The sequence below is a fragment of the Glycine soja genome, chromosome 1, assembly GCF_004193775.1.
Source record: "Glycine soja cultivar W05 chromosome 1, ASM419377v2, whole genome shotgun sequence".
Classification (NCBI taxonomy): Eukaryota; Viridiplantae; Streptophyta; class Magnoliopsida; order Fabales; family Fabaceae; genus Glycine; species Glycine soja.
The window spans coordinates 50,033,145-50,094,092 of record NC_041002.1 but is presented as its reverse complement, the minus strand read 5'-3'; the positions used below and the strand labels follow the sequence as shown (position 1 = coordinate 50,094,092).

The 60,948-nt window shown below is 32.3% G+C and overlaps 4 protein-coding genes across 4 annotated transcripts; 2 read left to right on the top strand and 2 right to left on the bottom strand.

Annotated features, from left to right (window-relative positions):
- Positions 1 to 2,939: 2,939 nt before the first annotated feature.
- Positions 2,940 to 12,445, bottom strand: LOC114419037. The gene is made up of 6 exons (XM_028384625.1): positions 12,224 to 12,445; positions 10,912 to 11,029; positions 10,515 to 10,614; positions 9,804 to 9,890; positions 3,347 to 3,470; positions 2,940 to 3,172 (listed from the first exon to the last, which is right to left on the bottom strand). The coding sequence occupies exons 1-6, from the start codon at positions 12,282 to 12,284 to the stop codon at positions 3,132 to 3,134; spliced, it is 531 nt and encodes a 176-aa protein (XP_028240426.1). The 5' UTR covers positions 12,285 to 12,445; the 3' UTR covers positions 2,940 to 3,131.
- A 9,240-nt stretch (positions 12,446 to 21,685) lies between these two features.
- Positions 21,686 to 28,141, top strand: LOC114419031 (MLO-like protein 10). Its single transcript, XM_028384613.1, has 15 exons — positions 21,686 to 22,172; positions 22,912 to 22,969; positions 23,091 to 23,317; positions 23,730 to 23,846; positions 24,294 to 24,354; positions 24,501 to 24,589; positions 24,866 to 24,940; positions 25,026 to 25,114; positions 25,223 to 25,272; positions 25,363 to 25,403; positions 25,484 to 25,657; positions 26,083 to 26,118; positions 26,212 to 26,279; positions 26,460 to 26,520; positions 27,405 to 28,141. Exons 1-15 carry the CDS (start codon positions 21,969 to 21,971, stop codon positions 27,849 to 27,851), a joined length of 1,797 nt encoding a protein of 598 aa, XP_028240414.1. The 5' UTR covers positions 21,686 to 21,968; the 3' UTR covers positions 27,852 to 28,141.
- Positions 28,142 to 36,692: 8,551 nt separating this feature from the next.
- On the top strand, positions 36,693 to 37,792 carry LOC114419024 (RING-H2 finger protein ATL8-like). Its single transcript, XM_028384602.1, has one exon. The coding sequence runs from the start codon at positions 36,971 to 36,973 to the stop codon at positions 37,640 to 37,642; it is 672 nt and encodes a 223-aa protein (XP_028240403.1). The 5' UTR covers positions 36,693 to 36,970; the 3' UTR covers positions 37,643 to 37,792.
- A 15,355-nt stretch (positions 37,793 to 53,147) lies between these two features.
- Positions 53,148 to 57,398, bottom strand: LOC114419013 (monosaccharide-sensing protein 2-like). The gene is made up of 6 exons (XM_028384590.1): positions 57,306 to 57,398; positions 57,040 to 57,146; positions 56,221 to 56,781; positions 55,247 to 56,130; positions 54,273 to 54,460; positions 53,148 to 53,955 (listed from the first exon to the last, which is right to left on the bottom strand). Exons 1-6 carry the CDS (start codon positions 57,341 to 57,343, stop codon positions 53,499 to 53,501), a joined length of 2,235 nt encoding a protein of 744 aa, XP_028240391.1. The 5' UTR covers positions 57,344 to 57,398; the 3' UTR covers positions 53,148 to 53,498.
- Positions 57,399 to 60,948: the final 3,550 nt, after the last annotated feature.

Genomic DNA, 60,948 nt, shown 5'->3' with positions numbered 1-60,948 from the left:
CTATCCCTTACTCTGATAGAGCTGTTTGGGTGGAATACCAACGTAAGTACGTAACGTAGCTATTTAAGAAATACAAAAAATACTACTGGGAAGCGCAACTTCAGGTGAGAATCACAACATTCAGCTGCCATTATATTCAATCTCAAGCTCATCACAACACCTAGGAGTACTTGCAAATTGGAGGGGATAGATAGATTGAATTGAAAATAATTACATTAGGCAGAAGAAAATTGACAATTAATAAAAACAAGCTTATTACTAGTTGATATTAAAAAAAAGAATGAATTTAATGTCTATATATCAGGATAAAACAAGATTATTTAATTATAAATTATCGTTTAAATTATTTTAATTAAAATAATTATTTTAAAAGTTAATATAAATTGTCATTGAATAATTATATAAAAAAAATTTTACTGTCAATATATATAATTCTTTTTTCTCTAAAAGAAATTTAATTTATTAAAAAAATAGAAAGCAAAAATAAGATACAAACACAATACAATTAAGAGTATAAGCACACCCGACCAAAAGTATAATTAAACTTTTTTGTATTATAGAATTCCAACTCAAATTGAGAAGGAAGAGTTTAATATCAAGTGGGTGACTAACAACGTATGCGAACAAGACAGAATTTGTGAGTTCTGCATTCAATGAATTAGAGTGTATATTAACTAATTAACGCGTACTTAATGAAAAATTGAAAAAAGACAACTGTTGGGAAGTTTTTCTAGTCAAAATATTTTATTTGAGAAATTAATATCTTACCATAATAATATCCCAGAGATGCTCTGATAAAAAATAAAAATAATAAACAACAAATTGTTACTCGAACTGAGAGTAGAAAGAGTTTAATATCAAGTGGGTGACTGATAATTTGTTGTCTTTAATATTTTTTAAGGATAAATGTTAGCTTTTTTTATATCAAATGTTAATTGTTTATTAATTTGTTGTTATATTTAATATTAATTGAAGAAAATTAAGCATTAGGTAAATATAATTTAAATAGTTGGTTAATTAGAAGAAAATTGATATTGATCTCATTTTATTTAATTTGAGTTTAGAATATATATATATACATGAGAAAAGATACACAGTGTTGTCATGAGAGTATAATATCACCACAGAAAGGAATATAAGCTGACTTGGTCCACATGGATTCAATCCTTGTTGATTTGCAAATAAGTAGTGATACATAGATATTCCTTAATTTTAAATATCACACCAATATTTCTTATTTATTTTTATCTTTTTCTTTATGTTATATCATAAACTCTGTTATACTTATATATTTTTTTTTCTCTCACCAAGTGTTGAAATCATTGAATCATGAACCAATGTCAACGGCCACCAATATTTACTCAAAATAATTATAGGAAAGAAAGGCCAATCCCAAAACATCCCCATTTCTTGAGTTTTGTTGTCTATTGGTTTGGAGATTAATGGTGACAGATACACTGCAAGCTGCCAAACGATTAAAAAAGAAAAAAATTGAGTCCAAAATCATGGAAGTGTTATGTTTCTCATTGGCTGTTGGTGATGCTGCGCAGCTAACAATTGCTGACTTGGACTGTGATTGTATCTAAAACCGTCGCAAAATTTCCTTGTATATGCTTTGCAGGACATTATTAGCGTGGTGGTAACATGTCTATTTACTACATTTTTATTTTATCATTATTTAAGTCTTTCTATAAATAAAAGGGAAAATCGTTCTTCTAAGTTTTTTTTTTATACATCATGTCTAATATTTTAAAAATAAAATAAAAAACAAAGAAATATAGTGTTCATTTGTTATGCATGTTCATATAATAAAAATATTAACAATTATACTAACATAATTAGACTGACATAATATATCTGATAATATGTTAGGAAGAAAATGCAGCACGAAGACATCTCTCACATAAAGCTGCATACATGGATAAGTTGAGTCATGCCTTGTATGGACCAAGGGTGAGTTGGTTAGGTCGTTGGGTAGTTAGTTGCAGTAGTTACGAAACCGTTGCTAGAGTTTGTTAAACTCATTGTATAAAAGCTTGTCCCGGAACTTGAATAAAGAAGAAGAAATACATTTCGAGAATTATAGCTTAGTCAGGAGGTTCCTTGACCTCGAATCAAGGAAAACACGTCTCTCTCCGTTACTCTCACCTTCTTCCTCCTTCCTCCTCTAACCAGCGCATAACATAATATGTCAAAGAAACAAACACTATATTTAATAAATCTTTTACAAAAATAAAATTTATGAAATAAAATCATTAATTACTGAATGTAACTTAAGTAATAAAACAAAGCAAAATGCAAACAAAACAAAAAGTGAAGATCATTATAAAAATAAATAATTTGTTTTAAATATTTTTATTACTGTATTATAATAATTAAATATTCTTATGTTTAATTATGTCTTTCAGTTTATTTAATATTTTGCATATAACATATGAAGTATAAAAAGTAAAACTAAATAATTATTACTTTGGATTAAGATCAAAATTGGAAAGTTAAAAAATACTAGTTTTGATAGTGTCAAAATTAAATAATTGGTATTTTTTCTTAAAAGGAATGGTGTTTTTTTTAGGTTTCCTTATTTTTCATTTTAGCAAAAATTTCTTATACATAATAATTTCACAGGCTTTTTTTTGGGGGGAGGGGGGGGGGGGGGCGGGGGGTTCCACCATGTTATTGCTGTTGATGTAAAATTATTATTAATTTTGTCAATAATTAACGTCTGTAAAAAAAACAAAACTGATAAATCATCTTTAGTAAAATTTCTCTAACCAACATTTTTTTTATTAATAAGGCTTAAACCTAAAAACTTAAGAAAATCTAAGTCTAATTTTACTTGGAACAATGACATATTAATCTAAATAATTGGGGTTGTATTTGAATATTAAAAAAATTAACACGTATCCGCCCTCAATATTATTAATGTTATAAGATAAAGATGGACAGTAAATTAAATGAATTATTGGTATAACTTGTCAATGTAACAAATTGTCTATTTAACGGAGACTTGTTCAGCAACAGAACATAATCTACGTTTGCTGGAACCAACTTGTGTCAAGTACATACATTAATAGATTCAATGATGCAAAAGCAATTTGTGACATCAACTTGGAGTAAATGACAACAGCTTTTTATTTGTTGACTTCGATTTCACTTTCATCGCTGATTGGTGCTGTCATTATATGAGAAGCAAAAGCAAGTGAGAACTCTTGTTTATTGTAAGAAATGGGAATTGTAAATCAGGACCATATAATTATACATAAATAATAAATATTAAAAGAAATGATAATTTTGTAAGCACAAGACTTATTTAAGTGATCATAATTCATGTGATTACTAAACTTACTTTCAATTTCCTCTGAGTTCACGGCAATTTCATTTGAGTCTTCATCTGGCCGCAACTGTGCAGAAACACCATCTATGGCAGAGTTCAACTGCGCTATTTTCTCAGTTAGCACCTCGCGAGTCCTCTATATTTTCATCACAGCAGAAGATAACATGAATTTCATCATATTGCATAGTGAATATAAAAACTACCCTTTACTCATGGCGTATGAAAAAAAAATAAAAAAATTCTAAATTCAAAAAGGACAAATGTTAATCAGTACCCTTAAGGCATCAGTTAAAGAACTAAGAAAAAAAATTCATTGGAATGTACAAAATTGTACTACTAATGATTTTTTTTACACTCCCTTATGATTTCTACAATAAATACTTTATTCTCAAAATCAAATGCAACTGCCACAAGTTCCTCAAATTCTAATGATGTACCACATCACTCTTTCTAAACAAAATTAAAATTGACTTCACATAAGTTCATAACATGGACTTAAAGTATGAGTCACTTTCTTCCCTGAAAGATGTCCCCCCTTTTCCTGATGCGGAAATGGAATTTGGAAATAACAGAATTGGTGGGAAAGTGCTCTGCGTCATGGATGTTCCCTCTTGTGCCTGCACGAAGTCGTTATAGCGGGTAGGCACCTTAACGGTCCCCGTGGGTCTGCTGCTAGTGGCTAAGTTAGTGCTGCTATCATCTCCCCGCACTGGAAGAACAACCTTGTCCACAAGGTTGTAAGATTCCCGTAAAGAATCTCAGTCTTCCCACGATGTGTCCTCTGGGGCCAATCCCTTCCACTAGACCAAAACGAGTTTGGTTGGGGGAGAAACGGAGATGTCCCACTTCCATTCCAGAAGAGAGAAAGGTTCGATGATGGGTGGTTGTTTGTGTTTGAATGCGGAAAGCTAGTCGGGGATCCTGGCAGAGGCCCATGGTGGGGCTTTAGTAGAGAAACATGAAAGACAGGGTGTATCTTAGAAGAGGCAGGTAATGCCAACCGGTAAGCCACCAGGCCAATTAGCTCCTGTATCTGGAAGGGGCCAAAAAAACGAGTTGACAGCTTGGTGAAGGTTGGTGCAGGAAGTTTGTCGATACAGCTGTAGCTTAACATACACCTAATCATTGACAGAAAATTGAACATCCCAGCAGTGACTATCAGCTGCCATCTTCATTGCATTTTGAGTTTTATGTAATCATCTTTGTAATTTAGTATGGATTGCTGCCCGAGTTGCCATCAATGAGTCAACTGCTTCAACCGAAGTTGAATCCTGCAAATATTGGGGGGGATAGATGGGGGAGGTTTGCCATAGATAACCTCAAATGGTGAAAGGCCAGTGCTGGAGTGAACGAACGTGTTGTACGATCATTTCGCCAGTGTGAGGAATTTGAACCAATTGAAGGATCGGTCATGCACAAAGGCGTAGAGGTATTGCTCGAGAACTCTATTCAAAACTTCAGTTTGGCCGTCGAATTGAGGATGGTATGTTGTGCACATTCGGAGCTTGGTGCCGCTTAACCAGAAGAGTTCCCGCAAAGGCACTGATGAAGAGGGGATCTCTGTTGGAAACGATACTTCGTGGAAAGCCATGAAGTTTACAAACTAAATCCATGAAGAGCAAGGCAACCTTGTAAGCTGTATAATGGGGATGTAAGGCGCCTAAATGGGTCCCCTAGGAGTATCTGTCGACAAGCACAAGAATGGTGGTGTAACCCTGCAAAGAAGGAAGCCCGGTGATTTAGTTTAAAGAAAGATCCTCCTAGATCGCCGTCGGGACTGGCAGATGGAGCAGACCTGCGAGATTCCGAGTTTCATACTTGGTCTGTTGGCAGATTGGGCATTGGGTCACATACCGGTGAACGTCGTTATGCATATGCGGCCACCGGAAATTCTCCTGTAAACAATGAAGGGGTCTTGGCAACCCCTGTGTGACCTCCTAGTGGTGTTTTGTGGAATTTTTCCAGTAGTGTAGGGATAAATGCATTGCCAGCCAGCTGCCAGAGCTTACCCTGATAAAGAATGAAATCGCGATGAATGTTGAAGTCAGGATGAGCTTCTGGATTTTGCAGGATTTGTCGGCACAAGCCGACATAAGCGTCATTAGCAGTTAATGAGTGGTGAAGCCGGTCCATGAAAATGAAATGGGGCAAGGATAACACGAAGAGTTGGCTGACCTCCGTGGTCAGTATCCGAGACAGGACATCAGCAACAACATCATTGCATGGTCCTGACTTATATTTGATTGTATAGTCATAACCAAGAAGTTTAGATAGATAAGTTTGCTGCTCTAGGGTCTAAATAACCTGCGACATAAGATCCTTCAAGCTTCGGTGATCAGTCAGAATTACAAAAAGGTGGCCCAAGAGGTACTAGCGCCATTTCCAAACTACTGATGTGATAGCGTGAAGCTCCCAGACATACGTGGACGCTCGTTGGAGACGAGGACAAAATACCTTACTGTAATAAGCAAGATGGTGGGACTGCTGAATAAGGACGGCTCCCATGGTTGTACCTGAAGCGTCAGTTTCCACCGTAAATGGTATCATTTTTTTTTTTTTTGCTCAGCACCGTAAATGGTATCATAAAACCCGGTGTGGCCAATATCGAAGCTTCTGTCATGGCTCTCTTCAGTTGGTCAAAAGCACACTAGGCTTCTGCAGACCAGGAAAATTGATCTTTCCAAAGGAGCTGAGTTAGAGGTTCTGCAATGGCGGCATATCTCCGAACAAATTTCCGTTAGAATCCGACGAGGCCCAGGAAACCTCTTAAGGACGTCAGGATGAAGGAACAGGCCAATTGATCATAGCCTCTATTTTGTTAGGGTCTGGTGCTACACTGTTAGCCGAAACAATATGGCTCAAGTATTGAAGCTGGTTTTGTGTGAAGATGCACTTAGACCGGCGCAAGAGAAATTGACCCCAAGATAGCGAAGAGAGGACAGATTCCAAGTGTTCCACGTGCGCTGAAAGGGTAGGACTGTATACCAATATGTCGTCAAGAAAACGACAACAAATTTGCACAGAAATGGACAGAAAGCATCGTTCATAGTTGCCTGGAAAGTCGATGGAGCATTACACAAGCCGAACGGCATGACTTTGAATTCGTAGTGGTCGTGGTGGGTTTGAAACACCGTTTTAGGAATGTCTTCCTCCGCCATTTGAATCTGGTGAAATCCTTGACACAGATCGAGCTTAGAAAACCATGACGCGTGACCCAATTTATCCAACAGCTCGTCGATGGTGGACATCGAAAAACAGTCTTTGACTGTGATGGCATTTAAGGCCCTGTAATCAACGCAATAATGCCAGCTTCCATCCATTTTTTTGACAAACAGTACCGTAGATGAGAAAGGAATGTGGCTTGGTTGGATAAGACCAACGTTGAGCATCGTAGCCACCTATTTCTCCAGCTCCATCTTCTAGTAATAAGGGTATTTGTATGCAAGGTTGTCAAACTCGCAATTCTACGTAAACTTGTGGAGGCCCTATAAACTCGACTCGTAGAATCGACTCGTAAACTCATAAGAGTTTACTAAAATATATTAAAATTCCTATATATAAAATCATAACTAAATATTTCAACCCTGAAATAAATCAAAATAACAAACTTTAACTATAATTCAATAAACTAATATAGTCCACACCCAATTAAACAAAAATTCATACAATACCAAACATAAGTTCTTAAAATAAAAACATTTAAAAAACATAGAAATAGTTCAAATGTTCATCAATCTTCTAATTAAATCATCTCCAATATCACCACCACCACCACCATCATCTTCATCTCCATCATCTTAAGCTCTTCTGAGTTTACTTCGAGTTTGGTTCATTCTATCGAGTTTACTCCGAATTTGGTCTGATTCTACCGACTTTACTCCGATTCTACCACAAAACGATTTTGTGTGCGATTCAACTCGTTGGGAGTGTACAAATTCGTAAAATCGTACAATTTTACGATTTAAAACTAGAGTAGAGTTTGATAACCATGTCTGTATGGTTTGACGTTCATTGGAGGAGAGTTGGGAAATAGGTGAACATGATGGGTGATAGCAAAAATGGGTGGGAGCTGGTGCGGTTCTGTGAAGATGCTGATGAAGGTGTCAAGAAGGGAGAGGATGACTGGTGGTGTATTCAGAAGTGTTGTGGGTGGTGGGGTGGAAGACAGTTGGGTTGGGTTAGGAATGGGTGTTATGTGGTACAAGGCAGAGATGTGTGTGTGCACGAAACATTTAAGTTGTTGGGCTAAGACCTGTGTTGGAGATAGAGGCACATCAACACAGAGCATAATGGGCTGGCCCAAATATGAAAATGTCATATGTAACGTGGAGTAATCCGTGGTAATGGGGCCCAACAATTTCAACCATTGCACTCCCAGGACAATATCGGCACCACTGAGAAAGCGTGGCCCTGCAATGTAAGGGGTACGCTAAAAGAGATGGTATTGCACCCTAGGGTGCTGCCATTACCCACCATGACTTGAAGGGTTTGTGTCGATGTGGATGGAAGGTGGAGGAAACGGGCGACGCGGGATTGGATGAAGTTGTGGGTGCTCCCTCCATCAATCAAGATAACCATGTGATGATAGGCGATGGAGCCATAGAGACGAAATGTCTCTGGAGCCGAGGTCTGTCCCTGCAAAGGCGTGGAAACTGATATGTGGAGGGGAGCCTGGGTCTGGGTCAACAGGAGAAAGAGGCTCAGGAGGAGGGCTGGTTAGTAACTGGTCTAGGGTTGGAGGATCCACGTCCGGCTTGGCTATAATGAGGTGGAGGCGTGGCTGGCAACGATGGCCGACGACCCACTTCTCATCGCAGTGGTAACAAAGTCCTTTATCTCTGCGAAGGGCCATGTCTTCAGGAAATAATCTCTTGAAGGGTAGTCTGGGTGCCGAAGGACTTGCTGGTAACGGCGGCAGAACTGGAGAGGTTTGAGGTGGTGCCTGGGGTCAAAAATCACGGCGGCAATCATTTAATTTGTCTTCTTGGAGCTTGGCTAACGTGGCGGCTTGGGGAAGAGATAAAGGTTGGAGAGCCTAGACCTTATGGCGTAATTCCAGGAAGAGACCGAACACGAAGCAGCTTAGTAGAAATGGGGGGAGCGAAGCCTACGATCCGTTTTGCGAGGCACTCATATTCAGTGAGATAGTTATTCATCGTTCCTCTCTGTTGCAGCTTAAACAAGGCGCCCTGTGGATCATCGTAGAAGGATGGGGTGAAACGAGATTCCAACGCCTGGAGCATCGTTGGCCACGAGATAAGAAACCCGTTCCAGGACATCCACTGATACCAGCTTAATGTTGCGCCCTCTATGTAGAAGGAGGCCACTGTAAGCCGTTCGTGGTCTGGGATCGCTTGGTAATCAAAAAATTGGGATATCTTAAATATCCACCCCATGGGGTCTTGTCCATCGAATCTCGGTACCTCCAATTTCACGTGAGGAGGAGAATGTGGTGGTTGGATGGGTGTGCTGGGTGATTTGGGCGAGGAAGATGAGGGTCACAAGGTGTTCAAGGATGGAGTCAATTTTAGAGTTGAGGGTGGATTGGGCTTGGGAAAGGGTGGTTTGTGTCTGGGTGAGGTTGGTGTGGCTCTAGGTAAGGCAGGTGACCGCCTCCTCGAGGCGGTTAGTGGTGGTTCGACGTGTGTTATGCTCAGGCATGGTTGACAGCAGGTCGGACCAGTTGTTACAGCTATCAACTAAGTTGCAGAAAGATAAAGAAATAAGAAAGAGTTTGATAAAGGTAATCAATACCCCTTTCCCTTATTTCATTCACTATTTATAGAAGAACTATGCTTACTACATCAATAACAGAATTGCTATAATCTGTTGTAACAGAAATGGAATTTGGAAATAACAGAATTGGTGGAAAGTGCTCTGCATCATGGCTGTTCCCTCTTGTGCCTACACGAAGTCATTATAGTGGGTGGGCACCTTAACAGTCCTCGTGGATCTGCTGCTAGTGGCTAAGTTAGTGCTGTTATCAGATGTACCCTTACTTCCTGCACAATACAATTTTCTTTGTGTACAATGATGGCAATGAGAACCGAATCTAAGTCCTCATGCATCTACTCCAACTCCCCACCACTAGGCTGACCCTAGTGAATTAGATTTTACTTAACAATCTATTTACATTAACAATGAATTTAGCTTATTATATTGTTCTTTTTATATGTAATTGTGATCATTTTGCAAATATTTACTTATGTGTAAGTATTGTAAATTTTCTGAATTCACTACTCATATTTTGGGTCATTGACTTCAATTGCTGGATAAACTCATTAAGTTATACTAGGCACCAATTTAGGTTATGTTTTCTTTTTCTATGAGGCCTAGGAGGAGGAGGGGGGAGTGAATTTCATATACTAAACATAAGCTTAAGTTCTTCCTTTTTCACAAACATTCAGACACACTCAATGAGCATGGTTCAACTTTCAAGTAAATGGTAACTGCGGGAAAATTTCCTGACCTCCAGTGCTTTTTCTTCATCATACATGAATTTTGGAAGTTTCCTCATTAAGTCTTTACTGTCAGCTCCAGCTAGTGCCCTGCTTATCTGTAAAGTTAATAACATAGAAGTCAAAGATAATATATTTTCTGACCTTTAAACTCATTATACAATCTTAAAACAACACATAAAAAGCAGTTCCATCCACAAAAAATTGCAGTTCATAAACTTGAAAGAAAAAAGTTTAAAAACTAGTAAATTCATTCATGAAGTTCTTTCTTTTCAAGCATGTGAAAACAAACCACAGCAGTTGTTGAAAGCCAACATATATGCGTGGTTCCAAAGAGAGCCAACATAAATAGAACCAAGTCAATGCAGATGTGCCACAATAAAAAATGAAGAAATCATATTGAAATTTGATGCATGTGTACATATTACATAATCATGGGAATTATCTAGCAACTTTATAAGAGTAAGGTGATGGACATTAATTAATACAGAAAATGTGTAAGTGACGTGTTTAAGATTAGATTCACATCTGATTTTAACAAAACTAAACTTTGACCAAAGTGAAGTAAAGTATATTCTTCACAAGTTAAGCAGACAATATTCCACAATATGGGTAATGAGTCACCAGTAATTGACTATAAATTGAAGAAACAAGAGACCTTCTTCCCAGTCACATGAAAAGGAAAATCTTTAAAATGGACAAAGTTGGTTCTGCAGACATACCTGAGGTGCATATAGACAACCCAATGCTCCAGCAATTAGTCCTCCCAATACAAAACCACCAACAAAAATACTTCCACTACTTGGTCTTCCACCATCACCACTGTTCTAGCAGAGAGATTAGAAACACAATAAAGTTAACGTAATCCCAAAAGGTATACCAACCTGTTAAAATTATGATTGTGCCAATATTTTAGACAAGCAAATGAGTTAAATATAAGATACAATTGACAATCACAACAATATTTAATTAGAAAACAAAAAATAAAACAAGAACAAGAATAGCTGGAGGGTTATAACATTCGTTGCTACACTTATATACCATACAGTTATGTACCCCCCCTCCCCCCCAAACAAAAAAAATACAAAAAAGATGCACCACAAAGTTAGGTCCTCCTACCCAGCTTGAATAACAAGTGGTTGGTTACATGTTGCTTTAGCCCTTAAAGAGAAATCTGTAAAGTGTCCGCTGGTGCTGATTTTCAAGAAGCATTTGTCCATCGACATGAATGAGGAACCTGACATTAATCTGAATATAAGATTTCCTGGAAAATCACTAGAAAGGGGGTGTTGGATATGTTAAGCTTTAATACATTACCATTCATAATTACAGTAGCAAGAATCAAACAACATTCTTTATTCCTTGAATTTAACACAAGGATGTTTTCATTAAGTTATTTGCCAGTAGTACAGATATAAAAATCCCTAAAACATGGAAAGCGAAAAAGGCCCACGCAAATACCTTGCCCATGCCTGCATCCCCTGACATCAGGTGATCAGAATTGTGTGGCTCCAAAATTACATATTTACATTTACATCTATACTAACTTCAACTCATATCCACAAAAAGCTAAATAAACCAGACCAAATATATAATTTAATCCTTGAAAGATGTTATTCAAATTGTTGTGGTCCTTGAAGATTTTTGTCTTTACAAATAGCCAAATAGGTCATGAAAGTGTTAGCTTGCTAACAAGTTCACTCTACCAATGTAATAAACTTGCTAACAAGTTCATATCTTTGGGGATCAATTTGTAAAGCCGGAAACTTTTGGAGACAAAAAAAGAAGAAAAAAAAAACACACACACACACAATTACATGACAAGTAACATCTTTAGGGGCCCAAATTATATACTTTTCCCTAAAACAAAAACAGAGAAAAAGAAGGCAGCATGAAGCATGAATGTATCAAGAATCAAGTATCACATCCTCCTCAAAATGAAACCAAGAGAAATATATGTTTGGTATGGTATAGTTGGTCGGATGGCAATGTATATATAGGCATACAAAACAATCAAGTTTAGTTCACATTCTCATCTTCCACCTGTTCATTCTCACCCCAATCAAACATAACCTAAAGGAAGTGGATTCTCTTAACGCAATTCAACCAAATGAGTCTAATCAAGCTTCCCCATTATCTAGGAACCAAACACCAAAGTCACAACTAAAACAATTCCATTTTTTTTTCGATTTTCATTTGACCCCCCAAAAAAGGATTTTTGGAATATCCGAGAATTACAAATACACAAGCACAAATAAATAAAAGCTGCAAACTTGATATACGGAACGACATCAGAACGGAAAATACAATCTAAGGAACAACAATGAATAGTGCAAAAGAAAAAAAAGGGAAAGATTTTTCACTTTAGAGTGGTACCCTTTTGGGCAATGGCAATGGTGATGGTGATGATGATGGTGATGGAAGTAATCACCTGAGAGAAAGTGGGTCTTGGGATTCTTCGGCGTAGCAATGAAGCTTGATAGAGTAGCCATTTCTACAAAGCGAAGCTGAAACTGAAACTGAAACTGTGTGATTTTCTTTCTTCCTCTGTTATTGTTATTTTGCTTCCTCGTAGAAAACGAAGAACAACAGATCCTACTTCTCGTTTTGCGCTTCGATAATATCTCTAGATTTCGTTTTAGTTTCGTTATTAACAAGACCGTTGCGGTGCATTTCACTTGAAGTTGGGCTCGTTACTTTTGGGCATGGCCATAGGATTTTATTTTTTTTCAAAAATATAATTTTGGAATTAATTTAAAATTAATGTCCAAGAAAAATTAAATCTGTAATTTTCATATTATTAACACAACTTCTAACCAACTGAATTAATACATCAATTATGTTATGAAATAATTAATATCATTATATATAATACTAAAATTTCTAATGTATATTTAATGCACATGTAAATTTATATAATAAATTTTGTGATAATTAATTTTTATCTAATAATTAATTTTTTACATATATAAATTATAAATAAAAATTATAGTTTTAATAAAAATTTACATATGTAAAAAAATATCAAATTTATTTAATTATCAATTGTTATAATAAACATCTAAATACATCATTCAATTAAATATCATATTTGTTTAATTTCCAATCACGGTAATAAACATCTAAATACATCATTCAATTATATATCAAATTTATTTAACTATTAATTACTGTAATAAATATCTAAATATAACATTCAATTAAATATCAGATTTGTTTAATTATCAAATTTTGTAAATAAAATAATGTATAAAAAAATTCAAAACATACGAATTATTAATAATCTGTATGAATCATACGAATTGTCAATCCGTATGTTTTGAATTTTTTTTAATACGAATTTCTTCTTCTTCTGCAACGGAAAACCACCAAACTTTCATACCTGTAAACAATGCACGTGAATCACCGACCACCGACGACAACAAACACTCGTAAAAGGATGTTAAGGGAAGCAAGTTACATTAAGGGAGTGCGATTTTATGGAAAAAAAAGACACTACAAAAATGAAAAAAACTAATATGCTATTTGTAATTAAAAATACCATAAGGACATTTTTGGTATTTTGGAAAACGACGGGTGTATCAATAAAAATGTTGAGTGTCCCAACTTCCCCTACTTGTATCTTTTGCTTTTTTATTTAAATTATATTTCAAATTTTATGTAAACGAAAAAGAAACTCATTTCTTTCAACAAAAAAAAAAACTCATACAATATACAAGGCATTTATCAAGTTATTAATTGCTATTCTGTCAAAAAAATTGCTATTTGGAATTTTTTTTATCATTTAGGAAATAATAAAAAAAATCCTGATAGCAAATCCTTGTTTCTTTTTTGTTGAATAACTCACATAATAAGAAGAGAATTACTAAATTGCCACGTTGGCTGATAAATTTAAGAGAGAGAGAGAGAGAGAGAGAGAGAGAGAGAGAGAGAAGTAATTGCCCGTTGAAAAAGTATTGGATTTTACTACAAACCAAATGTACATTCTTGATTGCATTAATGTTGGTATTTCCATAAAAAGAAAAAAAAAACGTTGCCATTAGTTCTTCTAAAACAAATGTTGGTAATAGTTTTGAAAATACCATTCAGACCTGATTATGTATTTGATTTGTTTACAGGTGATTTAATACAACGAAAAAAATGTTTGCCAATTGCCATACATCTTGCCACATTTGTTGATTGGTGAAATTAAAAAGTAAAAGTATGATTAATTAAAAAGAAAAGGTATAAAAACTGTACCAAGTGGTGTTGAAAGTGACATCAAGCATTTTTTTTCGTTTATACTATGCTAAACATAACGGAAAGGAAGAAGTACTAACTAATGCCATCGACAAGATGATTTAATAATAATTGAACTCAATTAGCAACTGGTTCGTCAAATACTAATCTTAATCATCCCCTTAGCATCTTGCTTTCTCGTACACTTGGTGCTCCAAAATGATTCTCAAAGTTTTAATGACATAATTGATTCTTCTTCTTTTTGGTTTACTCATAGTCTCTATATAGTTTGCTTTGACCAATCTCAACTTGTAATATATTTAAGTAATCAGTGTGGATTAGTTCTCATCATTTTCAAGCGTTATGATAGTCACGTTTTCCTTGTCTTTGTCTAGATCATTGGATTATAGTCTCATTTGGAATACTAGACCGCAAAATGCTCCCCATTTATATAAAGAATGAAAAATGGAAGGAATATATATATTCTCCATATTGAAACACACTTTTTATATTAGTTAAAATTTATTGAAAAAAGTAAAATTTATACTTCTGACATGTTCTTTAATTAACCTTTTATGATTTTACAGTTTTTAATAATTTTTAACTAAAAATTAATTATTAGAAATAATATGTTAAATGGTGTGTTGCAATCACACCTAATAAAGAATTATAACTGGTTAATCCATTGCTTCTCCCTCACGGCACACTTTTAGCTCTCATTTGGTGAAGTTTTTATCTGAAGATTTCAAAATGGAAATTAATTATCAATCTTATTAGAGAGAGAGATCGCACAGAGAGTTATAATAATTCAAATATTGTTGCAGAATCTATTCATCGCATGAAATGTAAGATTTGGCAGAAAGTAGCATTATCAATTTTTTATTTAAAACAGGTGTGAAATTTTGTCCATTTTAATTTATTATCAATTAAAAAATTATAATTTCAAGATATAATTTAATAACTGTATGTATTTGTTTGTAATATATGCAACCAATTTTCTTTCTTACTTTTTCTTTTTAAATTTTATTTCAAGAGAATAAATACCATACTACAAACTTTTATGTAAATTTATGTTAATATCCATGGTTGCCAGAATATAATATATATATATATATATATATATATATATATATATATATATATATATATATATATATATATATATATATATTGCTTGAAGTCTTAATTAACTTATTTTTAATACTATAAAATTAAACCTGAAATTCAAATTTTAAATATAATGCGCGTGCTAAATAATTAAATCTGCAAAATTCAATATATAAATATGAAGGGACAGGAGGGTAATGGAGAGTATTCGGCTATTCCCATAATCATGGTTGATGGGGACCTATGGTCCTGTACAACTACAGTGTAGGTCAATGGATCATATTTCCATAAATATCAAGACCAGTTGATGATTACGGTTAATTATAGAAAATCAAATTGTGGAAATATATTGTTCTCAATTTTCTAATTTGAACAGTGATACACAAATATTTACTTTTTTTAAAATACTTTATTAACACTTTCAATTTTTAATTTTTTTTATATCATAAATTCTATAATATTTTGTTTTTGCTCTTGTATTTTTTCTCTCTCTCTCTAAATGTCTTTTATAGCATAATGAACGTTGATGAAACATTTTTCTTATAATTTCTATGGTTCGACATCCTGTACTTGACTAGTAGGTGAGAACTGAAACGATGCCTCGTTAAGTATTGTGTCAAAAACAGGAATTAAAGGACCCCCACTTTTGGACTATACGAATTTAATTGTCTTTTTTCTTTATCACGGGTTTGAAATGTGGAACATATGTGTGAAATCACTAATATCAGATAAGTTTAACACCCTAGATATTAGGGTCTCTTTCCTGATAAATAAATAGTTAGATACACACTGAATTTATGCATTTTTCCTTATGAGGTTGGGCGGTGACAATTGTAGGAGAGGACAATGTCTACCAGAATTAATATTCCCTGTGTTTTATGGTTTTTGATGGTGGAAGCTTCTGGTCCTGGTTATGCATGCAGTATTAATCGGTGACTCTTATTAATAATGTGTAACCATGTACCTTGAGCATTCTTGTAAATGTTTATGGCACCTTTTGTGCCTCATACATATAAATATATACTTATTTGCTGAGTAAAAAAAAAATCTTTCTATCTTCTATGAATGAAATTTATTATTCCATATGAGTAAGCTTTGGGAGAGAAGTTGTTAACCAAAAATAATTGTTGTTATTTGATAAAACTCCATAAACATAAATTGAAATTCGAGACGTGTCATTAAATATTCATTTCCTTGTATATACAAACAGTCATTGAGTATATTCCCCAACCAGTTTCCCGGTGGGGTGATACTATGCTCCATAATTATCAAAAAAACAAACTTTTATAAAATAAAAAAAATATATCAAACAAACTGTGAAATATGAAATCAGGAAAAATGATTCAGCGTTTTTGGAGACGTTTGGAGTGTCGGTTTGCAAAATAGATTCAACGCGTATGTTTCCCAGTTCATCAGCAGAAATTATTGGACTTTAATTTGTTGTTTTTAATCAGTATTATTAAGTTGTTTTAATTAAAAGGAAAAATTGTAAAATTGGTTCTCCACTTTATCTTTAATTACGGATTTGGTCCTCCTATAATCTAATTCATAAATTTGGTTCTCCAATTTCATAAATCCCTGCAAAATTGATCCTGGAAGGCTGATTTGAACGTTGACCGCCACGTGTCAGTCACGTATCAATGTCACATGTCAACGCCTGAGTGGTTCCTTGTAAAGACTTTATTTTTTGTAGGTAAAATTGTATTTTTGGTCCCCAGTTTTACTCCAATTACGATTTTGGTCTTCCTATAGTTTAATTTACACATTTAGTCCCCCAGTTTTATAAAATTCCTTTATAAATTGTTCCTACAAAATTGGTCTTTTGAATGATTTAGCCACTAGTGCTAGAGACAAGGTAGGTCTTGATAAATCTCGCACTTCTTTTTCATCGCAAGGTTTTCACTCGCTTGAAATTCAGAGAAAAATCACTCTTTGTCTCTCTCACTTACGAGGTTGTTCAACTTGAGAAAGTGGTGCATAAATCCCAACCTGAGTCTAAAATTTTAAGATCTCTTACTTTAACAGGTTCTGTAATAACCCTTTTTTTTTCTTTTTTTACTCCCTCATGCGGTATTATGTGTATACGATTGTTTAAGTGGCCTATGTATGACAATGGTATTTTTATTTGAAATTTGAAATACAACTTCTCCAATAATGAAATTTGGCTGAATTTATAAGGATTTATAAAATTGGAAAACCAAATGTGCGAATTAAATTATAAGGGGACCAAAATTGAAATTGGAGTAAAACTGAGGGATCAAAAGTACAATTTTACCTAAAAAAATAAAGTTTTTACAGGGAACTACTCAGACATTGACACGTGGCATTGACATGTGGCAGTCACACGTGATATTGACACGTGACAGTCAACGTCTTAAGTTAACGGTCAACGTTCAAATCGGGTTTTCAGGACCAATTTTGAAGGAATTTATAAAACTAGGATCAAATTTGTGAATTAAATTATAGGAGGACCAAATCCGAAATTGAAGATAAACTGGAGGACCAAAAGTGTAATTTTGCCTAATTAATATTCTCAAGGATTGTCTCAATATTAATTTTCAAATGATTAATTTTGGTCCATTTGTTTATATATTATTTTTCTAAAAATAGTTTTGATTAAACATTAGGGTTTTTTATAATAATTAGACAAGTCTTTTTTAAGTCAAGACTAAAAAAATAAGTTTAATTTTTTTAGATGTTAAGAATAAACTCTAGAAGAAAAAAATATAAACTAAAGTGGTATGTTAAAATAAAAACTAAAGTGGTATGTTAAGTTTTTTATAAAAAAAATTCCCATTGCACCTTTGTTTAATTAGTTAAATAAACCAATTAATAAAAATGCATAAAATTGATCAGTTTAGCATATACCTTTGATTCAAATGACAAGTATTACTATTTATCATGCCTTACACATTTTCAAGGAGAAAATCCATATATGAAAAATAATTTAATTTTTATACGCTGTTGGTATAAAATTTTCCACATTGTCAAATAATTAAAATTAATTCAAATCTGACTTTTAAATTAATTATTTAAAAATAATAATTTCATCATACACAACCATTTATGATTAAATAGTGATTATTAGTTTTTTATACTATTAATATAATCCAATTAAATTCTACAAAGCATTATATCAAAGAGTCGTAAGATACTAAACTACTGCAAATATAGGAGTTCTGACTTATTGAAATTATAAAGTGAACAGATGCTTTGCATAGCTTCTTTAATTGTTGACATAATATACAAATTTAGGGTCAAAAGTAAGGATGGTAATTAGTTATAAATTTAATAGTTATCGACAAAAAAAATATATTGATAATAAGTAATGTAGTTACTTATAAAACATATTTGAGTTCATATTTAAATTATTTACCAAATTTTGTGAGGGAGTACGAGTATTACAATATTAATTTGTATGAAAAGAAGACATAATAATATAATTTATTTAACTACATAATGTTGGTAATTAGTCCAATGTTATAAGTATACAGGTACTAATAGGATGGAAATTAAGTGTTAAAATGGAAAAAATGATATTAGTATTTTTTTAGGCTTAAATATATTTTTAGTCTTTTAAATTTGGATAATTATTTTTTTAGTTCTTAAAAATTATTTTTATTAATCCCTTAGAAAAATTACTTTTAGTTTCTTTCATTCTTTACATTAATGATATCATAATTTATAGCAATTTTTTGTTGTTAAAAATGTTTTTTTAAAATTTAATTTCTTGAAAATTAATTTGTGTCATTTTAAAATCATCAAAATATATTAAAAAAATCACCACAATTTCACTTTCATGTTTTTTATTTTTATTTTTCTTTAAAAATGTTAAAATATATATAAAAAAATGGTTATCAAACCATGAATCAAATATTTTAGCAGTTTAAAATTATCAGAAATTATTTTTTGAAAAATAAACTTTGACCATTAGAAATTATCACAAATTATCAAACCATGAACACAATAAATAAAAAGAGATTACAAATAGTTTTTCAAAAATTCAAGAGAATAACAACAATTAATTTAAAAAAAAAACAATTACTCAAATTTAAATGATTAAAAATATATTTAAATTTTTTTTATATGTACAATTTCATCAATGAAATTTGAGCATAAAACTTGATGTAAGTTATCCAACACTTTCTGACTAGGCCAACCAGTTTAGAGATAAGCCATATATGATGAAGGTTAGGTTCTAATTAAAATATCATACATAATCTTGATCAGACTTTTTTTACAATAGCAAAAACTATATTTATTAAGATATAAGGGGTATTCAGATCCCACTACAATAATTAATGCAAGTTCAACACAGTGTTGACAACTTTGATTGATGTAAGATATTCGATCCATATACCAACTAAAATATATAAATTTAAAAGTATTCGAGTTCAAAGAGAACCAATGCCATTATAAAACAATATACAAAAAAAGAGCCATGAACGAGTCTTTAAGTATAAGATCCATAAATTTATCCATATCTACGCCACCATTATGAAATATCATCATCTTTTTAGACAAAAAACGGGGGGGTTGCTGAGTCAAGATTGAGACAATTTAAATTAAGTTGATACCCTTTCAATGATGAGGCGAATGTAGCTTGCCTCAAGATATCATAAATAAATATGAAAAAAGAGAACCATCAAACACCTTGGGGGCAATAACCAAACCCAAGCCAACAAAAAAAGAATGGAGGTGTTCACAAACTAAATTGATAATTTATTTACTGAAATAATATCTATTGAATTTGATTCCTAACTGGATTTAGGCTTAACTTAAAAGTTCACTATGAAGTATCAATTTAGTTTGTGAAGTATCACCTTAGGTTAGCTTAGAAAGTTTTGGCCTGCGATTACATTGTTACTACTTAACCTAAACTGATATTTTGTTTATTAACAATGGGTTGTCTTGAGCGCCCTACCCCAACTTGAATTGACACCACTGTCATTACAATTTTTTTTTATGACCACTACTATTAGATATATACTGTTATTGACATAAATAAATATCTAAATATATTAGTTTAATTTTTATTTATAAGACTGAATTATCTAATTCATTAATATTTAAAAAAATTAATTTAATTGATGATAATTTTATCTTAAATTTTTTTTTTCAAAAACATAATTATCATCGATGTTTCTCTCTTTTAAATACACGTTAATATAAAATTTCTTTTATTTAACTAGGAATATTTTTAATCTAAAATTAATTAATGTATAAGACAATATAAAGTAAGTTATATATATATATATATAAACATATAAACATGAATCATGATAATACTATACTCAAACTCGATTAATTATCACCCTTACCTTAAAAGTTAGTGTCAACGGGGAGTTTAATGTTAACCAAACTCAACTAGTGTCCGGAAAATGTTTTGGCTGATTTTTTGGATGCCCTTTAATGGTGGCATAACAATTTTTTCTTTTGATTTATAATAATCTCGTATTCCCTCTTCTTCTTTTATCATAATAACAATTTTTTTTATTCGATCGTATCCATGGAGATCATGCTGCATTATTCAATGAGCATCTCAAAACCAATGAATATAGAACGTGTCAAGAGGAAGACACTAAAAAAAAATATTTATCCTGTGGACTAACGTTAATTAATTAAGTCAAACCATGTACAGCTTCAAACAACGATGAGCGAGATTGCTTGATACATTTTTATTAATAAATAAATATATCAGCATCAACCAATATTTTATGTATAAATATATAGTAATTCCTCAAATAAAAAAGAGAAATATTTTACATATACTATTAAATATTCGATCCTCAATTAAGGAGTCTAGCTTAATTCCAATATACCTGATACATATCTTTGATTTATACAAATAAAACAAAATATTTGATCCTCAATTTTTTTATATCTATATTATTAACAAAGAAAATACTTTCTCTTGATATACATATTTCACTAGATAATTTTATATTTATATTTAGATGTTTAAATTTTTACTATTCTTTTTGAAACTACGATAACTACCCAACCCTTATATTAGTTTCTTCCTTTTCGACTACCTTTATTTTTTTCAAGTTAACCTCTTAAAATCTTTTATTTTCTTATTTTATTTTATGTTTATTTAAAAATAGAGAGCCCCTGGTATATACAAAAAAATTTATTAAAAGTTGAACTTCTTAAATAAGTCTCGATAAATTGATCTTTAATCTAAGACAGATATAATTTTGAATTCAACAAAAAAAGGCAAGTTCTCTAATAAAAAAAGAAAACAACTATATTTTCCTTCCATAAAAACAATAATAAATTAAAAAGAAGGAAAAAATATTTAATATAAAAATAACAGAAAAACGTAAAAAAAAAAAAGTTATGCGTAATATAATTTTACATATCTCAATAATTTTGTTAACACTTTAATGGATGACATAAGAATAGCTGGTAACATTTGCATAGATTAATAATGGTGTCTGTAAAATACCATAGGGAACCGGGCCACCTGCGGTACTTGCATACTCGTCTGAGCCAACATATAAGGAGACCTGACACCATACTCTAACCCAAAACATTAAGGCTAAAGTTTAGAGTCTTCTCCTCACTTATATGCTGCTGAACCTTTCTACTTCTACTCGATGTGGGACTTCACCTCACACTTGTAACCCAACATATACAAGCCTGTCATATTCCAGCTCTGCAGCACATACACCATTTACAACTTCCTTCCTTCGTTCTAAGCATCATTCTCAATTCGTATGTAAAAACCTTCTTTCTTTATATTCTCTCTTCACGAGGAACACCGACACATAAAACCTGTTTCTAAGTTCTTACAACCCAGTTTTCTCCTTCATTCTAGTCTAGTCTTTTTCTTCTTTTTTTCCCCCATGTATAGCTCCAAGTTCAGAAAGCTGTTTTGTTCTGTGTTGTTTTCATGGCTCTGTTTTGGAGGTTTGGCCATGGCAGCAGGTGAAAGTAGCAGCAGCTCCAGAGACCTAGACCAGACACCAACGTGGGCCGTTGCTGCTGTCTGTACTGTTTTCATCTTGGTATCCATAGCACTCGAAAAGAGTCTCCACAAAGTTGGGACGGTATGTATGCAGTTAATGAAACTCTGAACCTCTCTTTCTGTAATTATTATTATTATTATTGTTTTCGTTAACTCTCTGTTTGTGCGTTTCCCTTTGAATTCAACTGTCTTTTCCACGTCTCTTCAATTTATTTCAGAAAAACGGTAGTGGCTGCTCTCAATTTATGTCCCCTGTAATTTAATTTGGAAATTGAAATATCTTTTTTTTTTCCTTGCTGAATTTTGGTCATTGGACCTACATATATAGATGAATAATTTACTGTTAGCTATGACATTACGTTCCTTATCTTGTGTTTGCGGTTCTCTTAAATTGTCTTTGTGAGAAATTTTCAAAACACCAATTTAAATTAAAAAAAAATTCTTCCTTAAAGTTGAATTGATTCATTCAACTTGAAGAATAATTTTTTGTTTCGTTCAAATTAAGAGTTCATGCAAGTTAGTTATAACAATTTTAAATTGAAGTTGTTATTGCTGGGTTTTAATTTTTTATCATAGGAGTGAGTTTTTTCTGGTTTCCCTTGTTTTGAATTCCCGAGGACGATTTGGAGAGTAGTAGTATTTAATTAGAGTATCTTTTTTCTTTGTTATTGAAATTCAGGCACATAATTTGAAGTGTTAGTGTTAGAAATATAGGAGTATCAAGTTGAGGGGTTGGTCTGATTTGTTGTTGTGATCATGATGGGTGTTTATTGGAATTCTCTTGTGTACTCTTTTCCTCACCCATTTGAAATTTTCTTCAGTGGCTTGGACAAAAGAAAAAGAAGGCTTTGCTTGAAGCTCTGGAGAAGGTCAAGGCTGGTAAGAATTTTAACAAGTCAAAGGCTCTTTTCAAGCTTTATTTGCAATAAATAACCATTTCATTTGTCATATTTTAGCAGTACTAGTATATTTTATTCATTGATTTGTTTTTTTCTTGCAGAGTTGATGATTTTAGGTTTCATTTCACTGCTTTTGACTTTCGGGCAGAGTTACATTGTCAGAATATGTATTCCCGAAAAGCTGGCAGACAATATGTTACCATGTCCGTATAAATATAAGGAGGACAAAAAGGCATCAGATAGTGAAGAGGAACATCGTAGGAAACTTTTATCTTATGAACGTAGATATTTAGCTGCTGATACTACCTCGTTCAAATGCAGCAGGGAGGTATAACTGTGTTGCCCTTTATTCAGTTGTTCTTTTTCATCTATTCTATGTTCTTTTTTGGAATATTGCCTTGAAGAATTTATCTCACGGCTAAACTTATAACTATAGGTAGTGGATGTAGGTTAATCGATTGGCAAATTGAAAACAATTAATTGCTTATCAAGTTAGTTCTTTTATCAATTGCTCTAGAGAATAATAATAATTTTTACAGTGATTTTCAATGTTTATTTACAGTTTTTACTTATGCAAATTCTTTATAGTTACCACCTCTTCTGTATATTTATAATGATATTTTGATTTATTCTATTTATTTATGTAAGCACAATATAAACAATTTCTTTTTCACAGCCTGACTTTATTAACAATTTTGTCTCCTAAGAATAGCTGCTTATATAATTGTTGGCGGTTACAGGGACACGAGCCACTTTTATCTGTCAATGGATTGCACCAGTTACACATCCTCGTATTCTTCTTAGCAGTCATTCATGTGCTTTACAGTGCTATTACAATGATGCTTGGAAGACTAAAGGTGTGTTTGTTCTTCTATACTTTTGTAGACTAGCCCTCAAATGTTTTTGAGGAGTGCTAGCAAGACACTCTCTTTCTAACACATACTTTATTGCTGGTTAAAATTTATTGAAAACTACAAAATTAGGAGAGAAAGTCATTAAATGAGATATAAAACCCACCAAAATTTGTGTTTTTCGATAAATTTTAACCAATAATAAAGAGCATGCTCAAAAAAGTATGTTAGAAAGTGTGTTTCTAGCATTTTTCAATGTATTTTCCTTATCTGTGCAACTGCATATTAAGGATACACAACCTTATGCCTTTTCTTTTCTCTTGCTTTGGAAATGTTAGTCTAGAAGTACACTTTTGGTTGTGGTTAGATCTTTAAGCGATGTCTTAAATTGGTTTAGTTTTGATGAAACTAAATTCCGTTATAGTTCCAAACCTCAGAGTTTTCTTTCTGCAGATACGTGGATGGAAGGCATGGGAAGCGGAGACTTCAACTCATAATTATGAGTTCGCCAATGGTATGGGTTTCAACAATGTGTATTTTCTTCTAGTAAAATTACTATTTCTTCAGTTTTACTTGCAAGTTTAATCTTGGAAATACTATTAGTATTACATGAAACCTCATGCGTATATTTGGGCACTTACTATTTATGTGTGCATGCAGCTGCTTCAAGATTTAGACTTACTCATGAAACATCATTCGTGAGAGCCCATTCCAGTTTTTTGACTAGGATTCCCATCTTCTTCTACATTGTAAGACCCATCTTACTTGTCTCTAGTGTAATTTCGCTAACAAGATGGAGGCACCATGGTTAGGTAGACATGTAATATTTATTAAAGAAACAGAAAGCTGGTACTTTAGGGGCAATAATTTGAGTTATAAATTGAGCAGTGATTTAGAAAATCAAATTGGTCAATTTTAGCAAACTTTGTATGTCAAAACTCATTATGTTCTATATCTTCTATTTCTCATGCTTATTTTGAAGTGATGATGTAACATAGCTTCTTTTTTTTTTTTTTCAATTTCAGCGCTGCTTCTTTAGGCAGTTCTATAGGTCTGTAAATAAGACTGACTACCTCACTTTGCGCAATGGGTTTATCACTGTAAGTCAACCCTTCTTATGGAACAATTATGTTCTTTTCACAGTGGATTTACCTTATATTGACAGTGAATTATGAATATATATAGGTCCACCTGGCTCCTGGAAGTAAATTTAATTTCCAAAAGTATATCAAAAGATCATTAGAAGATGACTTCAAGGTGGTCGTGGGAGTTAGGTAAAACTAACAAGTAACAACAGTAAAATGTATATGCAACATTATATTAGTATTATGTAAGGTTTTTCCTTGTATATTGGAAATCTGTGCTAACTATGTTATTGACAGTCCTATCCTCTGGGCATCAGTTGTAGTTTACCTTCTCATCAATGTTAATGGTAAGCAACTATGTTGTCTGGGGTGTCCTATGGAATTTGTTAATTTTGTAGTTGAAAATTCAACTAAATTCAATTAATATAATTTTGCAGGATGGCACACCGTACTTTGGGCAGCCTTAATTCCTGTTGTTGTAAGCATTCTGTTCTTTGTATATATGAAATTCTCAAATTGGCTGTGATCTAGAATTGTAAGCCATTTGATTGGTTGCAGATAATTTTGGCTGTTGGAACAAAACTTCAAGCCATATTGGCAAATATGGCTCTTGAAATCACGGAAAGACATGCAGTTGTCCAAGGAATGCCTCTTGTCCAAGGCTCAGACAAATACTTTTGGTTTGGTCAGCCACAGTTAGTTCTACATCTTATCCATTTTGCTTTGTTCCAGGTATGCAATAGATTTCCTTTTAGAAGATACTGGGATAAATGTTTTTGATACGGAATAGACAATATATAACTACTGAGATTTGAAGTTCAATGCAGCCTTTGAGGCAAATGTATACTTCTCTGTGTAACACTAATTATCTATAATGCTGAAGATCACATATGCTTACCTTGAAAACTTGTCTGTCTGTTCAGGCAAATCTTGTTCTTTTTTAATAAACAGCTTTAAAGCACTCGACTTTTTAAGTGTATTCAATTTGAGATAGTTTGGTGGATCTTCTATAAACAATTATATCAAACTACCTATACTACCTATATTAAGCTTTTTGTACTTGTGAGAGTTAAAATGTTTATCTGAAGAAGTTTTGTTTTATTTTATTTTATCAATTATTAAAAGTTAGCAACTAACTGATTTTCTTACACTTGCAGAATGCGTTCCAAATAACATATATCTTGTGGATATGGGTAATGAAGTTCATTACACTATCTTGACTATTGGCTAATGTGTTTTAGTTGTCTATATTCCTGAATAATAAAAGAACAATTTTTTATTTGCAGTATTCTTTTGGGTTGAGAAACTGTTTCCGTACTGACTACAAGCTTGCAGTAGTAAAAGTAGCTCTAGGGTAAGCCTTCTGAAATTCTCTTGCTTGCCTAAGAACACATTTCGTATTTTAATTGGTGTCTTATGTTGTTAGTTGAGGTTATCTCTTTGCATTTGAAAACAATAGTAAAGAGGGAGTCTTATAGACACATCCAGCATTAGAATGATAAACTAATTGGATTAATTCTCATGAGGTTTGCAGGATTTTGATGCTATGCCTCTGCAGCTATATCACCCTTCCATTATATGCTCTTGTAACTCAGGTATACCTTCACATTTTTATTTCCTGGTTTTTTGTTGAGACATTCTTGCAAGGTTTGATGATTTCAATTACTAATATATTGGTCTGGCATGAACTTAACCGAGACATATGGCACACAAGTGTTGTTTATCCAAAAAAGAGGGGTAAACAGAAGAAATGACAGCTCCAATATAATTACCAATGCTACTAACCCTCCTTATGTTTTTTAAGCTATTTTAACCAAACCATTCAAATGAAATCTTAGTAAAAATTTAATTGTGATGTTATTTACAATATGTCTTTACTCTTTAATTGCTCTGCATTAATAACTACTCCTATATTTTTTTCTCTATCTATTTTGAGAAAGAGAATGATAATATTTTGACAACCTTTTATTTTAAACGTCCAACCAAAACTTTTATTTATTTTTTTCTTTTTATCACATTACATTATCTATCATATCAATGTTTCTTTCTCTTCTCTCTATCTCTCTCAAGTTATCAATTGATGTTGGGTGTCTAAATAACTTTTTCCTTTGGAAAATAACATACAAATCAGAAAATGTGCTCTTTTCTTTTTTGATAGAATCTGAGTGTATTCTATTAAATATTTTTAGTATATAGCAAAGGATGATATAGGATTATATGTTAAGGTAAAGTTTGTGTAACTATAAATATCAAGTGACTTAAAGTAAATTTTGGACCAAATAATATTCAATGTATTCTATTAAATGTTTTTAATATATAGTATTGAGTAAATTTTGTGTAAGCCCTTAAGTTACTAATTAACATTCTCATTTTTTGTATTATGTAATATTACACGATTTACTTTTGCAAGCTATGAACGTTTGAATTGGTCTAATTGACGACAATGTATCACTGTAAACACACACATACATACACGCAGATGGGTTCAAGGATGAAAACAGCAATATTTGACGAGCAAACAAACAAGGCTCTGAAGAAATGGCACATGGCTGCGAAGAAGAAGCAGGGAGGAGCAGTGACGCTAGGAAAGTCGAGTGCACGAATCATGGATGGAAGCCCCATTGGTAATTCTTCAACAGTGCACTCCACTGGCCCCACACTACACCGTTTCAAAACTACTGGCCACTCAACCCGCTCCTCATCAACAGCGTACGAGGATCAAGATCAAGATCATGAATATGAATCCGATGGTGTTGAGTTGTCTCCGTTGGCGTCGCAAACAACAAGCTTCATTGTAAGAGTTGATCATGGCGACCAACAACAAGCAGAACATAGACAAGATAGTGAGGGAGAAACCAACAGTAGTAGTGAAGGTGAATTCTCATTTGTCAAACCTGACCCTGTGGAAATTAGAACCACCACATAGCATATGATCATATATTCATCTCTATTCTTATACATAAATCTTTACATAAAAAAGAAAAGAAAAAACAAAAAAACACTTTCTAGATTATGGGGTATCTTGAAACTTAGAGATGAACTTGTACATTCTTGATCAGCATAATTCATTGCACCTAATGGAAGCATTGCCCTCACATGCTTTTAATGTTGATACTTCTGATCCATGCTTGAGAAAAAGGCTCCGAGGGTGCAAAATGAGGAATGGATTTTTAAATATAGTGGTAAAGTATTAAAAAATACAAGTGTAAATTATTATTTTTTGTCTCCAAAAAAATACTTTAATTGCACTCTCTTTGTTTTTAAAATATATACTTTCCTTCTTTGAAAGATGAATATATAAGTTGCTTTTGACTCCATTTCAATATAAATAAATTTTGAGATTGTTTTCTCTTGAAGTAATTCTTGGCATGATTAACAACTAGTATTGAATATCTACTATCAAAATTTGTCCTCTTAAAGAAATGAAATATTTTAGATATTTTAAAGCTGTTGTCCAAAATTATTGCTAGTGTGACTATTTGCGATTAGACAAAGGTCTATACTAAAAAATTTAAAGAATCATCTCAAAAGAATTGTGGGCAACATTAAAGATTGTGAATGATTAAAATAAGATATAAATCAAGAAACATATAAAAGAAAGGAAAAAAAAAAGAAAGATTCTATAAGGATGAAAATAAATCAAAGCAACAATTCAATTGTGAATGTCTAAGGTATTTGGTTTAACTTATGCGATCAGTTACGTGTAACACAATTATTCTATAAGTCATTTTTTCTTAATTGTTAACCATTTGTTTCAAATTTATCAGTACCCAATAAATCCAATTTCAGTATTTTTTTCCAAATTATGATTCTCAATGATCATGCAACCGAAGCGATAATTGAGAAAAGCATGAAATCTCGATAGATTAATTTGTTACTTTATTAAATACTCATTCTGTCCTATTGTGATTGTTATGTAAGAGGGAAAAAATCATCCTAAAATAATTATTATTTTTTTTTAATGTATCATTAATTTTTTACTTATATTCTTTGTAATATGAATGTTGGACAATAAAATTTATAAATAAATTAATGATGATATAAAGTTAATTTTATAAAATTATTATTCTCTTTTTATTTATTTATTATTTTTTATCTATATAAAATAAGTTAAGACGAATATTATTTTGAGAGAGTAAAAAATTATAATTATTCTCCTATCTAATTTATTTTATAGTCCCATTAATTAATTGCAGTTCAGTCATTGTATCAAGAATGATCAATTTCCAACACATTGTTCAAAGTAATAGAACAAATCCATCATAAACATTTATAATGGTTGCACTGAGATCAAAGTAATTAAACTGGCAAACAAATAGTGTAACACATAAAAAAGGAAAGTTCAAACTTTACTGATGATTCATAAACGTTAATAATGGTTGCACTGAGAAAATCTATCAGTCATGCACATTATCCAAATTCCATCAGTAGTATATTACATTCCATTATGTTTGACATTGTTTTTAAAAAAAAAATGAACTTCGATTATTAAAAAAATAAAGGGAAGTAAAATAGCAGGGTCTTCTAAGGGTTCAATTCCTAATTTTGTATATAGAAAATATTTTCTTAAAAAAAAATATAAGCCACTTCGATGATCTTCTTTTTTTTTTAAAAAAAAACTAGGTTTTAACTGTTTTAGTTTAAAACTATCTTTATGATACACACAAAAGTAAAATAATTAAACATTCAAATTAAGTAGAAATAGGTAATAGGTATATACATATAATGAAGATATGCACAACTTAATTTCATAAGCTATTAATGTAATTATCCAATATATGTTGACAACTGATTTTATAAATTTAACTGTATTTATCATTTTACTTATCAAATTGGCTGATGTTAGGATAAACATAGTCGGGATGGGTTTCATGATTGGTGCCCTCTTAAGAGTAAACGATGGGGATAAGGATTCAGCATTTAAGTAGATATGTGAGTGAGTTAAAAATGAATCGAAAGAAAGAGATAAAACCTAATATTTATAGCGTTAGAGGGGTGAGTCTTTGATTGCAGGAGTTGTTACAATGGTGTAACATAACAATCCTTATAGATAATTCATTAGTTATAAATGATTCATTATTACTAGATGAGTAGATACATGCATCTTAATAAAAAAAATAATAATATTATCATTAAAATTAAAATATATAAAAAGGACTCACATGTCATTTATCACATTAATTTGTGAATCTCAAACAATACAATAATCATATAAAATGACAATATACTGAATATAATATGGTTGTTCTTCGTAGTACTAACATAAAACTTTTCTATGCTAGCATTGAATCAAAATTAAATGTATAATCTTATTCAGATTAATAAAATTAAATAATGTTAATTAATTTTCTTAATTAGTGTAGAATTAGTTAGTTTTATTTATATATGATTATAGAGGAAGTATAAATTACAATTTCTGCTGATTATTGGTCATTTATTTGTTTTTGCCATAAAACTTAGCAGTAAATTTCTATTTGATGAAATATATCACATGGGCGCGCGGAATCGCCTTGTACCGTTTTCAAAGATTAACGATAAAATTGATTTCATAATATGATGACATTTAATGTTGAACTAGACGGTAATGGACAACAATATTTGTAAGTAATGGACTTGTAATGATCACTTAAATATCTTCTCCATTTGTGCGATCGATGGCAGTGTAGTGATTGTTATCGCTACACAAAAATCAGTGAACGGAGAGAGTAGAAAAGGAAAGGGAACCGTCACGAAAATGACCATCTCAGTGTGCGTTGAATATTGAAACAAAATTCAGTGAACAATCACATTAGATGTTTCTATATATACGAAGAATACCACGATGCTACGGGTTGTTAGTTCTGGTAAATAAATGTCCGATTCTATTCTAGAAAAATATCGTAGATATATATAAAATTTTTCTATAAATGGTTTTTTTTTGCGATATTAAAAATTATTATTTTATTATTCATAGACAAGTTATCATTTATAAAAGATTTTCATGTGATAGTAAGAAAATATCAAGTGACATTTACCTAATGGTAAATCTTTTGGTCGACACTTGGTGTAAGGAAAACGTTATCCCTATGATATCATGATATATATTACCCTTGACGTGGTTACTCTTCAGGTCCGTGATTATGACTTTCCCCATGAATAAATCATCACAAAGTTTTACATCTACATCCACACTGTTATATGCACCTCGTAAAGGTTCCAAGTGGCAAATTTTAGTCAAAGAAACGCAGCGGGGGGTGTAATATACAGTCAGGGCAATATATCTTGGCGTGAGGTTTCTTTATATAAAAATAAAAAATATCTATAGAGATCGATAATCCCCTCCAAGTACTTTTTGTACTTTATTTTATAAATCACAAGTAATAGAAGAATGGAATTATTATAAGTATAAAAATTTTACCTCAAATATTTAATAAGATTTAAATTGAAAATTATTAATTAAATTTAAACAATTTTGTGCCAACTGATCGACATATCTGATAGATTATTTTAAAGAATAATTGAGTCATAACATATTGATAATCTTTAACTTTTCCTAATTATAAAAATTAAGTTCTCAGTTAAAATCATTTTAGACATAATAGTACTTTATTACTTTAAACGCAATAAGATTTATTTCGAATAATAAAGATTTTTTTATTATAAATAAGAGATAAAGTAGCGTACATGAGGAAGTTATTTTCTTAAAAAGATATTTCTGAAAAAAATATTTATATATTAAAAATTACTAAAACCAAATTAAAAAAACATTTGATTTCCAGGAAACATTTTATAGTCATTTCCTATAATATTTATAGTTAACCGAAGTAATTTCAATTATTTCTAAAAATCATCTTATCCAAAATCCAGAAAATCACGATTATAAAGTATGAAAAAACCCTCTTACCAAACATTCTAAAAGTTGCACCTCCTGGGAGATTCATAAATTAGTGAATAAAATAGCTGCCCTTCTTGTGAACGGGACGTTGTTATTATTAGAATTATGTTTGTTTCGCCGTTCAAATATTGGTAGTACAATTTCTACTGTATTTAAACGGAGAAGTAATAAAGGGTTTGTTTTGGCAAAAGTACGTTCAAAATACTTCCAATGGCAATCCAAAGAGACGTGACGTGAAGAATTTCTTACCAAACGTTGAATCGTTGATATTTCTTACCAAACGTTGTTACTATCAATTTTCAGGAAATATTATTATCTGGATATTCATTTTTTTTAAAAAAAATTGTACCCTATAATCCCTTCAGTTTATTTTTATTCAGTTGATAAAAGATTTATATAGGAATTTTGGCATTTTTTTCACTTCTCTTTTATAGATTTTTGTTTACCCTGCACAGATTACTGATTGGATTGGCGCGTATGAATGTATGATATAATGATGTATAAAAAATTGTAATTAATCGAAATGTAAAAACTTAAAAGTGTAAAAGACTGTTTTCTATAACTTATTTTAAATGATTATTTTCCTTGTTAGATATATGAGAAAAATTGTGTAAGAATGAAAAGTGAAAACCCCACGTTGTTGAAATGATTGAAATTTTCCTTTTTAATTACTTCAGAAAAAAAAGTTTTAAATAATATATAAAAAGAAGGACGACTTTTTTTTTTCTTCTAAATATGAAGTGATTAATCTCTATTAAAAATTGTGAGTACACATAGTATAAATATTTTTCTTTCAACATAATTTATTTTATAATTAAAAATTTGAATTACTCAATTAAAAGAAACAAACTAATCACTACCATTTGTTCCGGAAAAAAGACAACTTTGCTTATTGTTGAGTATATTTTTCTTTTATTGATCAGTTGTATATTGGTTGCTCTCTTTTACACGAATAAGTTTAATAGGGAAAAGTTCATTAATTATATTAAAGATCTTATCCAAAACTTACTATCCATGCACTAATTTAGTGTTGTTTTATTATTTGTAAGGACTTTTCACTTTTTTCAAGAGTTGAATTTAGATATTTACCAAACCGGTATCAATTATAAATTTTTATCCAAAACTAATTGTTCATCCATAAATGGAGTGGTATTTTATTCTTTTGGGAAGAATTGTCTATTTGTCTATAGAAGTTATTGTTATCGTCTGTATGGACTTTTTCCTAGAGTTGAATTTAGATATTTAATTAAATTCTAACAGCCAATCACTATTCACTTTTCTTATTTTAAACAATAAATTATATTTTTAATAATAAAGGTTCTCTTATAATAAATAAAGACTGCAGAAGTAGTGTATATAAATAAATTATTTTTTCTAAAAGAGTACTTCTAGCCTCAATTATATATTATCAACAAAAAAATTGGTAGACTCGTTCTCTATCTATATATATATATATTATTGAAGTAGTTTATATTAAAAAAAATTCTAAAAAAGTACTCTTTCCGGACTCAATTATTATATGCAAAAAAAAAAAAGTTTGGTGAACTCAATAAAAACAAAATGTAAATACTTTTACCTTATTTAATAATATTATTTTAAAAATATCTTTCAATTAATTGAAATTGTACTTTAATGACTTTTTAGGGAAAAAAGTCAATTAATTGAAATTATATTAAATTTTAATTAAGAACATTTTAGGAAAAGAAGTTTATTTTCAAATGTAATTAATAAAATTAAATGATATTAATACTTTTTTAATTAGTGCAATAAGTAGTTAATTTTATTTATATTTATTTTGGGAAGGAGTACCTTTCTAAATATATTATAAACAAATTAGTAAATGTTTGGATTTCAGTTATGACTATTTTACTTCCAAAACTCTTCTTCATTTTGTGTATTGAAATTCGCTATTATGCATTAAAATTCACAAAAGCATTTTTCTAATTTTAATCCAAACATAGCTTGAATGAATTAGAATAGACACCCCTGCTTGGGAACGTGACGTTGTGTCTCTCTATGAAGGATAAGCCATTGTGACCTCCTTAAAGGATAAGCCATTATGAAACCCTGTTAAGGATTTTTACCTCCTTTCCTGTCTGTCTTGCCTGACCATAATCTCATGCTTGTTGGTTTATGCATGTTTGTTATCTGTGGCTATTCGACAGAAAGTGCCTAGCCTTTTCCTACGAATTAGTTGGCTCCATAATGCAAAATGAACTAATCACTCCAACAAACAACAAATTATAAATAGACACTACATCCAGCTAGCTACATGCATGGTCTACTGGGATACAGCAATAGCAATAATAAACAAATAAATGTTGTGATCTTTTTTCTTCTTCGATCTTGTTATATTTTGCTGCCAAGGACACATGCTGAAAGGGAAAGAGGCGATGCTTTTTTTCTGCAGTGTCACGCATCCACTGCCGAATTGAGAAAGAATATGGGGGTCACGTTAGCTTTAATCTCTGTCAATCATTGATTTGGAGATTGCAACACTAGGCAACAACATTATATATATAACAAATGTTATGTTATGAATTGAACTGAAAAGTAGTTCAGACTTTACCCACGGTGCCAGACACTAGCACATGTTTAACGAGCCTTAGTGGCTCACTCATCAAAGTAGGATGAAAAAAAGGGCTATAATATAAAGTCTTCAAAAGGCGACGCACTCTCTTATTTGGGTGCATTAAATCCTCTCCCTCTTGCCCACTTTCTTTCTTGTCACTGCTCATAGATTTTAATTTGTTGGTATTTTGTAGGATATTATGATATAGTAGTATGATATAGCCATACGTTTCATAACTTGCTAAACATTTTCTTGGTAAAATTTATTTAAATTATAAAATTTATATGTAGTTTTGATAAACTTGTTTCAAGAGAAGAAAAAAATTACATTTAAAAGTAATTAAAATATAAAGTAAAATTTAAGAAGTTAAATGGGTGATGGAATTTAGCCGAAGAGATGGGCTTGATTAATCTTTAGATTAGACATCTCTCTTCTGGCCAAAACCAAAAACCCTGTAGTTTGAGGTGAGATTTACATCAACTTTTCATAAAGGCCAATACTTTCCACCTGCATCATGAATCTGTGATCTCGAATGGCGGCAACATATATCTCACATTTAAAAAACAAATCACGAAAGAGAGCTTTATTTCATGCTATCAATTTAGAGAAGTTAAAGATTACATTTTATACTTATCGTTGAAGAATTAGGTAAGGTCGTAGGATATTTATATATAAGAAAATAATTTATTTAGTGAAAGAATTTGTGTTTGATTTTTTTTATATGTTAAATTTTCCTGAGTCAATAATAATTATATAATGTGAGCATGATTAATCTCTTGACCTAATAAATTGGAGATACCCATAATAATTGATTTAAGATCAAAAATAAAATAAAAATGCATTTTATTTTTCAGTATCATATATGTTTTCAATAAAAAATAAAATCATATTTTCTGTCTTTACTATCATCTTTCTGCAAATTCAATCCTCTTATTCTTTTAGTCTTGTAAATTCAGTTCATCTAGTAATTAACAAAGATACTTATGTAATAGTGTAATAGAGTGTCAATGAAGTGTTGCGTTGATAATTTTGTTAAATGTTGAATATAGCTTAATGAATAAACTATAGAATAATACAATTAAAATAACAAGATCCATGAAAACAAATGGGAGTGCCATATTCGCAAAATTAGAATCTCGAAAAATAAATAAAGTAAGGACAGAAAGGCCAAAGCTTAAGGAATAAGGAATACGTACGTAAATATGGCTTTCCATTCTTCGTATGTACATGCAGCCTAAATGTGCGGTATCAAGTGGCCAAAACTTAGATGCTGGACAGTAGTACTCAGTTGCTTATGTTTTCTTCCAAGAAACACGAAAAAGAGTGAGAGGGCCACTTGCTACTATTTTATTTTTGGTTATTTTAAATTATCAGCCCTATTTTAAAAACGGTAAACTAAACAAAGGTAAACATGTGGTTGTGGTTTTGAACGCACGCCCACAAGTTGATGACACAATCAGGCTAGCTTGATACAGCAGCAAACATGAAACTTACTTTAAATTTAGTGGCACAATTGGCTGCAAATATTTCATATTTCTTCTCGATAATTGGTACTCTTTCCCAGTTAGAATTTAAAATACCCGAATTCGAGATTCGCATTTATTTCATGGACGGTTTTAAAATTGAGTTCTTGGTTCAGTTTTGTTTTCTTGTCATTAAATGTATTTTTAATTCTTCACGTCTTTTGGCTCAAAATATTGAATACCCTTACTAATGAAATCTAGTTTGGTTAATGATTCATTAAACAGCTATGTGAATATCGTAAATTTCTTGACACCAATAACAAAAATATACTTAAGAAAAACTGTGATCAAGTGACTACTTACCAGTGGTATCCTCTAGAACCTACTAAATTTTTTGACTAGTAGTTACTTTTGCTTTGATAAGGGACGGACTCACAATTATCTACTATAGTACGTTCATATATAAAATCAAACCAATTTATACTTATTAGATAACAAAAAGAAACCAAAACCTATTATACATGGCCAATCAACAAAAGCAAAACAATTTTTATTAAAGGTTAGAATATTAGTATTTATTATTGTTCTTATTAACATTTAACAACATATATACTAGTGGGCCTTAAGAGATAAGGTAAGAAACATTGAAAGCAGAACAAGTTCAGCCAAGGCTTGAGTTATGTCCACTTTTGTCCCTTACCTTCCTCACCCACTTGGCGTAGCAAGAAGGGTCCACTTTATTCGTATCTACCGAACAAACAAAATACTCCTTCAATTCGATCATCTTTCTCACTACCTTCTTTCTAGTCATGATCTTGACTCAAGTCTTCTCGCAACCCTTAATCCCTTATCTTCAACCGCACTAACCTCAATTTTTTCCCACTATCAAAGCCCAAAACCTCTGCCAACTCAACCTATTAATACCTACCCCAATTATTTAAACCCCGAATTCCACTCCAAAACCCAAACACCAAACCAAAACCCTCTCTCTCTCTCTCTCTCTCTCTGTTCACTCTCACTTTTTGTTTTCACCTCCTCCTAATTTCCAAGCACACTTTCTTTGTTTCTTATTTCTTCCTGTCTCAATTATAAGTAAAAGAAAAACATATTTTTAAGGAGATTACTGGGACAGCTAGATGACGCGAGCGTTCAGAATTCTCGGGTCCGCGGACAACGCCACCTCGCTGGCAGCGGTAGCGGCGCCGCCGGAGGCGGTGGCGCTTGAGTCGGACTTCGTGGTGATTCTCGCGGCGCTCCTCTGCGCCCTCATCTGCGTGGTGGGGCTGGTGGCCGTGGCGCGGTGCGCGTGGTTCCGGCAAGGCTCCGGCGGCGGAAGCTCTCCCCGGCAAGCCTTGGCGAACAAGGGCCTAAAGAAGAAGGTGCTGCAGTCGCTGCCGAAGTTCGCGTACGTGGACAGCAACCCCAGCAAGTGGGTGGCGACATCGGAATGCGCGATCTGCCTCGCCGACTTCGCCGCCGGCGACGAGATCCGCGTGCTGCCGCAGTGCGGCCACGGCTTCCACGTTCCCTGCATCGACACGTGGCTTGGGTCCCACTCTTCTTGCCCCTCCTGTCGGCAGATTTTGGCGGTGACCAGGTGTCAGAAGTGTGGGCGTTTTCCGGCCACCGGGGCCGGAGCTTCCAGAACGCCTGCGACCGAACCCGAATTGAAGTCCAGAGAAGACAACAATGTCGCTAGTAACAGTAGTAACAATATTAATAACAACAGCGACAGCGGTGGCAATAACAGTAACTGTAACATAGAACATCATCACAGCCATCATGTGAATAGTGGGTTCTTGCCATGAACATAGTAGCTACTATTTATTAGCTTTTTTTTTTTTTTAACTTTGTACCTTTTTATCCCTTCAAGTTGTTCAAGAAGATCAGAAATTGGGCATTTTTTTCCCCTCTCTTTATAGATTTTTGTTTATCCTGCAAATATTACTAAGTGCGTATGATATAATGATGTATAAAAAGATGTAATCAGTCGAAATGTAAAAAGTTTAAAGTGTAAAAGACTGTTTTCTTAAAGTTATTTTAAAGGGGGATACTTTTATTTTTATTTATTTACCGAAGAAATGATTGTGTAAGAACGAAAAGTGAAAACCTCAGGGATTTTTATATTGTTGAAATGATTAGAGTTTTCCTTTTTATTAATTTCAGAGGAACAGGATTTTAAAAATATATAGGGAAAAAGACAGCTTTGCTTGTTGTTGGGTTTTTTTTTCTTTCTTTCATTGATTAGTGTTTTGGTTACTTTCTTTTAGCCGCGGCTAAGTTTAGTAGGGAAAAGTTCGTTTTATTAAAGATTTTATCCAAAACTTACTACTTTTCACGCATTTAGTGTTGTTTTATTCTTTTAGGAAGAATTATCTTCTATAAAACATTTAAAGTTATAGTTATCGTTTGTAAGGACTTTTACCAAGAGTTTAGTTTAGATATATAATCAATTGGTATCAATTTAGATTTTTATCAAAAGCTTACTATTCGTGCTTTAATTTATTGTTGTTTTATTCTCTTTGGAAGAATTATCTTCTATAAATAATTTAAGTTATAATTACCCTTTGTAAGTACTTTTTCTACGAGTTGAGTTTAGATATCTACCCAACTAGTATCAATGTACATTTTATCCAAAACTTACTATTGATGCATTTAATTCAGTGTTGTTTTATTCTTTTTGGAAGAAATATCTTCTATAAATAAAAAAACTTATAATTACCATTTGTAGGGACTTTTTGCAAGATTGGACTTTAGATATTTACCTAATAGGTAGTATTAATTTAGATCTTATCTTAAACGTACTAGTCATGCATTAATTTAGTGTTACTTTATTCTTTTTGGAAGATTAACTTCTATAAATACGTTATAATTATCATCCGTAAGGACTTTTTCCAAGAGTTGAATTTAGACATTTTACCAAATTTGTATAAAGTTTTAATTAAAATTGTTACAGCAATCACTATGTTGAAATTTGTCGATATCCAGAATGTTCGAGTTGCAATGGTGCGCACGGTAACGCGGAGTCGGAACATTGATTTTGTCGTTTTGACGAGGGAAAGTTAGGAGGTACAGACTACAGATACTGCAACGTGTATCTTGTCATATGATTTTTAACTATTTCTGAGTTATATTAAAGTTGTTATATTAAGGATTAGGTAGATGTCATATCAATTAAATAAATGATATATTTTATTAATGTACAATGAAAAATAATGAAATTTAAACTTCAGATTTTATATAAAATTATTTAAAATTTTTTATATTACACTGGTTTTAGTAGTTATGCAAAATTCCTAAAAATAATATGTTACATATTAGGTCTTATTTATACATTTATATTTCTTAGAAATAAAAGAAAAAATTATGTTAGAAATAAAAAATAATTATTAAAAAGGGTGCTGATACATATTAGCACAATCATAATTCTACAACTTTGAGTTGGTTAACAAATAGAAATAAAATTTCATAAATCTATAAACTAAAATATTTATGTAGTTTTTTCTAATGTGTACAATTAATATTTTTATTAAAAGTTATAGAAAAAATACGTTTCTTGTATAATTTTTAAGATTAATATTTTCACACTTGGCAATAAAATTAAAGTAGAAAATACAAAATATGAAACAAATTATTTATGATTAAATGATAAAATATGTACATATATGTATCACCATTTTTTTTATTATCAAACTTTCGACATGACTATTTATTAAAATGAAATATAATATAATCACCAAAATAATGAACTTTTGTACGTCTAGTCGAATCTTGTTGTCATATTAGTTTTAATTTAGGTTTGATTCTCAATTTTTTTTATGAATAAACAATATAAAATTTTTATTATAAATTATTGCTGAGATATTTTTGTTTTGAAAAAATATATGTTTTTTTTTCTTGATTTAAACTTTATAGTAACAAAATAATACGATAAAAAAAATGAAAAATGATATTTTGGCTGTTGATAAGTCATGTCAATGGCATTTAAAGCAATCACGTCTTTAAGAGTAATTACAATGCTTAGTCACCAACTTGACAAAGCAAGTTATGAAAAGGAAAGCATATATGTTTTGTCAGCCAACCAACCTTAACCAGAATTTCACTTATCCTAACAAACAAGCAGCGCACCGCAGTGGTTTTCCAACTTCATCTCTTCGATGATCCCCTTGTTTGTGTTTTCCCTTTTTGTTGGTACTTAGCATTACCTAGTACGTAGTAATGAAAGTACTCATAGCATTTATGCCCATTGGTCATAAACAAGAATCGCATTAATCATTTTTTCGTTAGTCAAAGGGGATCAATTAGTAACGTGCGTTATTCTCCCCAAGTGAAAGAAGTGCTTACCATCTCTACTTGGAAGGGTTTGGATTCTCTCGGATTACTGAAATTTTTCGGTAGAAGAAATACAGTCACAATGGATTTATTGGTCCCACATGTTTTCATTAGAAAAATATAGTCAAAATAAACTTATGGATTCCTCATGAGTTCATATCAAATCCAAAAGTTTATAGTAACTATATTTCTCTTACTGAAAAATTACAGTAAATGGAAGGAGAGGAGTATTTTCCCTCTCCATCAAGCTTGATTATTTTCCACTATGCCTATATAGATCCTCTACCCCTGCCTCTTCATATTTTTAATACCAAAAGGAAATGCACACTTTGATGGAGGCAAAATCAAATCAAATAAATATATAAAGGGTAGGTAAGACAAAAGAGTGACATAAAGTTAGCACATGCATGTGTGTATTTTTTTTTTCTATGAATTTGAAAGAAAATAAAGTTGGAGATGCCCTTTGGCAGCATGGTCCTCTTCCGCATCTATTGAATGCCCCCTCAAATGAGGGACTATAAGAGTCCGGACATACCATTGATGCCAATAGAAAGATGATAATTGATGGCATCTTCTACTCTTTTTTTTTTATTTTTTTAATTATTTTTTGGTTGGACTTGTGTGACACGTTATTAGGACCCACACACCATTTATCTTCCTAGGTTATTTTCTGTTCTCTTCTCCTGTCCTGGCCCATTGTGAAGTGTGAACAACTCAGCCCGAAAATTGAAAGTTAATAAAACTCGCAAAAAGCAAAGCAAATAGCAATATCTCCCCTTTAATCCTTAGGATACGAGATTTGAGAGCACAAAGGTTGCAAGATATTACATTATTTCCACTTGTCACTCTTAATTACTACTACCCCCCACTCTCTAGTACATTGTTATTTTTCAAATTTTCAATCAAGTAGTGATGAGGACTCATTAACTTGCTACTTTGCCTTTGCCTACTTTTTGCAAAACTTTAATTTTAGTATGTGAACGTGACTTATCAGAACGTGACATCTCCGCGGGCAACTTGTTCGCTTTGCATTGCATGCTACCTACCTTTTTCTTTCTCCTGCGGCTGCCTAAACAAATGGGTCAAATTTCAAACTGCCTTATCCGTTTTTTAGTATCTAACGTGACTAATACCTAAATTGGCGATGGCATATATAGTAGTGGCAGTGCCATTGTATCACGCCTTCCTCGATCTTAATTAAGGTCACACTAGCAAATTAAGAAACACAACATCGAAGCATATAGAAAACTAGAAAAGGTTGATGTTATCACTACCCAGCTACTTCGACGCTCTAACTGTAGTTTGATGTTATATTTTTAAAGAAATACTTCAAGAGATACTTAGAGCACTTCATTTAATAAAAGAAGAAGTGTAAGTTAAAGCATGCAAACCAACTTTCTTATCATTATCGATATCGACTAAAGTTACGATTGAGTGTGGTTATTTGTGATTTTGTCATGTAGTAAATGAAAAAAAAAAACAACTTAAATACAATTATTTAGGTATTTTGTGTTGTTTTTTAATCAAAATTCGAGTTTGATCTGAATAATATACACAATAAAAGTTTACATTAAAGGATTATAAGGATTATCAAGATGAAACTCAAAGTTTGATTAGAGAATAATATAAATAACAGACAAAAAATTGTATCTAAATTTTCTCAATTGTAAATAGAATTTTTTTTATAATAAATTTTAATCAATAAAAAATATGTTTAATAGGTATATTATTGAGTACATTACTAATATTTTCTCAATAACTTTAAAGATGTATTGAAGATGAGAAAGCATATTGGTTGTGACGAGTATACTTGTTGCAATTAGTTAACATGAATACCAGTAAAACACTCATATATATATATATATATATATGTTATTGTCAAAATTTATTAAAAATTATAAAAATTTCATGAATCTTAATTTTTATTTAATGGATTTCATTCATAATTTTTTAATAAATTTTGATTAATAAAAAATATTAAAAGAAGTATGTTTAAAAATATGTTCTTAATTCTCTTCCATCTTTAATATCGGGTATTACTTGACACTCTCATCCTGCAATGTAGTGCTTGAGGTTGATAGAGTCACTACAAGGTTCTCTGAATTCGAGGACAAAGGGGCCTCCTAGAAATAAGGTATTGAAATTCTGCTTGCCCATTTTATTCATTCATTCAGTATATGTAGCAAGAGTACTCAATGTGCATATATGTCCTTTATTCGTACAAATAAAGAATATTAGGAAAGGACAAACTAACAGCCATGACAGCACATGGACCATCCTAACAAACTCAAAATCCACTAACAACAAACTTATATTCCTATAGGATCTACTAGCAAACTTTATTTCTATTCTTTGAAACGCATAGGCTTGGTGATGGTTCTCTTGGGCTTGTTGACATTGGTTTCTTCCTCCCTTAGGCCCTTTTTGTTGTTGTCTGTAGTCACAATATCACTAACATTGCCATCCCCTGAGAGAATCACCTTGTCCTCAAGGTGAAATGTTCGAGAAAGATTGTCCCAGCATTCCCAAGTTGTATCTTCATGGGAAAGGCCTAACCACTAAACCAAAACCCAATGAATGGGAGGAGTAGAACCATGGTCCCATTTAGATTGCAATATGGTTAGTGGTTGAATAAAGGGATGATGATCATGGAATGTGGAGGGTAGAGCTTCAGGCTGGACTAGTGGGGGGCCTCTATGCAGTTTGAGTAAGGAACAGTGGAAAGCCGGATGAATTTTGAAGTGAGGGGGTAATTCTAATTTGTAAGCCACAATCCCAATACCCTCAGTTATCTAATACGGGCCATAAAATTATTTCACGAGTTTGGTATATGTTGACTCGAAGACTGATGTTTGGTGATAGGGGCGTAAATGAACACAAACACAGTCACCAATACTATAGGATACGTCCTTGCGTTTTTTGTCAACTTGCATTTTCATAGCAATTTGAGATTTGAGGAGATTTTTGTGGAGAGTTTGCAGCATATCTTAGCGCTCTAAAAGCAACTGGTCAACAACCTCAATAGTGGAAGATCTAAGCAAATAATGGGGAATGGATGGAGAAGGTTTACCATAAACCATTTGATAAGGGGATTGTCTTGTGACTGAATGCACGACAGTGTTATAAGACCATTTTGCGAATGCGAGGAATTTTCCCTATCTCGACGGGTTAGAATGCACAAAGGCTCGGAGATATTGTTCCAGCAATTAAGGACCTCTGTTTGCCCATCGGTTTAAGAGAGATAGACGGTGCTCATACGGAGTTAGGTGCCACTAAGCTTGAAGAGTTCACGCCAAAATTTGCTAATAAAGACAGGGTCGCGATCAAAAACCATGCTACAGGGTATCCCATGGTGTTTGTAGACCAATTCAAGGAATAATTGAGCAACCTTGAAAGCCGTGAAGTGTCCCGAAAGATCACCAAAATGAGCTGCCTTAGAGAAACGGTCAACAACAACAAGAATAATGGAATTGTCATTGGATTAAGGAAGGCCTGTGATGAAATCAAGGGAAAGGTCCTCCCAATGGTTGGAGCAGACCAGCTGGTCGTTTGGTTTCATACTTCGTAGATTAGCAAGTAATGCATTGTGCTACAAAGTTTCTGACATCCTCGCGCATTCCCTTCCAAAAGAAGTTTTCCTGCAAACGAGCAAAGTTCTTAGTAACACTAGTATGACCAATGATAGGTGTTTAATGAAATTCTTGTAACAAAATGGTGTGAAAGGGTGTGGCAGGGTCAACCTAAATACACCCCTTAAAAATAACCAGTCCTTTGTGAATGCAATAATCGCAAAATTATGCAGGGTGGCCATTAATATTGCAGACCAAATTTTGGAATGCCTCACTTGAAGATAGGTTGCATCGGAGCTTGTCAAAGAAGGCGAATTGAGGGACAAAAAGTATCAAGCATTGGTCGTCCAAACAAGAAAGAGCGTCTACAACCATATTATGTCGTCTGACGTGGTATTGGATCGAATAATCGTATCCCATGAGTTGAGAGATAAACTTGTTGTTCAGGTGTCTGTATACCGACGTCATGAGATCCTTGAGGCTCTTATGGTTTGTGAGAATAACGAAAGGGTGTCCCAATAAATATTGTCGCCATTTCTTCACAGTTGAAGTGATAACGTGTAACTCGCGAATGTAAGTGGAGGCGCAAGCTAAGCATGGGAAGAATTTCTTATTGAAAAAGGCTATGGGGTGGTTGGATTGCATGAGGAAAACGCCTATAACGACTCCTGAAGCATCTGTTTCCAAAACAAATGGTAAGGCAAAATCTGAAAGGGCCAAAACAAAGGCCTCAGTCATGGCTCGCTTCAAGGAATCAAAAGCCTGTTAAGCACTGGGTGACCATTGGAAGGAGCCCCTTTGGAGTAATTGGTTCAAATGATGGGCAATAGCAGCATACCCTTTAATGAACTTGGGATATAATCATGTGAGTCTTAGGAATCCGCAAAGAGCTCGAATAGAGGAAGGGATGGGCCAATCGACCATTGCTTTAATTTTGGAGGGTTCCAATGCCACTTCAAACTGAGATATAATGTGACCAAGGTACTCTAAATGACATTGGCCAATGATAAATTTGGAACCCCTAAGATAGAATACATTTTCCTGAAGAAAAGAGAAGACACTAGTTAGGTGTTTGAGATGGAATGACAAAGAACGGTTGTAGACAAGGATATCATCAAAGAAAATGGCCATGAACCGGCAAATGAACGGAGCTAGTGTCGTGTTCATGGTAGCCTGAAACGTGAACGAGGCGTTACAAAGCCCAAACGACATCACTTTATATTTGTAGTGTCCATGATGAGTTCAAAAGGCAATCTTTGGTATATCTTCCAGATGCATACAAATCTGGTGAAATCCTTGTCGTAAGTCGAGCTTAGAGAACCATGAACTGCCACCCAATTCATCAAGCAATTCGTCGATGGTTGGAATAGGAAATCTGTCGCAAATCGTTATTGCGTTCAAGGCTCGGAAATCTACACAACAACGCCAGGTGCCATCTTTCTTCTTCACCAAGTGTAATGGAAAAAAATAGGGGCTCCGACTTGGTTGGATAAGGCCTTCACGTAATAATTCATCAACTTGACTTTCAATTTTTCATTTCTGAAAATGCGGATACCGGTAGGGACGAATGTTGGTTGAAGAGGCATTGGGGTCAAGGTGAATTTGGTGGTTCGTAGGACGATCAGGTGGGAGATCGGTGGGAGTAATGAATAGGTGCTGAAATTTATGTAGCAGGGATGAAAGGTAAGGGTTGGGGTGGTCAGGATAGTCAAGGGTGAGTGTTGGAAGTAATTGAATATGGAAAAAGGTCGAGGTAGCACGGGTCTAGACCAAATGCTTGACCTGTTGGGCCGAAATGTCCAATGGTGGTGAAAGAGGATGGGAATGGAGTTCTACTGAGGTGTTATCCCTAATAAATGACATGGTAAGATCCTAGTAATCGATCACAATTAGGCCCAGTTCCTTAAGCCACTGGACGCCAAAAACCACATTAGCCCCACTGATGGGTAGTACATGGAGGTCGACAACAAAATGGTGCCCTTGAATGGAAATAGGAACAGTAGAAGTGAGGTGCAGGCAATCAATGACGAAGTCGTCACCCACCATGACCCGTAAGGCTGGAGTTGTTCGAGAATGGAGGCTCAAGAACTTAGCGACCCTGGTCTGGAGGAAGTTATGGGTGCTTCCTCAATCGTAAGGGGGTGGTGGTTGATAGAGCCTTACTAACGGAGATCCTTGTAGGTGGGGTGGTCGGGCAATGCATTAAAACTGATCTATGGATGTGGCATTTCTTGGTTGGGCTCCTTGGAGGAGCCATCATCCACATTAGTGACTTCTTCCTCGATGATGAGCAGGAAGAAACAAGCCTTCCAGCGATGATTGGGGCCAAACTTCTCATCACAGTTGTAACACAGACCCTTTTCGCGACAATCAGTTATCTCTTCAGGGGATAAATGACGATAGTGGGGCCGAGGTGTTGCTGGAGAAGATGGAACAAGAGAATGGGTGGGAGCGATTGCGGATGATAGGGGTGGAGGTCGTGGCTTTGTGGGAAACAGAGGTAACGGAAGGGAGTTGCTGATAAGTTTAGGGCGATTGAAGCGACGATGATCCTTCAATTTTTCCTCCTGTAACTTCGCAAGCGCCACAACTTATGGTAAGGCCACTAGTTGTAAGGCCTGAACTTCGTGGCGGATTTTCGATTGGAGACCCGAATTTAAGCAGCTAAGTAGAAAAAGGTAAGGGAGGCCAAGAATGTGATTGGCCAGACGTTTGAAGTTGTTGAGGTACTCCGTGACCATGCCACGCTGGGTGAGCTTGAAAAAGGCATCTTAAGGGTCCTTATAAAATGAAGGAGCAAAACAAGACTCCAAAGCCAGCAATAAGGCTAGCCAAGAGGTGTGTTGAACTATTGGCAAGTACACCAAATTGTCACAAGTAGTAAAGTTAAAACGGAAGTTTGAGTGTCGAATTCACAGGGAGTTTGTTTGTACTTAGGTAGGTGAATATATAATTTTTAAACAATAAATGAATTGATTTAAAAGGTTATGAAGAAAATAGTAAAATAAATTAAATTAAAATAAATTAACATAAACAAGGAAGAAAAACAAACATAAAAGTAAATTACTTAATTAAAATAGAAAAGATGAGAGAAACCAATATTATTGTAGAAGGAAATTCAGAAAATGAAAATGTTGAGAACTTAGCCTATCAGAACTATTTTTTGATGTAATATTAAAGATTTTTCTCTATTTATAATTATTCTAATTTACACCTGCATCTACTTATATACTCTAACCATGATCCTTCGAGTGAAAGAGTTTAATTTATCTATTTTCTCTCCCGAATCTCTTTGCAAACATAAAATAGTAAATTGTATTAAGAATAGAGATGTATAACAGGCTAAACAAAATCAACCTATCCCTAGTGATGACTTTATTTAGATACTATTTCCTAATTCTATTAGAGAATAATGTTTTTCAACGCTACCCCTAAAACTTACCATGCAAATTGGTGATCAACCCATAAACAATAACATTAAGCACAAGAAAGGATAATGCAAAAGGTAATAATATTAAATAGATAGGAAGAGAAATTACATAAAAAATAGTTGGCTACCAAGTTCCCAACAAAGGGGGTTTAGCCTCTCATTGTCACAGGACCTTACAATTGCAAGAGGATTATGAATACAAAAGGGAATAGATAAAAAAAGGGAATGGAGGGAAGGAATGACTCCTAATGATTGTTTCTCCTTCTTCTAGTCTTTGTCTTCTATAAGAAATTGTATTTTCTTAAAATTTCTGTGTGTTTTTTTCCTTCTTCTCTCTTCTTTTATATATGCAGATTAGCTTAGTTTTCACGCAACCTTCGCGTTGAGCGCGCTTGTTGCGCTTAGCGAATATGGCGATATTCATGCTCAGTGCGTGTTTTGCACTAAGCGCACCTTCATTTTCCATAATTATTCATACTTCCTTATGCTAAGCGTGTGTTGCCCGCTGAGTCTGTGCATTGCACTGAGCGCCTGAGACGCGCTAAGCGAGCAACTTCAGATCATCAATTTGCTTCTCGGGCTTTACTTTGTTTTTCTGTGCCAATTATTCACAAGCATAAAAAATTCATCACCTTTTAATATTTTCTGCACAAAAACTTAAATGATGTTAAAATTCTAAGTATTTGCACAAAAAGGAGGAATAAGAGAGAAAAATTATTAATTCCTATATAATTTAATCCCAAAATATACCTATACATAACAATTACAAGGTGATAAGCCCATTGTGGTACATCCACTGGTACCAACTGAGGGCAAGACCATCCATATAAAAGGAAGCGACAGACAGGCGCTCGTACTCAGGGTGTCATGAAACTCAAAAAATTGAGAAATTTTGAAAATTCACCCTATAAGATTAGTACCATTAAAACGAGGGACATCTAGTTTCAAGCGGTGTTTGCAGGGTGGAGAAGAAGGTGTGGGAGTAAAGGTAACAAGTTGGGTGAGGATGGAATCGACTTTAAAAGCCAAGTCTGATTGAGAAGTGGATAGGAGTTTGAATGATTCCTCTAAGCGTTCAATGGACTTGTCGCGGGTTTGATCGACCATGTAGGAAGGCAATGAGAGCACCAATTTTTAAAGTCACTACAAGGTTCCCTGAATTCGAGGACAAATGGGCCTCCTGGAAATAAGGTACGGAAGTTCTGCTTGCCCATTTTATTCATTCATTCACTATATATAGCAAGAGTACCCAATGTGCATATAGGTCCTTTGTTCGTACAAATAAGGAATATTAGGAAAGGACAAGCTAACGACCATGACAGCACATGGACCATCCTAATAAACTCTTGAATCCACTAACAACAAACTTATATTCCTATAGAATATACTAACAAACTTTATTTTTATTCTTTGAAACGCATAGGCTTGGTGATGGTTCTCTTGGGTCTGCTAACATTGGTTTCTTCCTCCATTAGGCCCTTTTTGTTGGTGTCTGTAGTCACAATATCACCAGCAGTAGGTGTGTTGGATTTTTGGTGGGAGAGTCCAAAAATATGAGAGTAAAATTAATTTAGAAACATGTTTGGTTACTCTCCAAAAGTATGCTTTGAGAGTAAAATTTTCCTAAAAATTAAAAATGAGTTTTGGATAAGCAAAACTTTGATATTTTTGCAAACTTAAGTTTGATCAAAACTTAAGTTTACAAACTTTAATCCGAACATGTAATATATTCCAAGCAGGACCATAACTATTCTGATGTTCCGTGATGATTCTTCATCCCTCAATAAACTAGTTCCTTCAGATTCGGATATTCCATACTCAGTGAACTCTTTGAATAAGAATTGACAGCAGAATCGTTTTGTGTGTTTAATATGAAGTGGATAACCTGGAATCAGGTCCACTTTGTTTAGGATACATATCATGGAATTGAGTCCACTTTGTTTCCAATGCAAAATAATATCTCAAAGTTTTCGAATACCAGTGTATTATACGCAATCTTGAACTGCAGGTAGGGAAGACATGTGCACATATATATAATAAGAAAAAATGAAGTTATTTCATGAAAAATGTCACTTCAGAATTCAAATGCATGATTCAGCACATAACTTTCCTCATGGATTAAATCGTTAACAACTTAAAGAAGAATCAACTGAAGGATCGATGCTGACATCACTCATGTCAATAGAGAGCAATCCTGGAATCAAATAATACTGGAAGATAACACCCAAAGTGAATTAACATGAGCATCGATCATCGGATTACGCTTGGTTAAAATCCAAAACAGAAGGCTAAATTACTTCACATGATCTATTAATTGTTATGTTGTAATTTGGTCTCTTATTTATTTATTAAAAGTTATAAAATGATTCCTAGCTTAAATAATTATTTTATAACCTGCTCGAACCAAAAATAGATATAAACCAGATAAAATTTTGCTGAAAAATATGTTTTATAAGTAACTGAAAAATTAAAAAAATCTTTTAAAATCATCCAAAATATTACTCATTTATAGGTATAGCCAGGCTATTAATTTCTTTATTCCTTTTTATTTTTACTAATTTACTTGAAGGAAAATGTTAAATGTTATGAAAATTTCAATGTACAAATCCACAGGATTATATGTTGCTACTAATTATAATATCTTTACCTCCATGTTTTCTGTCAAACCAAATCTTAATTAATGTACAAATCCACAGGATTATATGTTGCTACTAATTATAATATCTTTACCTCCATGTTTTCTGTCAAACCAAATCTTAATTGACTGCAGCATAGCTAAATCGAAGTTAAATTAATTGATTCGTGCATTCCGTGTTTATGTTTTTCGTACTTACTTGAAATTTCTTTTTATGTTGGTTTATATTTATTGGTAAAAAAAACTAACTTACTAAATAATCCTACTAACAAAATTATTAATTTATTTTATATCACATTTATACGTTGTGTTGGTGAGAAAGCAATTCTTCTTCAAAGGCAATATCAAGAGACATGCAATGACTGTAACCGTTGCATGTAATCTGGAACGAGAAAGATAAAAAGGGAAGACACTTGCGAGCGCACGGAGAAAGCGTTGCCCGAGTTCCAACACTAGGCTGAAAATAGGTCAGGCCCAAAACTACTTCAAACTAGGCCCAGCCTTTTCAGATCAGGCTACGACTTATGTAAAAATTTATTTAGTTTAAAAGGTTAGATTTTAGATTAAAGAAGATTTGGGGGAACATGTTATGTCCTCCTACAACATTTAATTGAAAATTCTCTGTTATTTTATAAAGAAAATATTAAATGAAAAGTAAATATTCCATCCGATCTCAAAGAAAAAAATATATTTTTTCTTGATTTTAAATATAAGAAAACGTCATCTAACTTTATTTTATTTAATGTTAGTATCTCTAAATTGTATTTCATTTAATTGAGGGGTTATTTTCAGTGAAACTTTTTTATTCCTGATATAAAATTTCAGCGAAAGGTAAGTTGAAAAAAAAAATTATTTTAAATTCGTACAATTAAATTGTGGTTAATTAATTTTCTTACTTAGCATGAATCAATTTTTTTTATATTTAAAATCGAAGGGAGTGTATTAATATATTAATATCTTATATATATATATATAAGTATTTTGGTAAAAAAAACAAAAATATTCAATTTTTTTTAATGAGTCAATTTTTTTAAAAAAAAAGTTACAGGAGCATTTAAAATTATTAAAAAAAATCTTACTAACTAGTATATCACTTATTAAATAATTAATTTTTATCAAAAATTACGTCGGATATGCATTGCCGCTAAACAATTAAACCTAATATCCCCACCCCCAAAGATAAAATCAAAGTGCAATCTGATGATATCTGAGGGGAGCTTTGTTTTGATAAACTCTACGTCAAGAAAAATCATTTCCGGCCCATTTTTGCCTTGTGTGTGTAATTTGAACTTAGCATTTTAGTTTATTTATTTATGTCCTTTTCTATTAAGTAAATACTAACTGTCTATTAAAAATGAATTTGACCTACCATTTTCATGTCATCTAGTTTTTCTATTAACTGTTATGGATTGTCAAGTAAAAACTTCTATAGAGTCAACTAAATAAAAAGTACTATTAAAATATCTTTTAAAGTGATTACTATAAATTTAACAAAATTATCATATATATGATATAGATTGTGATTGAATTAAAGTCTAAAACTAATTTACATTATTAATACTTAAACTATTTTCTCTTAAACTAATTCAGTTCAATATTACATGCTATCATATTAATAATTTATTGTTATATTCAATCAATTATGAATGGGCTAAAAATTTATATTCTCCTCTTTTAAGTTTCACTATATTTTTAATTTAGTCCCCAAATGCATTTTTTATTCAATTTCATCATAAATATTACTGTTTTTTTCAACATTATCCGTATTGTTAAAATCAACTTTTACAATTGACAATTGTTAATGAGAATCTTGTATATTCTTTTACGTAGATCTTACCTATATGGTAAAATTGTAAATTTGGTCCCCCAGTTTATTTTCAGTTTCAGATCTAGTGTCCTAGTAATTTAATTCACGAATTGGGTCCTCCTATTTTGTAAAATCATGTAATGTTGATCCCTCAGGATACACTTTAACGTTGACCCCACGTGTCACGTTCTTATTGGATTATGACGGTCAGGTGTTATGTTTTGATTGGTCAATGAAAACAACAATGCATTTCATCTTTCATGGAGTTGACATCCAATTAGAACATGAAACATGACACGTGACAATCATCATCCAATAAGAACGTGACACGTGACAATCAACGTCACTTGCTAACCACGTCTAATTGTGATCTGGGAGATCAACATTGCACGATTTTATAAAATAGGAGGACCCAATTCATGAATTAAATTACAGGACAACCAAATCTGAAACGGGAGATAAACTGAGGGACCAAAAATACAATTTTGCCTACCTATATCTCTTGTGCTTTCTTTGAAATTCACACCATTTTCTACTTCTTTTCTCGTATAGGAACCTCTTTTGTTTAAAATACATTACACTTATGCTGACTGTCTCTATTATTCAAGAAATACATTACATTGTGTGTCTTTGTTAGAAAGTATAACAAAGATAATAAGATACTATATAAATTTCAAAAAAATCGTAGGAGTGTCAATGTAATTGCTCAATATTATTCTATTTTTGTCCCTAAAACTTGATCAAAGTTTAAAATTATTCTCAAATAATTTTATGTTCCGGTCCACTTGGCTTGCAACATTATGATGAATGCACTTTAATTGCCTGACTGACTTTGATTGTAACTTGTTTGAATTACGGATAATGTAGAGACACGCATAAGGGAAAGGGACATCCGAGCTGACTCATGTGATCAACAGCTTACAACATGATAAAAAAGGGCAATGATGTTGTCTCATGAAAGGTTCAATAATTTACAAACTTGGATGCATGCCAAATTGCCAATTTGTGAGATCATGTCTCGTGGAGATTTTGGTGATGGGTACAGAGATTTAAAGAGCTTGTGCTGGTTATGTTCGTGGGTTGCCAACAAATCAACAATGATATTATAATGGGATAATGACTTTACTTTGCTTGACCTACCTGATGCTATGCTCAAGGATTGGTGTATTTGATAATAAGTCTGATTTAGTTGGTCTTGGAGTCCGGAATAGAAGTTGATAATGGAAGATATGTTTTTCTTTTCATTTGTCTTTTAAATGATTCTTGTGGTAGGTGAGGAAATTTACGATGGTAGTTGTGATTTGTCAGGATTTCATATATATGATTCCTGTTTGTACAAGATAGTGATAGTGATGCATACAATTTTAAAAAGGCTACAGACTCTATTTTTCTTCCCTAAAATTGGTCCTAAGTTTCAATTTAATACATGTTAGGTATTACATAACTTTTGAGTTGCCACCTTTGCAAGCTTAAGTTTAGATATGGATCATTTTTTAATCTTAGGTATGATCACGGATACTTAATATACAGACTAGACCGATAGATAGACTCGTTATTATAGAAAACACAACCAGTATACTGATGACCTTTTCAGACCTCAAATATCACTAGAGCACATCACCTGTTCCAAAGCATGGTGAAAAACCAAAGGGCAAATGCTAAGGAGTGAAAAGATAAAAGAATACAAGGAATATTCTAAACATTAATCATAATGTGTATAAATAAATTACTAGATTATACTCAATTTCTCCTAAAAGCACAAAAGGGGAAGTCGCTGCATGCTGACATATGTCCCAATGCCAAATAGTTTCAATCTTCCATACTTCTCAACTCATTTTAGGAGGAATCAGAACCTTCTGAATTTATAAACTTATCAGTATTCACTAAGGTGTCAGCCTTTGATTCCCAATGCGGCAGGATCAGTACCAGGCTTTGCACCAATAGCAAAGAATTCAATAATAACTTCTAAAGGCATGCCTTTTGTTTCAGGAACTTTCAAGTAGACAAATATCCATGAAATGATGCAGCCAACAACAAACAATCCAAAGACACCAGTGAGACCGAGAAGCTGGAGCAAGTAGGGGAATATCAAAGTGACAATCAAGGTGCAACCCCAATATGTAAGAGAAGTCAGAGAAATGCAGATTCCGCGAACACTTGTTGGAAAGATTTCAGCACATATGATGTTGGGAATAACGCCAAAGCCCATGCAGAAGACGCTTTCATAAACCACAACACTAATAGCAGTGATTGCTGCATCGACGACAGAATTGATTTGAAAGAACTGCTTGATCACTAGTATCAGGAGACAAACTATCAAAATGGGTACAGTGTACAGCATGATGGACCTGCCATGAGAAAAATACATAATGTCATTGTCACCAATTGCTGCATTTCACTCCAAATTTTGTTTTTCGAGATAGTTAGCCATTCATAGACCTTCAGTTAAGAAAATCTTGCACTGATAGGACACTATCTATATTACAAAAAGTGATCCTACCAAATGTCAATGACAATGCAGCAAAAGAAAAGGATGAACCAATTGTGACTGTAGAAATTGAACAATGTTATTGTAAATATAATACTGTAATATGGCTACGGCTCCATACATGAAACAGAAGCAAGATCAAGATGAAATTCAGGCTAAGTCTTAGTTTAAACATACCTTCTGCCAGAAATATCCATGAGTCTTATCGCAATAGCTATACAAGGAAGCATACAGAATGTTGTAATGATATTTACAAGAAAAGAAGCAGATGCTGAACTAAGGCCCAAATTTGATAAAAGATCCCCTACTCCTGCTTTCTCAAGAATCTGGGGAGCATAGTAGAGAAACCCATTTATACCAGCAGCCTGCAATACATATTACATTTTCAGAATCACAGGAGAAGAAGCTAGAGTGTATGTGCAAGTCTTCATTGCGAGGAAAATAACACCAAGAAGCATTATGTACTTAGCATATATGTCCAAGAATTTTGTCAAAATTGTTAGAAAGATGAGATGAAGAAAAGGAAAGAACAGAATACTAACAGTGCAAAAACTAAAGGCTTGTTTAGTTTGAGAAAACATTTTCTATTTCTATTTCCTGCTTTCAATAATAATTAACAAATTTTTTATGTGATTTCATTTTGTTTTATGTTTTCAAAAGATTTGCACAGAAAATGATTGTAATCATTAGTAACTACAAAAAATGAAAACAGGAAACATTTTTTGAAACCAAACAACTCCTAAGATCCTCAAGGCATTATTGTGTAGAGCAACTGCAAAGTGACAGTAGATTAAAGGATAGGATAGGATACACCATACAACCTAGAATTAAAGTGGTTACAATAAAGATATTCATTTGAAGAAGACTTGTAACATTGAAATGATCAAATCAACACCTTAATACTAAACTTGTCATTAATTATCTTCACGATTATTAATCCCCAACCTCTATGAGGTTGGGAGGGATAAAAATATATGACAAAGTACAACTGAGGGAAAAGAACAACTTCCTCATAGGGTACTGGTCTTCATGACATAATTCTAACACCTCAATAACCATTCAATTTTAAGATGAATGCATGGAATATCAATCATAGCAGGACACAATATAATCAAGTGATGTAATACTACTAAAATGCCAATTAATTGTACCTGTTGAAGTATTTGAAGTCCTACTCCAACAATTAATGCACGCTTGACTCCTGGCTCTAGCAGAGCTCTCCATTTTGGCCCTTTTGCAGCAACTTCTGTCAGATGCAACATATCATGAGTACCTAGAACTGACTGGCTGACAAGAGCAGCAGCTTGATATGCTTCACCGCCATCTATCGGTATGTCATAGCCAGAAGTTGAAACAAATGAAACATGCTGAGAGTGAGAAAGTGCAGCAGTATCTGCGTGCAAATAAACCCTTTGGAGTCCTTCTCTTTTCCCACCCCCAGCACCATCAGCTGATTTATAAACCAACTGCCAACCTCCACCAATGTTGGTATTTTTAGGAGCATCAACAGCATTCCCATGAACCAAACTACTATTACTTCTCAGGCTGCTATTGCTCCTCATGCCTAATATGTCCTTGGACCCATAAGCCCTATCCTTCTCCCCAGCACCCCCTTGAAATGACATTAGTGGCGCATGCAGGTTGTCACTGGTACCAAAGGGACTCGACGTCTCTCCAATGCTAAAGATACTGTTGGCATTATGAAGTAGCATACTGCGTGAACCTCCACTCTCAGGGAGAGTATTCTCGTGCAAACTTCCAAAGAGAGTGACAATAGGATCCTTAAGACCACCACCAGTCAGAGTTCCAAAGCTTCCTTGCTGAGACAACATACTACGGGATATCATGCTACCCTGTCCATTCACTGGTTGAGCAACCATTGTAACTCCCTCATCATTGGGACCATACAACTTTATATAATCTTTCTCTGCTTCCTGGTTAACAAGAAGCTCACTAGCTGGGGCAACCACATACTCTTCTATGGATGTGGCTTCACCCCCAGGGCTGAGACCCTCTGCCAGCAACGCCAATTCCCCTACACATCAAAGTTAACTCCTAATCGGTACAAAATGATGATTCAATTCAACAAATTTAAAACCAACAACAAGTGCAAATTCAGTGTCACCTGAAACATCTTCGATGCCACGAAGCCTTTTCAGAACTCTTTCGGCCTCGAGTAGCCGGCCTTTGCTCACAAGCCACCTAGGAGACTCAGGCAGGTAAAACACAGCCAGTAAAAAATAAGCAACAGCAGGAATGAAAATAACCCCAAGCATGAGTCTCCAACTTGGCGAATCCGACAAGGACATTGAGAACACCAGGATGTAAGCCAAGAACATTCCACCAGAACAAGCAAACTGAGTAAGAGTGTTCAATTGGCCCCTGATGTCAGCCGGCGCTACCTCAGATATGTAGAGAGGAGTAAGAGTAACAGCAAGAGCAATGGCAACCCCATCAATTATCCTCGCTAACAGAACAATAACAACATTAGGTGCCCACAACATTACCAAACCACTAAGGAAGAACATGATAGAAGATGTTATCAACATAGGGCGTCTTCCAACCAAATCACACACTGTCCCAGAGAAAATTGTCACAACAGTGCCGATTATAAATGACATGGACACGATTAGCCCTTCAAGTGTGGCATCCAAGACAAATTCCTTCTTGATGTAGGTCATACCCGCTGCAAGAGTGTACAAACATGTATGTTCAATTTCAGTAATGAGATCTAACAACACACCCTTTTTGCAATTCCTATTCTAATTATTTGAGAATTGGGGTAATTATCATTTCAGCTTCATGTTCCCAAATCATAAAACACTATATGAGAGAACAAATGATTGCATAGATTATGATCATACATGACATTGAGATTTTCAAAACACACACATAACTGAAAAAACACTAGCACAGCATAATTATTAGATGAGAAAATACAAACCTGCAATAGTTGAACTATCCCATCCCATCAGAAGATTTCCAAGTGTAGCAGCAATTGCAACAATCACAACCTCCATCATTTTTTTATTCTCTCTTAAATCTCCTTGTCTGAGAAAAAAAATCCAAACTCAATCACTTCAACTCAATTTGAAAGCTTTATAACACTTCCCAGATCTTCATCATCAGGAATGTGAAAATTGAGATGAGTGATTTTAAAAGATAAATGGTAGTAGTAAGTAAGTAGAGTTCAAAGAATGGACACTGTACACGTTGGACAGTTTGTTTCGTATGAATACAGTTGGCATCAATGTGTCGGGAGATTTGTTTGCTTCGTTTTTTTCCAAATCATAGTATATCTAACTCAGACTTAGCTGTACGAGGGAGGTGTTGTTTTTATTGTTATTTATCTTCATATGATAAACCAACTATTAATTAATTAATTAATTAATTAAAAAGTCAAAAGAATGTTGCCACCCCAAATTTTATACTACTATTGTTGCGTTTCGTGACAAGCACCTGAAAATTGAATTATCTCTGCGATTTCTGCCATTGTGGAGTCGCCACGACTGCACCTTCCTCGACAGTGATTAACATTTTAATTGATAAATATGGTATGTGGGAGAATATATTAAGTTATTAACACTTCCCTCTTTTTTTAAGAAGTTATTAACACTTCCTAATGCACTTAGTTTGTCATGTAAATATATTTATGTTATATCACCAGAAGAATATATTTGTAATATTATTTTATTGTTTACTATTTTTAAAAAAATACTTGATTTTCCCCCTTTTTTGTGAGAAATAAATTTTGCTTTATTTCTATTTAAAAGATTTGAATACCTATCAGTCATATGCATTAAACATTGCTTCTCTCCCACGTCTTTGTATTGACAGATCAATTGATGATTTGATGTGTTTTGTTTAAATTATTACGTGGCCATCAAATAAAAGGATTTGATTTGGATTTTTTGAATGAAAAAAAAAACAACTCGAAAATGGAAGATATTTGATTACTTGTTACTATTGCATCAATAGTTCAAATTCGAGGCCGGTTATCTTATCCAGCCACGTGTTTCACGATCACATAAAAAAAATCAATAAGTGCACTTCTTACAGAAATTTCAAATTTGTCAAATTCAGAAAAGAAAGATAAAACAATGTCCATTTTGTTTTATTTTCCTATAATGATATGCGCGTTTGAGATTATGTTTTTAACGGGTATGAATTTTCATTTCCCATTTGGCATTTAAGTATTGGTGTTTGGTACTTTCATTTCATTTAGTATATTATATATTTTAATTTAAATAAAATTTTCTCATTAATAAATACTCAATTTTTATATTTATTTGTTAATATTTTTTCGTTGAGTTTCTAATAAAATAATATTTTTTTTTATTTTTGTACTTATTTTAATATCTGATAAATCAGTAAATTTAAGTCTTGACTAATAACAAATGAAAAAAATTATCAAAAAATAAACATAAAATTCACTAATTTATCAATGATTAAAAATAAGTGAAAAGAATAAAAGTAAATTACTATTTTATTAGGACTCACCACAAAATAAAATTTTATTAAAATGTAAACACAAAAATAAATATTTATTAACAATAAAAAAAATATTTAATTGAAAATTCAATACTAACAGATTAAATATAACACATTAAATATGTTTTTGATCTTCCATCAATATATCCTTAAATATCATCTTAAAATTATTATTTTATATATACACAAAAGATTTCATTAAAACAAAAAGAGTTTAGATTGAGCAAAATTAACCAAAATCAAAATAAGTAACATCTTACATCTAAGTCCGATGAATAAAAAAATACAATTGAAAGGAATAATTTCACTAACAAAGATATGCTTCTTTTTTTTTTACCATGAAGATATGCTTGCTTCAATCTACTTAAAAGTTATTTTTAAGTTTAAAAACCTTTACTGTAAAAAAAAGTTTAAAAACCTTTAACAAAAATTGAAGTTGTTTGTCGATGTTTTAAAATTTTAGTTTAATAACACCTTTTAAATTAAAAGTTACTAGTTATCTCGTCCAATTAAAAATATATTGAAATAAAAACTAAATTTATAAAAAATTATAAAATTAATTTAATTTGTGTAATATTTTAATGATAATAAAAAAACATAAAAAATACTAAATATATTTTATATGAAAATAATTTTTAAAAATATAAAAATTACTTTAATGAATCAAAATTTCATTTTAATAATAATTTACAAATTATATATGTATAAGCGGTGTAATACCGAGGGGGATGACTCCGAAGGATAATTTTGTAATAATATTTTTTTAAATGAAAATTAAAAACTAACGAAATTTTAATGGAAAAATTAATATCTTCCTTTAGATAATTATTTTTTAATCCTTCAAAAGATATTAATATCTCAAATTTTTGAAAAGTTACTTTTAGTCTCTTTTTATTTATTGTGTTTCATAATTTTTGACAGTTATTAATCATAATTTTTTAATTTTATTTTTTAAAAAAATAATTTTTAATGATTTTAAATCATCAAAATATTTGACTCCAATGATTTGGTTGCACCTTTTTTTACATATTCTAACACTTTAACGAGGAAAAAAAATGAATGTGAAATTGTGATAATATTTTACATACAGACAATTTTAAACTATCACACATCATTTATTAACATTAAATTTTAAAAAAAAAATTCTAACGGTGAAAAGTCATCACAAATTGTAACATTATTAATGAAAAGAATGAAAGAAATTAAAAATAATTCTTCTAATGTTTGAGATAAATAAAAATAAAATTCTTTTGAAGGGAAAAAATAATTATCCATATTTAAATGACTAAAATTATATTTAATTAAAAAATTAAAGATGAAAGTAAGTGTCATATAATTTGTGAGGAGGGTACATTTTAATATAAGAGGGAAATAACATGTAATATTTGCTTCTCTTGAAGAAGAAAAGTGTAATTAATTCTAATTAGTAATTAATCATTCTTTATATTCTTAGTTTATACTGTTCCCATAATAATAATAATAATAATAATAATAATAATAACAATAATAATAATAATAATAATAATAATAATAATAATAATAATAATCTTCCCCGTCCCTGCGCAAACCAATTTCAACGTATAAATGAGAGTTTTTCGGACATTACAAAATTTTTCTTTAAAACAAATTAAATATAAATTCTCACGTAACTTATGTTTGGTAAAATTAACTTAAAAATTAGTTAGTGATCGAAAATTCAAAGCTAATAATTGAAAATTTTTAAATTGACTAGCTAAATTATAAGTGTTAGGTATAATTATTGTTATAGTAATTAAAAAATATAAAATGAAAAAAATGAACATATTCATATAATATTTTTTATATAAATTTCAATTTTATTTTATAAATAAAATATATTTTGAGATATTATAATTTTATATTTTTAATTAATTTTAAACTTTTATATTTTTATTTATAAATAAATTATTTTCATTACAAGAATTAAAATAAATTATCTAATATAAAATTATTTAAATAACAATAAGAAAAAACTAACATATAACATTATCAATTTCGTGAAATCAATTTCGTGAAGTATAATGTTAAAATAATAAATAAAATATTATAACTAGTGTAACGGTTAAAATAAATAATAAAAAATTATTTAAAAAGAATCAAGAAATTTAATAAATACTTAAAGGATAAAAATAAATAAAATAAATTACAAATTAATGTTTTAAAAAATAGTAGTTAAAATAGCGTTTAAAAAAATTAAAAACAATGGATAATTTTTAGTTTGTCAACTAGTATAAATTAACTAAAATTACTTGTGAAATATAACTTTATTAGAGTATGTTATCCAAAGAATATATGTTATAAAAATGTATAATATTAATCTTTCTAATACCCTGTTTAATTCTGA

What these genes read in the sequence shown, in the direction of transcription:
- LOC114419037 (XM_028384625.1), bottom strand. Translation starts at nt 12,284, where the DNA reads ATGGCTACTCTATCAAGCTTCATTGCTACGCCGAAGAATCCCAAGACC. An exon ending in CAAGACCCACTTTCTCTCAG is followed by an intron (nt 11,030 to 12,223) that starts GTGATTACTTCC and finishes GATTAATGTCAG; the next exon opens with GTTCCTCATTCATGTCGATG. An exon ending in GTTGTCTATATGCACCTCAG is followed by an intron (nt 9,891 to 10,514) that starts GTATGTCTGCAG and finishes TTAACTTTACAG; the next exon opens with ATAAGCAGGGCACTAGCTGG.
- LOC114419031 (XM_028384613.1), top strand. Translation starts at nt 21,969, where the DNA reads ATGTATAGCTCCAAGTTCAGAAAGCTGTTTTGTTCTGTGTTGTTTTCA. An exon ending in TCTGGAGAAGGTCAAGGCTG is followed by an intron (nt 22,970 to 23,090) that starts GTAAGAATTTTA and finishes TTTTTCTTGCAG; the next exon opens with AGTTGATGATTTTAGGTTTC. An exon ending in TAATTATGAGTTCGCCAATG is followed by an intron (nt 24,355 to 24,500) that starts GTATGGGTTTCA and finishes GTGTGCATGCAG; the next exon opens with CTGCTTCAAGATTTAGACTT.
- LOC114419024 (XM_028384602.1), top strand. Translation starts at nt 36,971, where the DNA reads ATGACGCGAGCGTTCAGAATTCTCGGGTCCGCGGACAACGCCACCTCG.
- LOC114419013 (XM_028384590.1), bottom strand. Translation starts at nt 57,343, where the DNA reads ATGCCAACTGTATTCATACGAAACAAACTGTCCAACGT. An exon ending in GGATAGTTCAACTATTGCAG is followed by an intron (nt 56,782 to 57,039) that starts GTTTGTATTTTC and finishes ACACTCTTGCAG; the next exon opens with CGGGTATGACCTACATCAAG. An exon ending in GACTTCAAATACTTCAACAG is followed by an intron (nt 54,461 to 55,246) that starts GTACAATTAATT and finishes TATGTATTGCAG; the next exon opens with GCTGCTGGTATAAATGGGTT.